Consider the following 56,124-nt stretch of genomic DNA (forward strand, 5'->3'; position numbering starts at 1 on the left):
TACTTACTGATTTGATTATTTTTTTAAATAGGAGGAGTTATTCTTTGGATTCCCAATTAGTCACTGAATGTCTACATCAAATGTTATAACCATGACTCAGTTTCTCCACAAATAAAATGCCACTCAGTTTTCTAGACCTTTTACCTAAAGAACTCTAAGTACAGTAGGTCAGAGCTGGGACTAGGTGAAAGGTGAAAACAAGTAAGAAACTCCTTAGGGATTCAAAAATGAAGGGGACAGCAAACATCTCAGTCATCAATATAAAAAACATTTAGTGTGATATTTTAATAACGTAAATTTATGCAAACAAAATCTATGATGAGCAAAGTGTCAAAAAATCAATTAAAAACAAAGCCAGTGTTGCTGATGTTCTCTCTTTGCTTCCAGATCATTATGGCTCAGTGTGGTGCTAATACGGGATCCTATACATAAATTGTGCTCTACCAATACATTACATATGTGAATAATGACAGTCAAGAAACAAGTTCTAGCTGGGCACAGTGGTGTATGCCAATAATCCCTGTAGCTTGAGAGGCTTGAGATGGGAGAATTGAGAGTTCAAAGCCAGCCTTAGCAACTGGCGAGTCACTAAACAATTCAATGAGACCCTGTCTCTAAATAAAATACAAAAAAAAAAAAAAGGTTGGGGAAGTGGTTTAGTGGTTGAGTGCCTGTGAATTCAATCCCTGGTACACGCCCCCAAGAAAAAACTGTTGTAAGATTGTAAATTATATTCCAATAAATTAGTTATTTTTTAAACACATATAAATCCAAGACATAAAAATAAATATAGTTACTATCTTCAATGTTGCAAATAATTCCCTAATGGATATCCACCAGTAAATCCACTCGAAAATGCTCCCATCTGTTATTGATGCAAACACAACCTGAACATCTCTAAGCCTCCTTCTGGTGTCCAGGAACTAGTACTAATAGATTAGCTCAAACTAGTACTAGTACAGGAATGTTAGAGTACACAAAGCTTCAAAAGCATTCCTTCCAAGTCCCTCCTGTACTCTCATTCGAAATTGCACTTCCCATTCTCAGAAATATTCACTAGTGAGTGTGTCAATACTGGCAGAGGAGAGCTTGCTAGTTAATAAGTAATTATTATAATTTCACAGGGAAACCAATAGCTTTCCTAGGCTCATGAGAATGTAAAATATGTAATATATATTTTTGTGTATATATATATATATATATATATATATATATATATGTGTGTGTGTGTGTGTGTGTGTATGTATACACACGTATATACATATATATGTATACACACAACTAGGCTCAAGAGAATATAAAAAAATTATGTATATACATGCTTGTATATATGTGTGTATATATATATAATTTTTGTATACATATTTATATTCATGTACATATACAGAAATACATACACATATATATGTACATACAAATTGTCATATTGCATTCCAAAAGGTACCAACCAATTTAAAGAGCCACTACAAGGAAAGTACACCAGTTCTACAATCTTGCTGGTACTGTATTATATAATTCAAAAACTATTTTAGTTATCATTTGAAAATTATTTTAGTTGTTCAGGGTTATTTAATATAATTATTCTTACAATTATTAACTTTTAAAAAATTCTGTTTTCTAATTGTTTTCACATATTCATTTAATCACTCAATATTTATTACATACTTATTATGTGTTAAACACAGGAAATGTCCTTGTCCTTGTAGAATTTCTAAGGAGATGCATTCATATGCTCTTTTATACTTATACTTTAAATTTTGAGTATCTTCTTTATAAATTTTTATTATTATTATTATTATTATTATTATTATTATTATTATTATTAGTTGTATTTGGACACAATACCTTTATTTTACTTATTTTTTTTATGTAGTGCTGAGGATCGAACCCAGGGCCTCGCATGTGCTAGGCGAGCGCTCTATCACTGAGCCACAACTGCAGCCCCTATAAATATTATTTTTAAAAAATATTGCATAGATCAGCACTATGGGTCTTCTTTCATAACACAGAAATTTAAGCGTGTCTTTTCTTAAAGGTATCAATAATCCCATTATCATTTATTTCTTCAAAAGTGAAGTTATTTTTCTTCCATATATAGAATAAATAAATGGTATGTCAATTTTTATTATACTTTAGTTTTTTATATTTAATTCATTAATCTATATGGATAGATTATGAAATATGAGAAAATATATATCCATGTCTTGTTGAAATGTTGTCCCATCCTAAAAAAACATATTTAACAAACTTTCCTTCACTTACTTAAACCCACTCACACGGTTTTGTATACATATATTTACCCTGTATTGGTTCTCTTCAGTTTGTGGTATTCATTGGTATTGCTATTTTTGTTGCAATATGAATATATTGTTTGGGGAGTTGTTGGTTTATATATTGATAATACATATTTTAAAAGAACACAGTCACTGGATACAAAATGAGTAAGATAGTCAATGTAATAAAAAGATACTAAATCATCAGAACTGATTGAGTTGGAAAAGGGAGTTAAGGGTTGTGAGATGTTTTTATTAAAGATTTATCTATAAAACATTACAGTGGGTCTGTCTTAAAGTGAGATTTCCTATAATAATGGGCTATCTTTTAGCATACAGAAAACAGGAGAATGGTCAGTGTTGAGAAAGATGCTTAAAGAGCCAGGGGCATCAGGACAATAGCAAAAAAGTTTCCTGCTGTGAACAAGTAAATTTTACAGATCATTATGGAGAAGCTTGCTGACTGAAGTCAGGAGCTGGATCTACTAGGGTGGGAGCACTGGAAGTTGTTTCATCAATGTGACATGAAAAGTTCATTCAAGCCGAGTATGGGACCAGAAAGAGGAGACTGGACGGACGTTCAGTAAGACACAGTGGAGCAACCACAGGGGATTTTTTTTTTATTGGTTGTTCAAAACATTACAAAGCTCTTGACATATCATATTTAATACATTTGATTCAAGTGGGTTTTGAACTCCCAATTTTACCCCAAATACAGATTGCAGAATCACATCGGTTACACATCCACATTTTTACATAATGCCCTATTAGTAACTGTTGTATTCTGCTACCTTTCCTATCCTCTACTATCTCCCCTCCCCTCCCCTCCCATCTTCTCTCTCTACCCCATCTACTGTAATTCATTTCTCTCCTTGTTTATTTTCCCATTCCCCTCACAACCTCTTATATGTAATTTTGTATAACAATGAGGATCTCCCTCCATTACCATGCAATTTCCCTTTTCTCTCCCTTTCCCTCCCACCTCATGTATCTGTTTAATGTTAATCTTTTCTTCCTGCTCTTCCTCCCTGCTTTGTTCTTAGTTGCTCTCATTATATCAAAGAAGACATTTGGTATTTGTTTTTTAGGGATTGGCTAGCTTCACTAAGCATAATCTGCTCTAGTGCCATCCATTTCCCTGCAAATTCTATGATTTTGTCATTTTTTAGTGCTGTATAATACTCCATTGTGTATAAATGCCACATTTTTTTTTTATCCATTCATCTATTGAAGGGCATCTGGGTTGGTTCCACATTCTATCGATTGTGAATTGTGCTGCTATGAACATCGATGTAGCAGTATCCCTGTAGTACGCTCTTTTAAGGTCTTCAGGGAATAGTCCGAGAAGGGCAATAGCTGGGTCAAATGGTGGTTCCATTCCCAGCTTTCCCAGGAATCTCCATACTGCTTTCCAAATTGGCCGCACCAGTTTGCAGTCCCACCAGCAATGTACAAGAGTACCCTTTTCCCCACATCCTCTCCAGCACTTATTGTTGTTTGATTTCATAATGGCTGCCAATCTTACTGGAGTGAGATGGTATCTTAGGATGGTTTTGATTTGCATTTCTCTGACTGCTAGAGATGGTGAGCATTTTTTCATGTACTTGTTGATTGATTGTATGTCCTCCTCTGATAAGTGTCTGTTCAGGTCTTTGGCCCATTTGTTGATTGGGTTATTTGTTTTCTTATTGTTTAATTTTTTGAGTTCTTTGTATACTCTGGATATTAGGGCTCTATCTGAAGTGTGAGGAGTAAAAATTTGTTCCCATGATGTAGGCTCCCTATTTACCTCTCTTATTGTTTCTCTTGCTGAGAAAAAGCTTTTCAGTTTAAGTAAGTCCCATTTGTTGATTCTTGTTATTAACTTTTGTGCTATGGGTGTCCTATTAAGGAATTTGGAGCCCGACCCCACAATATGTAGATCGGAGCCAACTTTTTCTTCTATCAGACGTAGAGTCTCTGATTTGATATCTAGCTCCTTGATCCACTTTGAGATTTTTAATACATGAAGTGATCTCAAAGGAATGATCTCAAAGCAGAAAAGTCAAGAGGAAGAAAGGGCAAGAGGAAGGGGGTTAGAAGTCTACAAGTTAAGTTGGCAATAAACTGTTATGTACCTAAAAAATAAAAATAAAAAAAGATACTTCAAAGACTGACTTCTTTGGTAGAAAACATACAAAATTATAATCCTCGAAAGGAGCTTACCATTTTAACTCACAGTACTTGTTTTAAAAATGCCATGTAGCAGGAGAAATTAAATAACAACTGCAAATTTTAGTCCAAGCCTACAGAAATGGCATTGGTGATATTTTAATTAATTTGTGTTTTTCCAAACACCTTGTTTTTAAGGTTTCCTGAGTATGTTGCTTTTCTACCTTTCTCCATTGATCAAATAATTCTTGCAGGCTAGTTTCAGATGGCTCTATCACTGAAAACACTGCCATTATCTTTGTTTTATGTGAGGTTCCAACTCTGCTTTTTTGTGTATTTCCAGCTAAATGCCTGGCAATCCTTAGCCACAACATAACTCATAAATTGAAATTGTCAATAATGAAGCTAGTTCTCCAAAGAAAATATTATAATAAAGAACAAGTAGGAGCTGGAGTTGTGGCTCAGTAGTAGAGCACTTGCCTAGCATGTGTGAGGCACTGGGTTCAATTCTCAGCACTGCAAATAAATAACTGAATAAAATAAAAGTGTGTCCCCATCTAAATTTCTTTTTTTTTTTAAAAGAAGCAAGTATGCTGGGGGAGGGGTCTAGGAAATAGTTGATGTCAAGCAGGCAGGGTTGGATAAAAGCATCTTACCCTGAAAATCAACTCCAACTTAAATTCGACACAATAAAAATGTCCAAATTGGCAAACAAAGGACTACAATGGAATCTATTTTGAAAGATCTTCCACAACATGTTTTTCAAAGCAATAGAATAATTTTTATTAAATGCTAAAGCATCAACAATTAAGCTCTTGTAGAGCAGAGTCAACTTACTTATGAGCAGATCACTCATTCTCTTTTCCCAAGACCCCAAACACATACTTAGCTATTTTTCTATTTGAAAAACAGCATTACTTTCAGAAATCTACCTGTGGAGCTTTGTGACTTCTTGCTCCATCCAAGGTCCCAAAGGAATGTCTGTGGATTTTTAAGAAATCATCTGCAATAAACCCCAATTCAAACCTTTAGGATCGGTTTTTAAAATTTATGATTGGTGTCATGAAAATAAAAGACTTATCTATGGTTGCCACCTCCTTATTCTAACAGTCTCCTCCCAGATAAAAAAGAAAGCATGGGTATTTGAACATGAAATGACACACAATTATTGTCAGAGCGATCATTTGGTGACAGTTTCTGCTTTGAGGGCATGGGTCACAAAACACAAGGCTCTCAGTGAGCTGGAAATGGTAATGTTGCAGAATTTTCCCAGTTTGAGTGGTCCTGAATGGTAATTGAAATGTGGGTGATTTGATCTTCAAATTATGAAACAGCACACCAGAACTTCTACACCTTACTGCTCATAAAAGCAGTATCAGTCTCAGTAGAGAGCTTATTAGAAATGCAAGATGTGCATTTTAACAGGATCACCAGGGAATTTGTTCAGTTTTGAGGAGCCGTGTACATTAGAAATTGAGATTTGTAACTCTAGCACACATTCTTCCCAGTTATTTCTTTGTATATAAATTAAAATAGGAAATACATTTTTTTCTGAAATTTATGCAAAAATAATCTCAAAAGTCACAGAAAAAGTTTCCCTCTGAACATGAAAATGTTGTATCATTTCAATTGGTATTTGGATATTTTTAGTATTGATCCAAGTACTAAAAACTGGTTGTTAATTTCTAAAATACTAAATATTGGTTGTTAATTTCCCCCTCCTGCTTTAAAATACTAGTAGTAGAAACTAAGAATATAAATAAACACTATCAATGGTGTTTTTTAATCACTGGGAGGAATTAGTCCTAACAGTGATATAGCTGGTTCATACTAAGATGATCATCGCTGAGTTTATATATAGTTCTTTGAAAGACAGCAGCACAGACATAAATGATCATCATAAGAGGCCTGCTTCCTAAGCCATGAGATCAAGGGCTCCATGCATTGCAATAGTGCATGTGTCTTGTGAAGTCAAGGCCTGTAGGTAGAGCAGAAGCAGGAAACAATCCGCTTCAGAGACTGAAGATTCCAGGCTTCACTTCTATCACTAAGGTATTTATATGCTGATTCAAAGTGTATAGTTGGAAAGACACTCACTCAGTTGTTAGCATCTCATTGAAGTTGTTTTGGACTGGATAAATGACTTTGGGACATCAAAACCTTAAAGCCATGGCCTGCGGTGTTGGCCCATGCCTATAATCCCAGCAGCTCAGGAGGCTGAGACAGGAGGATCCTGGGTTCAAAGCCAGCCTCAGCAATGGTGAGGAGCAACTCAGTGAGACCCTGTCTCTAAATAAAATACAAAAAATAGAGCTGGGGATGTGGCTCAGTGTTCAGGTGCCCCAGAGTTCAATCACTAGTACTAGGAAAAGCAATAGAATATGGAGCACAAAGATCCAATCAGTTTCCATTAACATCCTTGGGAAAGAAACCAGAAAACATTAAGGCTGAAATTAAGAGTGAAAAAAATATACAAAAACATTTGACTTCTGGCTATGGCTGAGTGAGGATGTCAATAAATCCTTTTCCTTAAAACAACTACAAACAATAATTTGGGGAACATTTAAGCTTGTATTCATTTATTTTTGTAGTTGTAGATGAACAGAATGCCTTTATTTTATTTTTTATTTTTATGTGGTGCTGAGGATCAAACCCAGTGCCTCATGCATGCTAGGTGAGTGCTCTGCCACTGAGCTACAGACCCAACCCCATTTATGCTTTTTAAACAGTCAAATTTCAAATAAGCCAATAGGAATGAGACACTCTTGCCTGAGGCTGCTGCAAACCCTCTTCTTCCCTGTCCTCCAGCTCATAAACACAGGAGTTTTGCCAGGGCTGGGGAAAGGCTGTAACGCCAGGCTGCTACTCTATTTGGTGTGGTGGAGACACCCACACCCAGGGGCATTATCTGTGGAACTGATGATCTTGATGATGAGTAAGCGGGGAGGGCCAATAATTCTATAAGGTTGAGGTTGAGGTCATAAGTGGGGCAATGATATTCCTGGCTCAAGCTTGCCTAGGGCTGAAGGTGGGAACCGAAATAATACTGCAAATGAGCACAAAGGAACTTTTTGGGATGAAGTAAATGTTCTGAAATTCAAAATCATTGAATTGTACATTTACCCTTGGTAAAAGTTATATGAAAATTATATGCCAATAAAGCTTTTAAAAATAAACAAAAAGGAAAACTCTCTAGGAAGAAAGAATGTTGGGATCTATAGCTCTAATGAACTCACCATGTCTCTAGCCAAAATTTTTGATGTTGCTCAGTCTTAAACTTGTTTTGGCAATGATTTTATTTTTATGATAAAATTTTTATAAGGGCTATAATCTTAAACACATTACTTGCAAAGGGAGAATGATCACACTGAGCTCAAAAGTAAAAGTAAATGTCATAATAATAAAAAGCATAAATTTTTACAGAATTTTAATACAACAAATTGAGCTCTCAGAATCATATAACAAGTTAACAAGTAGCTCTTGTCAAGGCAATAGAAATATGCACAAGTGTGCTTATTTGATGCCCAAAAGAATTAGTTTACATTTACAATAGATTATTCTCAACAGTAAGTTATATACATATGGAGTTTGATTTGTAAACAGTGTTTTTCCCATGATACTTCATTAAAATACATTTATTGCAAAAGTGAGGTCCTCAAGTTTAATTGCTTTCAGTAATAGGCAAGTTAACATAAATGAAGCAAGAAGGCTAGGTGTGCTACCATCTACAGAGCCATAATTTCTGGATTTCAATGCCATCTTGATACTTACTTTCTGAATCAAAGAAACTGTAAGGGGTGGCAAGGATTGTGATAAATTGGAGAGGGTCCCCAGAAAATTGGCATTTTTTAAAGAATGGAAACCTTTGTGGCTGATCTTGCTTTTTCAAGAGAAATCAAACACATATTTTTATAATTAAAAAATCTTCAGTTTATTCAACTGAAAAGAAAGGGTTTTCCCAAGAATCAGTTAGTGGCTTTTGTGTGCTATTTAGGCTATAGAAGACTTTCTTCAAATTTGCATTCTTCATAGAACACAAAAATAATGAAAGAAACAAAACTAGATTATATTTTAAATCCCTCAGGATTTGTTATGATTTTTATGAGACTCCAAATGAGAGTTAGTGAAGTCATGAATAGCCTATTATCTGGCTTGTTGGTACATTTAATTTATGTCAACTGAACTCATTAGGTTAGCTCAATTTAACAAGTATTAAGCAACTGTTAGGCATAGCTGGGCCTAAGTGACAGTCTATGCCTTTATGGATGTGTAAACCCACCAGTGATGGTCAGGCATACACATTTCAGGGGAGAGAGTGCAAAGCTGGGAGAACATCTTGTCTGTGGAGGAGGAGAGGGATGTCCCCCAAGGTGATGTTGCCCTTAAAGCATGGTTTTAAAAAGGAGAGAGGACTGGCCATGGGCATCTGGAACTGAAGAGACTCACATAGCTGTAGAAGGACATAGGGCAATGAAATAGCTGGTGCCCAGAAGGAAAGAGCACCCAGAAATGAAGCATTTACCTGCTTACTTGCAAGTAATTGAGCTGCACTAATCAGTCACTTGTTTGTAGTATCTGGCATTAAGGAGGAGATAAGCCAGGGCTCCAAATGGCTCAAACCTTGGCTTACAAGTAAAAACCATTCATTTAATTATACCTTTTACATTAGGATCACAAGGATAATATTTTAATATGCCAAATCCTCTTAAATATTATATACACCCAAAACACAAATATGTGCCACTTTTTACACAAACTATAAATATCATGGATTTGATTCTCATAAACATTTGTAAACTTAATTCTGATTAAAGTTTATTAACTCATTAAAAAAAACTGAATCATCCCAAACAATTTTGAAGCTACCTTTCCAAATAAATTTTGGGGGGTCCTCCTCAGTTTTCTAAAAATTATCCTTAACAACCAGAATGATTGGCTATAACTCAGACTGAATTCTTGTTCAAAATACAGATGGAATGTTATATTTTTTAATAAGGACTATAAAACTCACAGGAGGAAGTAACCAAATATTAGATATCTCTGGGTCTGAGTCATACCATGACCTTAATGTTCAACTCCTATCTGAGCCTATAATCCCCATCCAGGGTTATTATATTACTACACAAGCTTTTAGATTAATTTCACTCTTAATATTTTATTTTAAGGTATACTATATTTTTAATACACATTAAGCATTATATTTTCTCATTTGAGGAACTTTAGAACTCACGTAAATACTGCATTCTTTTCATATCCTTTCTACATAGTAGGGCCTCTAAATTTGTTTTAATTCTAAAATAAAAACATTTAATTGGATCCTTTATCTTTCCATCATGTCTCACCACAATTTCTAAGGTTGGTCTGTTCAGTTCCTAGCAGACTTTGGTGTTCTATGAATAGAAAATCCAAGGAAAAACATTTTATGTAAATTTAAAAAGGAAAACCTACAGTTTAATAAGATTAAAAACAAGGAAAGGCAGAAATAGAGATTTTAAAGAAAGGAAAAAAGATTGGAAAAATAAAATAAGACCAAAGTTAGTTTGTAAAATATGTCACAATATCCTCTGTCCTATTAAGATGATTAATTTCACAAATTCGATCTGGGTTTCCTAGCAGCCAAAGTAAAGAAGGAAGCATAATCATATTTTTCATAAGGCAAAATTAAACAATTAACTCTGAAAAAATGACAAATATCCTAGATCTGAATTTTTTGAGAATTTTAGCTCATGGGTCCTCCTAAGAGGATAATTTACAATGCAATTACTAGGAATGAACTAGTGCTATTTAATAAACTATGACATTTGAAACAAATACATGAAGTTCTGCTGGGGGTGGGGAGGTAAAGAGTTCTTGAAAGTGACACTTTCCTGGCAGCCATCTGGTTGTTCCCAGATAAAGTCCTCAAAGATATCTTAATAAAAAATCTGAATGAAAATGTAAGAACACTGTTTTGTTTTTGTTTTATGGTAGGTGATTAAACCCAGGGGTGCTTTTACTACAGTGCTACATCCCTAGTTTTTTTTGTTTGTTTGTTTGTTTGTTTGTTTGTTTTTGAGTCAAGATCTTGCTAAGTTGCTGAGGGTCTCATTAAATTATCCAGACTAGCCTCAAACTTGTGATCCTCCTGCCTCAGCTTCCAGAGTTGTTGAGATTACAGGTGTGTGCCACCATGTCAGCAAGAACACTGTTTTTTTGGGGGGGGGATCCCTCAAAATAAACCAAGAATATGTATAATGACCAGCATTTCAGTTTATCTCTGGAGGCCAAAGTATCATTATTTGAAAAAGAGGTAGATGAGAAGCAGGTGGAATAGGCTAGATAATCACTAAGGATCCTTCTAGCTCTGAAAAATTTAGATTCTTGATTCAATCTTTACTGAGCTCCTGCTTGTCCTGTATTTCTCTGAATTGGAAAAAAAAGATTTCTACACATATGCACACAATCCTTTGAGTATTTCATAATTTTGCTATTCTGGAAAGTAGGTTTGCTGCTATTTGCCTGTTATTATAGCAGGAAAGAATTCAATATTTGCACACCAATTGATCCATGAAAGTCAACAAAGAACAGACAGCCTCTGTCCTCCTAAATTGTTCATCTGTGGACTCAGATGAAATTTAGAACCCTTCATTAAATATTCAAAACTCTTTCTGACAGCTACTATCAGAAATTTTCAAATTGACGTGCATATGGGTACATATGTTAAATAAAAGGAATTTAAACCTTACTCTTTTAAACTGTGATTGTATTTAAACTCCGAGGAACATTTCCCACATTAAAAACACTTAACTGAAGACTTGATTAAAATGCTGGGCTTCTGAAACCCTGGGAACAAAATTAGGCAGAGCCAACAGAACCCTTAGTAACTGAATAAGAATGACAGAGTGAGGCTCACAAAATATTATCAATTTTCATAGGAATTTTAAAAGATAATAGTAGAATCTTGAAAGCATTTCACACTATGATTATGCTCTGTAACTCTCAGATGCCACAAACACATGACTTTATACGTACACTGTATGTATATATTGCATATACACATATCACATGTATATTCTATATTTGCAGAAGAAAATGTCTATAAACCTGGCTGAGAACACTTTGTCATCCATTCTTTCAACCTCAGAAAGAACAATTATGTAAAAACATAAAAATCATTTTTCAGATAATTTTTACATTAGTAGTGTTAGGGGACAGATAGATGAGGATGGTGGGAACATGAAGTTAAGAATATAATTCTATTAAACTGGGTCCACTGTATTGACCCTCACATGCTTTCTTTTCCAAGGAGCAATTTACCTAAAGCCCTGCCTGGCCTAAGTGATATGTGGCATTCCCCAGCAGACTACCTATTTGCAGGAAAAATGCAGGCCCAAGATAATGTTGACAAGAGGAACCCAAGTTAACCTGAAGGAGGAAACTTTTGTGATCAGATCCTGAAATTCTGAGAGATAAGGTTAGTTCCTCCTAACCATAAAATCTGTAGGAATATATGGTTATGAATCTAATTGAAACCATTCAGCATGGGCCAAGATGACCTAAAGTTGCCATAACAGTGGGGACTTGAAAGTCTGTCATCTTGTTGTAAGTCAAAAGTCAAGAGGTGGACCTAGGCGGGACTCTCTGGAAACTTCTCTGGGATCCCCAATAAAACCGGAGTGCAGGAAAGGCACACTATACCTGTCCTTCTGAGACAACTCACTCTCTCCCTTAAGAGTGTCCCGTTACCCTTTTCCTATCCCTTCAATAAACTCATTACTATTACTCTGAGCAACATGTCTGAAATCTTACTGACTTGATGGCAAGAATCAATGTTTGAAGGTGGTCTTCATGCTGTCTCAGTTTCTTAGTTGGTCTCAGCTCTGTAACAGTAGGAGTCTGATATTTTTCTAGAAATGAAGTTGTCTTAAGTAAGTTATCTTGGTTACCTAGATACTATGCACAGTGTTAATGACATGGTTTGCTAAAAACATGAGCCAATCTTGATAAGTTTCCAAAGAAAAAGAAAAACAAAAATCTACAGTCTTTATTCAATAAATTTGGCAGTTGCATTTCTAAGATAAAAGCACATTAAATTCTGCAAAAGTGTATTCGTAAAATAGTATTAAATTCTTTGCTCAGATAATTATAAAGATTTTTTTACACCTACTTGAATGTACAGACATTAAATAATTATGTGGGATATGATTATGGGTTGTATAGTGACCACCCAAAATTCATATTTCCATAACCCAACCCCCAGTGCCTGACCTTTATTTGGAAATGGGGTCACTGCAGGCATTAGTATTAGATAAGATGAGGTCATGTGAGAGCAGGGTGGACCCCTAATCCAATAGGACCAGTGTCTTTATATAAAGAGAATATTTGGATACAGATATACACACACAGGGAAAACATCATGTGAGGATGAAGGCAGAGACCTGGATAATTCTTTATAAGCCAAAGAATATCAAAGTTGGCCAGCAAACCATCAAAATCTAGGAGGGAGACACAGAAGAGACTCAGACAGCCCCCCCAAAAGGCCAGTCCTGCCAAAACCTTGATCTCAGGTTCTGGTCCCAGATCTGTGAGAAAATGTATTTCTGATATTTAAGGCACCCAGTTTGTGGTTCTTTGTTGCAATAGTGCTTGGAAACAGATACAACATGTGTTATAGTGATACTTATCAACAGGTATCTTTCTTTAACGTAATTTTTAAAATCTGGTGAGTGTAGGGCCCATTCAATATATTTCATTTTTATGCAGTGCCATGCAAATGATATATTGTCTTTTGGGGAATGAGGGAAGATATAGAGAGAAAGCCATACAATTCCCAGGGTGGAGGTAGAAGCATCTTATGGGACATGAGCTGAGTACCTGACGAACAACCCTATGTTTCAGGAAAAGTATCTTCGGCCCATGTCCCGTCACAGCCCTAACAGCATCACAGCAGTGGTGTCATGTACAAGAGCAGGGCTGATGGCAGGCCAGAGCAGTCAGCCAGTCATTCTCCAGGAAGTGGCACTCAGTTATCTGGATGTTTCCCTAGAGACAGAAAAAAACAAAGAGAAAAAACAACAAAGCCTTTATAGAGTTTATATTGACATACTTTGGGGGAAGTGCCTATTCCCAGGGTGAACTCTCCTAGGCCACAGAAGTTACTGAGCTGTAGAAATAAGGCAGCTGCCCTCAGGCAACTCAGAGTCTGTCTGTGGAAGGAGTACCCCAGGAAAAGAAATACTGAGCTGTTAAGGAAGATGGGCATGCCCATGGCAAAGGGAAGAAGGGAACCTGCGAGATGAGTACCTAAAGTGTCAGAGCTGGTAACAGCTCCATGGTACTGGACAGTGTGTCAGTTACTTGACAGCTAACGAGAGAAGATCATTTTTTTAACACCCTCTACTGGACAATGAACTGTTTTTTTTTTTTTTTCACCTGTAACATTGCTAATATCAAATGCACGGAGGTTTTCCACACCAACAACCAGTTCTCCAGTTCTCTGATACCAGCTAAGTGTCCCACAATCCAGTTCAATTTTGATACTAACTACCCAAAGCCACTATTAGACTCTATATGTTTAAAGGCTGATTTCCCAAGACTATCTCACTTCAGACACCAATTGTAAATACAGCATTATCAGGTTACCCATACTTCTGTCTGACTTGGATACAAATTTGGGGTACTCACTAACCCTTCTTCTAAGATTTATAATTTACTAAAAAATTCATAGAACTTAGGACATTACTTACTACTATTGGGTTATTATAAACGGTAAAACTCAGGAATGGCCAGATGTTAAAGATGCCTATGGCAAGGTATGAGAAGAGCCATAGCCAATCTATACCCTCTCTGGGTGCCTTCATAATAATCCAGAAACTCCGTGAATCTCAATGTGTAAGGGTTTCAACAGACCAAAGTTAGTTTGTAAAATATGTCACAATATCCTCTGTCCTATAAGATGATTAATTTCACAAATTCTATATGGGTTTCCTAGCAGCCAAGGTGAAGAAGGAAGCATAATCATACTTTTCATAAGGCAAAATTGAACAATTAAATGTAAGCAAGAACAATTATTAAATCAATCTCTAGTCCCTCTCCCCTCCCTGGAGATTGTGGAGTAGAACTCCAAGTTCCAGACCTTTAGTCAAGGTTTGAACTTCTTGACAAGCAACTCCCACCCCAGAGCTATCTAGGAGCCCACTAAGAGTGATCTTATTAGAATAAAAGTCTCTCATCACTCAGGAAATACCAAGGGTTTAAGAACTCTGTGTCCAAAACAAGGAACAAAGACCAAATATGTAGTTATGCCAACAGGGTAAATTATTTTCAGTAATCATTATGTTCTTGAATTGCTTAGTTTTGATACAATACCTATAATACTTTCAACATTAAAGACATTATTTTAATTTTTGTATGAACTAAAAGGTGCACATGCCCAAAGAGATTATAGCTTAAAGTTTTCTGCAATAAATTTTAAAAATGTAAAGTTTCCATGTAGTCACATAGAACAATAAAATAAAGAAACTCAAGTTCTGTTTCTTTATCTTTATAATCACTGTAAGTCACTGTTTAAATGCTTGGATATGTAGTTCCAGCAGAATTGGAGAAATAAACTGTAACTATAGTGAACTCCCCTAATCCTGAAATACTCATAGACTAAGCTCCCCATATGAATGTGTTATAGGTAAGTACACTACCATCTGACTGGAAGCTCTGAGCTCACTTCCATGTAGAACATAGTATATGCTAAAGGATAAATATTAAAAACAAGCAACTGCGAATCTTCTATATTAATTATTAAACTCAACAGCAACTACAAAAACAAGTATATAGTACCAGTATATAGAACTTAGACCATCAAAAGATTACTTTCTCCTCACCCAGCCCTTGGGAGGAGGAATTGAAAGAAAGCAAAGGATGTATATATAGCAGGCCAGTTAGGAGAGAGCTCGTGGAAGAGAACATGGAGGCTTAACTTGGGAAAATACATTGAAAGAAATTTAGGTGGTGGGACATGATGACTGATTGGCTCTTCAGTTGGAGACAGAAATGTGGCCATATTAGCTTCCCGTTTTCTGGATGGGATATCAGGTGGATTGTGGACTTGTTGGTATGTGAATAGGGATGGACACCAAAGTAATAGAAGTAATTGCCTAGGATGACAGGGTTGTATAATAATTCTAAAACTTCATGATTTCTAACAAGGGAAAAGAATACATTAGCAAATCATGTCTCCATTTTGCAACTAGAAAACCAAGGCACTGAGGGGTGAAATCACTTTCCCATAGCAAGTTAGGAGAAAGATTGGGTTAATTTTTTTTTTTTTTTAATGGGAGGGTGGGTACCAAGGATTGAACTCAGGGGCACTCAACCACTGAGCCACATCCCCAGCCCTATTTTGTATTTTATTTAGAGACAGAGTCTCACTGAAGTGCTTAGCATCTCACTTTTGCTGAGGCTGACTTTGAACTCTAGATCCTCCTGCCTCAGCCCCTCGAATTGCTGGGATTACAGGTATGCGCCATTAGTGCCCAAACCCGGGATTAAATTTTACTTTATCATGTGGATCCAGAAGTTTAGTGTAACTTCATTTTAAGAACCCATCCTTGATAAAACTTTGCAGATAGGAAAAGAAATAATAGAGCTTGTCACTTTGCCTTACCAAGGAAGATCTGTCTATAGACATCAGTCTCTGACAAGTGGAATTCACACCTAAAGAGCAGGAGGTACGAAGGAGCAATATGAACTATTTTTTTTTCTAAAAATAATGTTTTAAATTTAAATATGGCTTTCAGTAATTCCAGGAAGGCTGCCAGAGATGTGGAAGAAAGCCGGCAGAACACAGTATCCAACCAGGAGGGAAGGTATCTCAAGTGCTGGAGAAGCTGCTTGTGCTGGTATTTGTCCAGACTCCAATGCAGGTATCTTTCCACTCCAATTACACTATGAGCTACTTGAGAACAAGACTGGATTTTTGCCATCTGATATTCCCAGTGCCTAAGCAAGGGGTCTCACACATGGTAGGTGCTCAATAATTGTAAAATAATGAAAAAAACTCAATGGAATAGAAGGAATACCAGGATACAAGAATCAATAAACTGGATCTAGAAAAAATAAAACATGCATCCCTAATCCAAAAGGCTTCTGTCAGCTCTAAAATTCTGCAGAAAGGATGGCCAATTCCTGAAGAATTAGCATTTTTCTCTCTGGTTATGAGAAAGAACCAAAGATTCAAATGTCAGAGCTATCTTTCTTCTTCTAGATCCTTATTCTAAGGAACTTCAGGGTGAGAAAAAGCCTACAACTTGGTGAACATGGGTCAGAATTTGAACCATCTTCCTGCTCCAAGGCCACTGCTCCCTCCACAGGTCCATTTCCTTCCTTCATTCACAGAATTAATGAAAATGTTTTCTTTTATAACATTTTTCAAGGTATTCTCTTTAAAAGTGTCATTATGATTCTTCCTGGGAATTGGACACTCGTATTATAATACACTGGAAATTATCAATGAAGGTTATTAGATCCTGTGAATATATATATATATATATATATATATATATATATATATATATATATATATATATATACACACACACACACAAACACACACTCACACACACAAGGGGAACTAAAATTGAAGCCAAACAATATATTTTATGTGGTGGTGAGGATCAAACCTAGTACCTTGCACGTACTAGGCAAGTGTTCTAGCACTGAGCCACAACCTCAGCCTCAGAAATTCTCTTGATTGATTTGCTTACCAATCTCTCAGTACTGGTATTGCCAACTATAACACAGAGAGAACCAAGAACACTTCAGGTGCTGTTAACAGGACTAAAATTTCTAGCCATATAGACCCTTTCTATGGCAGTTAGTGACTCAGAACTCAGAACAAAACCCACTGGAGAATTTTGTAGATCAATATTTTCCCCTCTGGGCTAATAAAATATCTAATTTTGTTATAAAGAATGACTTTGGAAACTTGTTTTGCAGAAGTTTCTATATAATATAAAATACAGTAGAATTTAGAAATAAGTTGGATCGGTTACACTCAACCATAATAGCTTCAGTTAGGACACAGTTTAGGAAGTCCCATCAATCTCCTACAATCTCCTTGAATGAATGAGACCTTCCTTTGGTCTCTTTACTGTATTAAATTGTTGTCAAGCAATAAATAAGTATCTATAGATTTATACCAGACAGAAAGTGACAAGACTTCTGTAACAAGAACATTTAGACTAATCTACTCATAATCTGATTTCCTAGTTTTTATTTCCTACTTATTTTCATGTATACTTAATCTGCAACTTTCTGTGTTTCCTAAGGACCTCATTAACTATCTTTGTGTATTTTGCAAGCCATAGTGGTATCCGTGGCAAAATTGGGGTCCACCAAGTGGCTGACTACAGCAGTGGCTTTCAATAGTTCCCTATCATTATCTGTCTACAGAAGTAGTTAGCCATCTTTTGTATCCAGTACATTGTTTTTAAATCAGCAAATATTCTACATGTTTTTTTTGAGAGAAAGTCATTGGTTGTATTTCATCAGAAAAAAGGGTTGAGAAAAGAGACATGGGTTATTTTGATTATAAGTACATGTTAAAAAGTAAATTCTATATATTGTCCATACATCTTACACATTACTATACAAGACCAAGATGGGAGACAGAAGTACAAAGTGAAGATCTCACAAACACATTTTGACTTTTGAAATTAAGATGATAATGATTATACTTCATTAAAAAATGAAAAATCCAAAACAAATAATATATCAAATAAGGCACAATTGAGGACTTTCCTTTGCAAATTGGGAAGGATTTGGACAAACTCGGATGTATTTGCCTCACTATTAGATAATCAGGTATGAAACAGAGGTCTTCCAGACATTCCCCTGTTCCAAATGCACACATTTAGAATCATCACTGGTTAGATCATATTAAAGGCCATGAGATAACATGGAACCACCAAAGGGAGAGGGTATAATCAGGGAAGAAAAATACCTAAGACATTCCATCATGGGGAGAGGAAAGAAGATGAGGAACCAACAAATGGAGAAGGGAAGTTGAAATTCAAATTGCAGAATATTATATATCAAATTTCAGAGTGCTCACGCCTCAGAGAACCAGAATATTCACCGAGCGCATGCTTTCTACTAGTCACTTCCACATCCTGGAATTTTCCTGAAAAAGAGATTGAACTCAAATATGCAGGGGCCAGAACAAGGAAAAAAAATCTCCTGATACAGGTGAGTTCAAGACCAGAGAGAGGAGTGAAGAGTGCTTGAGAAGGCAGTTCTCCTGCAAAGGAATTTTTAAAATACTCTTCTCAATTTTTTGAGCAAAGAAAACTACTTCTGTGGAACAAATATGACCTGTATGGGTTTTAACTTTGTGACACCTTCTATGTATTAACTCTTCAAAAGATAAAATATTCCTAGTTTCTAAGCAGCATAAAGGGATCCAAGGCTTTGAAACTAGTAGCAGGCCAGAGAGCCCATGTTCCTTTTACTATACGAAATTGCTTTCCTGAAATTTCTGAAACCAAGTAGACTGTAATCTAAGCATTAAGCTGGGTCTTGTATAACTTTTGAAGTGAACAAAAAAAGTAGAGAAATTTATTTCATTTGTTCCAAAATATTCTCACTAGAACTTTTATATTTCTTGCCCCATCCCATCCATGTTCTAAATTAAAAATAGAGCTTTGTGTATTTTTTTTCTTTTTCTTTTCTTTCTTTCTTTTTTTAAATAAAAGTTCTACATCTTTGAAGTGTGAAGGAAATATATGGAACCTCTTTTGGTTTTGATATGAAATTCCCCCAAAGTTCCTGCATTAATACCAGCAGTGAAATTATTAAATCATGAGAACTGTACCTATTACAAGGATTAATCTATTTGATGGATTAATGACTTGAAAGGAATACTGTATTGCATGGTAACTGTAGGCAGGTGGCGCACTGCTGGAGAGGTGTATATGGAGGTGTGCTCTAAGGGATTATATCCTGTCCCCTTGGCTCCTCCTCTTATTTCTCTCTGCTTCCTGGCTGTCATGATGGGAACTGCTTCCCTTCACCATGCCCTTCTACCATGATGTTCTGCCTCACCTCGGGCTCAGAGAAATGGAGTTGACCAACCATGAGCTGAAACCTCTGAACCCATGATCCCAAATAAATGTTTCCTCCTCTAAATTTTTCTTGTTGGGTATTTTGGTCAGTGACACACAACTGACTGACACAGACTCTAAACTCAGATGAAGAAGGGCCAACACACATCCATGTATCTTAAGGGCTTTGAGGAGTATTCATGGCTCCCTGAACATAGCGCTGGTAATTAACTGGGCCCAAATGCTGCCCATTGTTCCTGGACTTAACTTGCCTTTTTCTCTCTTTACTTTCTGATTTACTTTGGGATTCTGAATGCCTGTGTATAATAGGTGGTGTGTGGGCACTCTCTCTTGGCTGTACCCCTGTTTTACCTTATGGAACTCACAGGGGGCAGCGGGAAGAATGTTAAGACAGTAAGGTGATGAGTGAGGCCAGGCTCTGCCCTGTACTATCTAGGTGACCTTGCGGCAAGCCACACAGCCTTTCTGAACCTGTTTTTCATTTTTTAAAATTCTTTAATGGGGATCAAAAATACCATTTTTTATTACTTCCTCAGATGATCCTGAACCTACAGTAAAGTACTCGTCATTTCTCCCCTATAAGGACACTTTATTAAACTTTCTGAGCTTAAGGATTCTCATTTTAAGAGTAAGTATGGGGCTGGGGTTGTGGTTCAATGGTAGAGCACTCACCTAGCACAAGGAGGCACTGGAACCCTCAGCACCACATAAAACTAAATAAATAGATAAAATAAAGGTCTAAAAAAGTAAGCAAAGGGAAAATAATGTGATGTGGAGAGAGGAAAAGGCAGGTTTAAAAAAAATTAGAAGGTGAGCAAGGGAATCACCTTGGGATAGAGAAAGGAGTGCCCACCTAGGTGCAGAACTTACAAAACTCATGCTCTAATGTTATGTGCTTTAGAAGTTCCTCACTTCAGAGACAATCTTGTGTTCCAGGGAGTGGGAACAGTGTGAGGGCAGAGCTGAGGCCACAGCTGCTGGCCCAGCTGTGAGTTTTCTTACTCTGACTCTAAAGCAAAAGGCTGTCTGGTGTTCAGGAGTGCCTGGTCTGTGTGAAATTACATGACTTAAAATAAAGACTGTGAGTGGTACCTTCAGAACTGAAATGGGCTCCAGAAAGGTTGATTTTCAATCTATTTCAAATCTATTCATAAATGATGAATATTTAATGAAAAATTAAGTATTAAATTTACCTGTCTAAAAATATTTGTAAATCAAAGTATAACTCTTATAGGATATTGATGTTTATCATCTGACCATGAATCTATAATGATATCAGTGACCACAAGAAACAAGAAGACAAAAATCTGAAGAATCATCAACACCTATGTGTTAGCTTTGCATCATTGTGACTATTACCTGAGAAAAACAACTTAGAGGATAAAAGATTTATTTTGGCTTATGGTTTCAGAGCTTGGCCAACTGTCTCCAAGGATGAAACATCATAGTGGAAGGATGTGGCAGAGGAAAGCTACGTGGCTTATGCAACCAGAAAGGAGAGAGAGAGAGAGAGAGAGAGAGAGAGAGAGGAAGAAAATGGGACAGGGAGAAGAAATAACTTTCTAGGGCACGCCTCCAGAGATCTAATTCCTTGAACCGTGCCCCACCACCTAGTTTCCACCACTTCCCAGTAGTCCATTCAGTTATTGATGGATTAACACACTGATGAGATCAGAGTCCCCCAAATCCAATCACTTCCCAATGTCATACCTCTGAACTACCAAAGTCTCCATCTCTGTATTGGGGAATATGCTTTCCATGCAATAACCTTTGAAAATATGCCAGATAGAAACAAAAACATTTGACCTCTGGTATCCAAATGATCTTGCTCATTTCACATTGTAAAATACATTCAGTCCTAAAATACATTCAGAGTCCTATGGTCTTAACAGTTCAGCATTGCCCCAAATCCAAATGCAAACTCTTCTCTAACACTCAAAGCAAACTTTTAGCTATGATTTCCTATAAAAATCAAAAACAAGTTAAATATTTTCAACATAATTTCACAGGGCAAATATTTACATTTCAAAAGAGAAATAGGGGCATAGAAATAATGAATGGGACCAAAGCAAGATGGAAACCCAGCTAGTCAAACAATTCTTATAGCTCCAGTATCAGTGGCATATGGTGGCAGAATATGGCTTCCAGAAAGCTTGGGCAGCCAGCCATGCCCCTATGGCCTTGCTGGTTACAGCCCATGTGTTCTCTCTCTTAGGCTGGCTCTGCTTGCTGCCTGAAGCTTTCCTTAGCAGATGTTTTATGTTCCTGGCATCTTTAACTTCTTGAGTTCTCAATTTAGGTTTCATTCTCACAGCTTCATGTATTGCTCTCTCAGAGGATTCCTGCAGAGATTTTGATCCTGATCATATTGACTGGCTTTGGAGGCCTTCCTTTGAAATCTCAGTGGAAGCCTTCATGATGCCATAACTTACATTTTTTTTATGCCTGCCAAACCACCACCACATGAGTGATGCCAAGGTATGCTGCCAACAAATCTGGGCCTGCCTAGACCACGGTTGGAGTGGCCTCTGAGTGCCTGGATGACTAAGCATGCTGAAATGAAATGAAATGAATTCTGGGGTAATAACTTCCTAGGTGACCCTGCGTAAGCAGGGTGTCCCAGCAATCTCTTCTCAAAGTAAAGTCCTTCAAATGAGTTTACACTCTTACAACTTTAAAAATGAGATGGGTGGGGTCTTGCCAATTATAAAGATGCCCTCAAAGTATCTATCCTATTGTCTGCGTGCAAAGTTCTTAGCTTCTCTTTAGTGGTACTAATCTCTTCAGCAATCACAATTACTTTGGCCCCAATTTTACCTGAACTTTTCTGGACAAAAAGCCAGTTTTTCAATTCTTTCCATCATTCTTTTTGCTCCCAATTCTCATTATAAACCTGACTAAAATCTGCCAGCAATACCCATGCCATTGCCTGAATCCTGCTCTGTCTTGAAAGTCCATCAAATTAATTGATCTATTATCTTTAAATTCAGCCTCACAAAAAGTTTCAGGATAAAAATGTAGATAAGTTCCAGAATGTGGCATTCATGGGCTCTAGTCTAATTCCCCATAAAGTCCTCATGTGCACAAATCTTCATGTGTACAATCTTTACTGTCCACATTCTTATTGGCATTCTAGTCTTCCATGATCACATGAAACTCATCCATTAAGCTCTGCTTATAACATTCTAAGGCTTTTCTAGCCTGCAGCTTCTAACTTTTCCAAACTCCTTCTGAAAGCCAGTTCCAAAGTCTTCTGAACCATAAGGTTAGTTATAGTCACAGTAACAACCCAACTCCTGATGCAAATTTTCTGGGTTAACTTTTCATCACTGTGACAAATACCTAAGAAAAATAACTTAGATGTGAAAAACCTTATTTTAGCTCACAGTTTCTGAGGTTTCAGTTCATAGTCAGCTGGCTCTAAGGCAGAAACATAATGGCAGAAGGATGTGGCAAAAGAAAGCTACTCAGCTCATGGCAGCCAGAAAGCAGGGAGAAAGAGGAGGTATGGAAGAAGGGACCAGGGACATGAAATACATTTTCAGGCCATGCCCCAGTGATCTACATCTCCAACCATCCCCACCCCAAATAGATTAATACACCAATGAGATCAGGGATTTTATTACCCAGTCACTTACTAACATCCCCACTTCTGAAAATTGCTGTACTGGGAACCAGGTTTTGAGCCTTTTAGGGACATTCCAGATCCAAACCATAACAACTTAATTCAAAGTTAATTTAATATTTATTGCAAAAAGATTATGCCTGAAGATGCTTCAGGTCATTCACCTACAAATTACACATATAAATATCATTCTGGGATGCATAAATTTTCACACAAATTAGATGACTATTTTTAAAAAAGAAATTTATTTCATTTTTAGTCCACATTACATTGTACATGTAAGATAAATTAATTGATAATACTTAAATGATGTCATTTTTATCCCAACATGATCCAGTACAAAAACTAGACAATGATTTAATATAATTTCAATAAAGGTTGGAGTTTTTTTCATCCAATTACTGAGATAAAAATAAAGCTTTTTTTTCTAAGATTATTCTCCCTAAAGTGAGACACCTGGCATCATTGAGATGCCACTGTAAATTAATTTAAGAGGTCAGCATTAAAGACCAAATATTCTGTAGTAGTAGTAATATACATTTTTTGTAGAGTGTTATGGTAAAAAATATTATTACTAAATTAAGAATCTTATGAGAAGGAAATGTGTTAGGAATTAGCTGAAGTTCATACATATCATATATTCAGAACCAAATAAGCTGTGATATATAATTAAAATAGACATATCTGTTATAAGACTTAGGAGTATTTCATATAATAGTATTAAATAAATTACAAAATAATCCACTAAACAGTTTTTGATATTTATATGCAAGGGAGAATCTGTTTTCTCTATTTGATATATATCATTAATCAAATCTGAGGAAAGTTTAAGCCTCTAAAAAAAACTTTGAAAATCAGTCATATAAACAACTCCTCCAAATTTTTATTTGTTCAATATAATTTACATAATTTTAGGCAAGTAGTCAATGAATGCAAATCAAAAACTTCAGCTTTTACCATTTACTTTGAAAAGCTCTAATTATTAAAATAAAGCTCAAAACCAGAAATTCACTCAAATGTATTCCTAAAAAAGAAATGGAGAAACTGGAAAAAATGTGCAGAACTCACACATTAATATTTAACTCTGAAATTTTGGAATAGTATGTTAGAATAACTTTTCTATTGGAAGTCCCTTTTGAGGAATTTAATGGGATAATTTTATATTCTGCACTGAAATGGAATTTTGTAGGGAAAAACCTACAAAATTGCAGCATTTATATTTGGAACACATTCAAAATTATCATAAACAACTTCTTTTTTAAATTTTTTTAGTTATACATGGGCACAATATCTTTATTTTGCTTATTTATTTTTATGTGGTGCTGAGGATCAAACCCAGGATCTTACACATGCAAGGTGAGCACTGTACCACTGAGCCACACCCCCAGCCCATAAACAACTTCTTTGTGACTTTTGTTTTATAAAAATATTTGTTGAATGGAGATAAAATTGGTGAAAATATCATGGCCACTACATCTACAAATTCTAATGCAGAAAAGGTTAGAATTAATTTAGGAATTATGTAAAAATTAGGATTAATCTTTTTTTAAAAAAATTTATTGTTTCTTTTTAGTTATACATGACAGTAGAATGCATTTTGATATATATTGTACATACATGGATTATAACTTCCCATTCTTTCGGTTGTACATGATATGAAGTTACATTGATTGAATATTCATATATGAACTTATGAAAGCAATGTCTACTTCATTCTACCATCTTTCCTATTTCTATCCTCCCTCCCTTCCCTTCATTCCCCATTTTCTAATCCAAAGTACTTCTATCCCTCCCCGCCTCCCTTATCATATGTTAGCATACACATGACAGACAGAACATTTAGTCTTTGGATTTGGGGGATTGGCTTATTTTACTTAGAATAATAGTCTCCAGTTTCATCCATTTATCAGCAAATGCCATAATTTTATTTTTTATGTCTAAGTAATATTCCACTGTGTATAAAAAATAGTTGCAACTATTAACCAGAACCCAAACTAATGGGGCTTTAACAGAATCTAACTGACCTGCAAGAATGGAAATATTCAAGGTCCAGCCCCCTCTTCCCATCCTGTCATATCTAAGAAGGGAGAAATTATAACTTGTGCAATAACGGTCTAGAAGCATAGTCTCGTAAAAGACTGAAACTCAATAATAATAGGACTATAAAGCACTTCCGCTACACACACACACACACACACACACACACACCTTATCATCACAGTACTAATTATGCATTTATAGCAGTTCCTTTTTCTTAGTACATCATGTCTGGCTATCTACAAAAAAAAAAATTATAAGGTGTACTAGAGGGTATTAACACACGCAGTTTGAAGAGGCAAAGCAAACATCAGGGCCAGACTCAGATAGGGCAGGGATGTTGAAATGATCAGACCAAGAATTTGAAATGTTTTGGCAGAGTTGTTGGAATTATCAAACCAGCAAAGGACTGTGATTTATCTAAGTGCTCTACTGGATAAAGTAGACCGCATGTGAGAACATATAGACAATGCAAGTTGAGAGCCAAAAATTCTAAGAATGAAACACAATTAGATTCTAGAGATCAAAAATACTCTAACAGAAATAAAGAATCCTAGCTGGGCATGGTGGCACAAGCCTGTAATCCCAGAGGCTCTGGAGGCTAAGGTAGGAGCATTGCAAGTTCAAAGCCAGCCTGAGCAATTTAGCAAGATCCTTAGCAATTTAGGGAGACCCTATCTCAAAATAAAAATTAAATAGGGCTGGAGATGTGGCTCAGTGATTAAGCACCCCTGGGATCAATCCCTGGTACCCCTCCCCACAAAAAGAAATGAAGAATCCTTTGATTGGTTTCTTAATAGACTGGAAATTACTGTAGAAAGAATCTTTAAAATGGAGGACATCTCAATAGAAACCACCCAAACTGAAAAGCAAAAGGTAAGCATTCTGAAAAAAAAAAAAAAAAAGAACAGAGTATCTGGGAACTGTGGGGCATCTCTAAAAGTCAGACATATTCATGATGGGAAAATCAGAAGAAGGAAAAGAGAATGGAACAGAAGAAATATATGAAACAAGAAAGACTAAGAATTTCCCCACGTTAATGTCATACCAACCACAGATCGAAGAAACACAGAGAACAGACACCAAGTGGATACACACCACAAAAGAAAAAAAAGCAATTTATGTGTATAATTTTTAAACTATAAAAATCTATATATAAAGAAAAATTCACAGAAGAAATGAAAGAGAAAAATACTTTATTCATATTGGAGAGCAAGTACAAGAATTACTTTTGACTTTTTCAGAAACCATACAAAAAAGAAGAGTATAGTATGAAATATTTAAACTATTGAGACAGAAATGCCCCTGTCCTAGAATTCTGTGCCTTGCAATATTATTCCTCAAATGTGAAAGAAAGAAAATGACTCACTTAGATGAAAATTGAGGGTATTTGTTTCCAGTAGACCTGCCTCTTAAGAAATGTTTATGTACAGATGCATGATTTGATCTTTTTATTTGTGTGTGACCAAACTCATTGCAAAAAGAATGTGATCAGGTTTTCAATTGATAAAAAGGAAGGCAATCAGGAGAAAGGAAAAAACAAGGGTAGTGATAAGGTAACATTCATATTTGCTAAAAATGGGTATTAAATTTGGGCCAAAGTTTTCTAATAGCTAATTATAAGACTAAACAGTATAATCCAGAATACACTAAAATTAGTAGAAACTTGAAGGATCCAATTATTCCACCAGCCTTCCCAAGCTCTTCTTTCAGTACAGAAGCATTTATGAACTTCCTTCTAAAACAAAATCAGAATTCAGATTCCAGTTGTATTCAAAATAAAAAATAAATAGACCAAAAGTATTGTCCAGGTATATTACAGTGAGGATAAATTGCAAACACCACAAATTACACCTTAACAGGCTTGTATCCTAAAAGGCAGCGTCATTATTAATGCTCACCATGCTATACACTGTGACCTGAAGAATAGTGAGCAGTCCTTGACTTAACTGCTACAGGAGCAGCAAGCAGGACAGCTCTGGGCACATGTAGGTACAGCCCTCCTCTCCCATGTCACCACAAGGAAACCAGAATCCTCAACCCCAGCCCTGTAGGGGTTGGCTTAACTCTTTGAGTTCCCTAATGCATGGTGAAGTTAAACAGTTTGGCACCTCCCACAAAGCAAATGCAAGAATGACTGAGCAAGCCAGGCACAGATGCTGCAGGGAGAAAAGGAGCCTGTTGTGGCCTGCTAACAACTCCTGCTTACATCTGACACACAGAGGTGTACATAGAGACTAAGTCACAAGAGAAGCACTTTTATACCTCTAAGTCTTCTCTAAACATGCAACTGGAAGGACAAGCCTTGGTACTAGCTGGGGGCTGCCCTACTGATTCAGGGAGCCAAAGTAGAACAAAATCTGCAACTCTGTGGCCAGTCTGCAGTGAGATTAATGAGGACCGCAGAATTGCCATCAGCACAGTGTGTGTGCATGCATGCGTGTGTGTGTGTGGTAAGAAATTGTTCTTGCACCACACAGCTCTTATTCTGTCTGTTCTGTCTCCTTCTTTAGTGATGGTGTGTCTTCATAAAACAAAGTACACACTCTGCAGCAACTCCTCTCTCCTGCTTACCCCCAGCCTGGTCACCTTAGATGAAAGATTTGTTTAGTTACCACAAAGCAAACACTGCTGCTGGCAGAACTTTTGAGAAGAAAAGTCATCAACTGACCGATACCACTCACCTTTGGCTCTAGTGCTGGGGAATCCCAGGCCACTGAAACACTTGAGTGGTGCCCCAGTGTCAGATCTTAACCCAGCTGAACAGATGGAGCAGTCACCTTTGTCTCATTTTACATTGAGGTAGAGGTCTCAGATACAGGCACTGAAGGAAGCCATTCTCCCTCTAGCATGCAGAGGTTGAAGAGCAATATGGTCTAGGTTCAAATTTAGTTTTGTCAGGTACTCGCTGTATGATCTGGGAAAGTTACATTCCCTGCTTCTACTTCTTCAGCCAGAAGGAGGGTTTCACTTCTTCAGAGGGTTATTGTGGGGATTTAATTAGCTAATATATCTGAAGGGCTTAGAACAGTGACTGGCACAAAATCAGAGTTATATGTACAGTTCCCTAAATAAGGTGGTTGAGGCTAAGTAAACAAGGAGTGAGCAGATAACACTAAACTTGACCACAGGGAGCAGAGGCTGACATCTCCTGGCTCTACCACAAACAATCCAATGTCTCAAGCAAATCACTTACAGTCTTTAGGTCTTATTTTCTCCAACTTTATCTAGCAATATCAACTTCTTTCCAGGATTGCTTTAAAAGTCCATGAGATGTTGAAGCCATCAACATTTTGTAAATAAGTATTCAAATGTTGGATGTAAGTCCTTCTGTGTTTATTTTCTATTGTAATAGCTTTATTGACATCATACAGCTCACCTATTTGAAGTGTACACTTCAGAGGTTTTTAATATTTTCAGTTATCCAACTATCACCATAATCATAATCAATTTTAGGATATTTAGAACATCATTTTCCCCAAAGAAGCTCCATATCCTTTAGTAGTAATCTGTATTTCTCATATTCACCCTCAGAACTAGGCAACTTCTTTCTGTCTATATAAATTTGCCTATTCAGGACATTTTATATAAATGAATTATGGAATGTATTGTTTTGTAATGGGGTTCTTTGACATAGCATGATGTTTTTAAGGTTCCTCCATGTTTATAAAATAGATAACCACATGTTATGCATCCAAATTATGAGCAAATGGACATTTGTGTTGTTTCCTTTCTTGTGTTACTATGAAAAATGCTTCTAAGTGATAGTGAAGAGTTGGCATTTTTTTGTGTTAGTGTGCTAGGTAGGCATTGTGATCAGTGTTTTTCTAATGTCTTGCTCAGCTGAAGGCAGTCACTGTAAGGTAGGTAGAAATGTTGCTTGATTGGCCAGATGTGGGACATGGGTCCATCTGTGAAATCAGGATGCACCTCAATTGAGGGAGGAATGTTTCCTCAAAGAAAAGTTGAAACACACTGCTATGATTTAGGTATTAGATGTCCTCTAAAAGTTCATGTGAGACAATGCAAGAGGGTTTACAGGTGAAATCATTAGGTTATGAGAGCCTCAACCTAATTAGTGCATTAATCCTCTGATGGGGATTAACTGGCTGCTAACTGTAGGCAGGCAGGGTGTAGCTGGAGGACATAGCTGGGTCCCTGGGGGTGTGCCTTTAGAATATATATTTTTTCTTGTTGAGTGGAGCTCTTTCTCTGCTTCCTGGTGCCATGTTTTCAGCTGTTTCCCTTTGCTACCTGCTTCTGCCATGATATTCTGCCAGGAGGATTTGAGTCAGCTATCTATGGACTGAAATCTCTGAAACCATGAACCCCAGAATAAACTTTCTGCTTCTAACTGTTCTTGTCATGTCTTTTTGGTCATGTAGCAACCAAGCTGACTAAAACATTTACCAAAATGGAAATGCAGGCAAGCATTCAAGGGGAGCACTCACCTATGACTACACTTAGGCTTCGGCTGCACTAACAGAAGTAAAGCATTCAGATCTCAGTAAGTAAGAGCACATGTGTAGCTCTTTTGATCAGAACCTACCTGGCTGGTTATATAAAATGCTCAAGTAAGATTTTGACAGGAATAGCATTTTTTTTGTATTGGTTTGCCCTGAGTGGTTCCTCTTTGTGCCTTTTATCTGTCATTATTAGACACTGCTTTTACTCACAAGTACACCATACTTTGATGAAGTAAATTAGAGAAAGATACTAGAACTTGGCAAACAAGTGAGAGAGCATCAGGAGACATATGTCCAAGATGACAAAAGTCCAAGCTTTATAAAGTGCTGGGAAACCAGGGTTTTTCATCCAAGAGAAAGCTAACATGAGACAAGAGTTGTCCTCAACACACGAAGAACACCCAATTAAAGAGAAGGATAGAATTGTTTTATGTGATTCCAAGAGATGAAGTGGTACCATCAGTAGAATTAACAGGAGAAAATGTCAACTGTATGTAGGAATAAAATTTCTGAGCACTTTGCTATACTTAATCCAGTCATATAGGGGAGACACCAGAATGGGGAAAAATCTTGGAGTCTTGAGAAGGATTTGTGTGAAGTCACCATATGTAATAAATCAGACCACAGATCTTAAAGAATAAGCAGTGTCAGACATAAAACAGATTTAAAATAAAAACAAGAGGTGGATTTTAAAAAGAAAAAGAGATTGGAGGAAGGCAATAATTGTCCCTGCAGCTAAGGCAGGCTCCTGAGGTTTAACTCCTTGATCTGTCCTATGACATTGGTGTCATGGAGGAGATGGTACTTAAAGGGTTACCTAAAAGTAGTTTCAGTTCCTGCAGCAGCCTGGTAACCAGAGGCAATTCTTTCATGCAAGGTACTTTTGTGGACACAATATCCTAGTCAGGAAAGAGATGAGACCAGGAGAAATAAGATATGCCTCCAAATAACTATAGATTCTAATGCTATTATTTGTTACCTAAACAAAACCATATTTGATTCAAGTCATGTAAGAAAACTAATGTTCAAGTACCTTCTCACTTCATGACTAAAGGCAAAACAAACTAATATTCCTGTCAACTATTTTGTCACTATGACATTGCAAAAGTCAGTTAAAATCTAAAGACAAACAATTATTATTGACTAGAATTTAAACTTCTGGTTTAAATTCAAGGAAAAACTCACATGCTGGCTTTTGTCATGTCTTTATAGCTGAGTTGCCTAATACAGTAGACATGGCCACGTTAGTCAGTTTTCCCTTAGTGTAACAAAATATCTTGAACAACTAATAAGGAAGAAAGGTTTATTTTGGCTCAAAGTTTCAGAGAATTTAGTCCATGGCCACTTGGCCCTGGTGTCTGTCCCACAATGAGGAAGTACATCATGGTAGGAACACATGGGAGAGGAACTGTTTAACTTCTGGCAGCCAGGAAGCAAACAGAGAGGGTGGGTGGAGATGAGGTCCCAATATCCCTTTAAGGAAACACCTCCATTGACATTATTTCCTCCACTAGGTCCTACCACTGCCTAAAGATTCCACCACCTTCCAATAGCACCACAGGCAGGCAACTAAGCCTTTAACAAATGGGCCATTAGGGGATATTTATCCACACCATAGCACTGTTGAAACTTAATTAAAAGTTCAGTTACTTAGTTGCATTTCATAGATATAGATTAGTATTTCTACCATTATAGGATGTTCTAGTAGACACCATTGTTCTAGAATCCAAGCTGAGATTCTACAGGAAAGTATCATAAGATAGTTCTTCACACAAATAACCTAGATGATTTTAAAGACAGTCTGAAATGTGGAGGAAAAAAACTGAAGATATGAACATACACTTTAATTGCTGTATCTTAAATTATTGCTTAATTCATCAGAAAAGCAATTCATCTATAGAAATAAAGAAAATCCTTAAAGAACAAAATAAATAATATAATACAAAATATCAGAAATCTTAATATATTAGTTTAATTATTAATGAAACAAAGCAAAAGACTAAGTGAAATTGCATAGCAAAGGAAACAGCAATGTGAAGAGAGTTCATATAGAAAAGAAGAAAATCTTTGCCAACTACTCTTCTAGGTAGAGGATTAATATCCAGGATATATAAATAACTCAAAAACTTAACAATAAAACTGCAAATAACTCAGTCAATAAATGGACAGATGAACTAAACAGACATTTCTTAAAAGAAGTGCAAATGACCAACAGATATATGAAAAAAATATTTAACATATTTAGCAATCAATCCAATCAATAAATGGACCAAGGACCTGAACAGACACTTCTCAGAAGAGAATATACAATCAATCAACAAATATATGAAAAAATGTTCATCATCTCTAGCAATTAGAGTAATGCAAATCAAAACCATTCTAAGATTTCATCTCACTCCAGTTACAATGGCAGCTATTATGAAGACAAACAACAATAAGTGTTGGAGAGGATGTGGGGAAAAGATACACTCATACATTGCTGGTGGGACTACAAATTGGTGCAGCCAATAAGGAAAGCAGTATGGAGATTCCTTGGAAATCTGGGAATGGAACCACCATTTGACCACTATCCCTCTCCTCGGTCTATACCCAAAGGACTTAAAAACAGCATACTACAGGGATATAGCCACATCAATGTTTATAGCAGCACAATTCACAATAGCTAATCTGTGGAACCAACCTAGATGCCCTTCAGTAGATGAATGGATAAAAAAGTGACATATATACACAATGGAATATCACTCAGCAATAAAAGAGAATAAAATCATAGCATTTGCAGGTAAATGGATGGCGTTGGAAAAGATAATGCTAAGTAAAATCAGCCAATCCCCCCCCCAAAAAAAATGCTGAATGTTTTCTCTGATACAAGGAGGCTGATTCATAGTGGGGTAGGGATAGATTCATAGGAGGGATAGATGAACTCTAGATAGTGCAGAGGAGTGGGAGGAGAAGGGAGGGGGCAGAGGATTAGCAAGGATGGTGGAATGCAATGGACATCATTATCCAAAGTACATGTATGAAGACATGAATTAGTGTCAACATACTTTATATACACCCAGAGATATGAAAAATTGTGCTGTATATGTGTAATAAGAATTGAAATGTATTCCAATGTCATTTATTTTTAAACCATCAATTAAAAAATAGTGCATGTTGGTAGTATATCTTGAGTGACAGTATAGAATGTCAACATTCTTATAAATAACATTCATATGTATAAGTGACTGTAATTATAGGCATATATATAAATGAATAATTTTTAAGCAGCAATAAAATAATACTTCTTTTATTCAAAAACAAAGGAAAATGCAAATTAAAACTACACTGAGAGTTCATCTCACTTGAGTTAGAATAGTAATCATCAAGAATACAAAAAATAAATGCTGATGAGTATGTGAGGAAAAGGTACACTTGTACATTACTGGTGGGACTGCAGACTAGTACAGCCACTAGGGCAATCAGTATGGAAGTTCCCCAAAAAATTAGGAATGGAACCACCCCATGGCACAGCAATGTCAGCATAATATAGTGATATGCACATACCCATGTTTATAGCGGCATAATCCACAATAGCAAATATTACAGAACCAGCCTAGATGTTCATCAATAGATGAATTGATAAAGAAATGTAGTATATATACAAAATGAGTTTTTATTCATCCCATACAAAAACAATGAAATTACATCACTTGTAGGAAAAGTGAATAGAAACAAAGAGCATCTTATTAAGCAAAATTAGCTGAACTTGGAAAGTCAAGGGTCATATATTTTCCATCATATGCAGAAGATAGAAGAAAGAAAAACAGTAATCTTGTGAAAATAGAAGGGAGACTAATAGGGTAGAGGAAGGGAATAGGAAAAGGGAGGAGGAGAGGGCAAGGAGAGGTGCTGGAGTGACCAAATTATTTCATATACATGTATAAATGTATCCCAATGCACCCCAAAATTTTAAAATAATAAAATTTTTAAAAGGAGTAAAAGAAATGAGTTTAGAGACTGTTTTCTTCAAAATAAAAAAAAAGAAATTGCAGTATAATAGAGTACTAAACTGAAGTAGTGTGGGATCCAGATTAAGGCCCATCCTTGGCCACATCTCTGGATCTTTCTGGGTCTCACTTCATCTGTGATGTGAGAGGATTGAACCAGACCAGTGTTTTCAGATCGGTGGTGATGACTGATTAGTAATCAGCTTAAGAATTTGCAGTTACCTATTGTTTTTTTCCTTTTAGCAAGCATTTCTCTTTTTTGGAAATATACATTTGGAAAAACCCATCAAAATAAAAAGCCTGATGAATGTTGACACCCAGATCAAGAAGCAGAACCAGCACCTTTGTTCCCTGTGCTCACTGCTGCTTGCCCTCCCCAAGAGCAACCACTTCCCTCAATTCTTTCTCATAGATTTTTTTCTCTATAAAAATTGAGTCATTCAATATGTCTGACATCTCTTGTCAACATCATGTTTACAAGATTCATCTATGATGTTCTTCCTCATACTAATACTTCATTTATTCAGTTTTATTTATTTATCCATTCTACTCTTGGTGAACACTTAGATTATTTCCAGTTTGACAATGACACATAATGTTGCTATGGAAATTCTTTTGATATTTTAATGTATGTGATTTTGTTAAATAGATGCCAAGTATTGAAATTGCTCATCACACTTTCTTTTTTTCTTTTCTTTTCTTTTTTTTTTTTTGTACCAGGGATTGAACTCAGGGGCACTTAATCACTAAGCCACATCCCCAGCCCTATTTTGTATTTTATTTAGAGACACAGTCTCACTAAGTTGCTTAGTGCCTCTTCATTGCTGAGGCTGGCTTTGAACTCGCCATCCTCCTGCCTCAGCCTCTGGCGCATCTAGGATTACTGAAGTGCGCCACCCAGCAATCAACACACTTTTTTTTTTTTTAATCAGGTGAAACTGAATAAAATGGAAAGGAATGGAGTGGGATGAAATCAAGAATAGAGCAGAATAGTCTATCATATGTAATAAAATTAAGTCTGGGGATTTTTTGTTTTCTGTAGTAGTGGGGATTAAAGCCAATGGCTCATGCATACAAAGCAAGAACTATATACCTTCAGCCCCTTTTATTTTGAAACAGGGTCTCACTAAGTTGCTGAGACTGGCCTCAAACTTGTGATATTCCTACCTTAGCCTCCCGTGTAGCTCATATTACAAGCATATGCCATATCTGGCTCTTCAGTATTATTTTCAATAAATTGTTGTTCAGTCATAATGTAAAAAAGTTTTCTGTGGATCGTAGTCAATAAAATTTGCAAACAATATTGAAAAGATAATCTATAAAAATTTCCTTATGATTCTAACTTGCTTTTTCATTTGCATCACTATTCAAATATAACCAAATCAGCTGGCAACATGAAAGAGGCTGACAGCAATATTAGTGACATCAGCACAAATCAGTGTAAGAACAGTGGGCTGTATTCACAAACAGAAGCAGCCTTGAACCAAACTGGAGGCAGGGGGAGTTTTATCTTTGGGGAGAGGGAAGGTAGGGATGGAGATGGTCAAAATAGGGGAAATGGAAGGCTGGGTTTGATGAGACCTGAGTATGCAGTAGCCTATGGGACATATTTCCTGGATGAAGGCAGGGCTCCCCTTACAAACATGAACTAAATGCATGCAGATTGGTATTCTAAATCTTTCATTGCATAATTACAGAAAACCTTTAAGTTCAGCACCACTGGAAGAAGTAACAGAAAATTGTTTAATGACAGGACAGATATTCCTAAGGATATTTGTAGATGGCAAAAGAGGTTTCAGAATGGGCAGAAGAATATATCTGACAACTTCCTGTACTTCATAATCCAGCCAGGACCCAGCAGAATATGACTGCTGATGCTAGGCCAGTGTTACCCACCACAATCCTGCTTAACTTCCCAGGACCTGGGCTGGAGCACTAGGCAGTGTGAGAAATCAGAGATCAGAAAATTTAAGTGAACAGCCACCTAATTGTTCTCTAAAACTCAATTAAACCCAGGTCCCCTTATTGTCACTCCCAAGCTATGGACAAACTATCCTTGTCTGGGGCTGCCAATGAATTAATTTCGCCTACGTGCTTTTTGCTCATTTGTTCCCTCTCTGTGGAAAGTGTTTTCTTTCCTTTTCAGCTGTGAAACTTAAGTGTTGCTTTATGTCATCTCAGCTGTCCTGCTTTTCACACTTTCTAGCTAAATCCATTGCTCCCTTCTCTGTGCTTACGAGTGCTACTTATACCAGCAAAACTGTAATGTAGGTCCTTTCTCTTGCCGTGTTTGTTTGCCCAACTAGTTCTTACTCCAGAGTGAGATCTTGTATCCTTTTAGCACCAAATGAAACACTGAGCACTTAACAAACTGGTTAATATCTGTGGTCAGAGACAATGTCGCAACAGTGGCTGATGGACTTTTTCATCACAAGTAAGATATATTTATAGATCACAAATCATAAACTGCGTTAAAAAAATACAGACGAACAGCGCTACCTAAAGGATACCATTGCAGAAGTTTCTTTCAGACATATAACTTGCTCCTATGGAAAATCTTTTTTCTCTGAGCAGACAGTTAGGTTTTCTTTTCCAGATAATGAGAATTTTGTGGTTCATCATGTTCACCTCTGCCCAGACCCAAGAATATTCAGTCAATTGTGCAGCAACTCTGTAATTATTAAAGGATAAAGAGGACAGACATTTCTCCATATTTCTTTCTTTTTGGACTTTTTCTGTCTGACTCTTCTATTCCTTTTTCCCTGGTATTATCTTACAGAAGAAAATTTATCATATTTATATATTTTATACATACCTCTGCTTCTTTGAGGAAAAAGTCAGGAGAAAAAATTAAATGGTGATATAATAAAAATGTTTAAAGTATTTAAAAAACTACTTTCTTATCTATTTTGTTTTAAAAAGAAAGGAAGGAAGGAAGGAAGGAAGGAAGGAAGGAAGGAAGGAAGGGAGGAAGGGAAAGAAAGAAAGACAATTTTGGTAGTATTATGCAAACTGACTTCTCTATCTTTATCTCCATTTGGAAACAGAAAACACAAGTTCCTTCTTTCTCATTTCCACCATTCAAAATCTCCCCAAAGTCAGAATTCCATCTCTGATGAAGGACACTGCCGTGTTGCTCAGAGATGACAGCACATTCCCCTTGACTGCCCAGTAACCATGCAATTGCTCAAAATATTTGGCCTCATCAGCAGGATGCAAGCACAGGAGTCCTGCTCACTAGATACAACAAGGTGCTTGGCATCTCAAACACAGCTGCATTGTGTCTGAGACACCATGTCTGCTGCCTCCAGCCACGCAGCCTGTCTAACTAACGCAGGGAGTTAGTTATTAGCTTCAAATTTTGCCATGAAAATTTACAAAAGCCAGAATCTTTGACAACCAGCAGGTGAACTCAAACTAATCCCCTGTCACTGATTCCACCTCAAATGCAATTTGTTTACAGAAATAAATTTCCCTTTGACTAGATCATTAAAACTGCATTTTCCCATATACCATCACAGTTATTTAACAACCAAATATCACTCTAAAGCAAAGGAAATCTGCGATTCAACTTATAAAATTCCAATTTAAGAGTAATTTCATTAAAACATCTTCACTAAGCGTATTTAATTTAAAAACTATCAGAATTAGTGTAAGCACTTAAAAAAACACATTAATACCTTGGTTTCAATTAATCAGTTACATTGTCATCAGCAGAGCAGTCAGAATATAAAAATCTAGAAATATAAGTATTTAGAAGTATCTGAGTCATTTATCATTCAGGAGGAAAATGTTAGATTCCTTTTAGCAAATGTCAAGCAGATAAAATATTTTTTTCTCACTTGACTCACATTTCCTTTTTTTTTAACTGTTCTTTTCTTATATTTTTAAAATTCATTCTATTTGTTATATGTGACAGCAGAATGCAATTCAATTCATATTACACAAATAGAGCACAATTTTTCATGTCTCTGGTTGTCCACAACTGGGGACCTCCTTATTGTGGCTAATGACATATGCTACATACCTGAGTGCCCTTGTCCCCCATAGGAAGATAGATCACAGAGCAAAGGTAAATTGCTGGACGGGTAGACCTTTCGTCTTCTCTTAGCCAGGGATCAATCTCTCTATCCAAAACAATTGAAGCTGAAGGTAAAATAATAGAAAAAAAGGTACCAATAGGACATGTCAGAAACAAAACCATTAAATCTCAACAAGTACTCAAACTAATAAGCAAAATATTTAAACAGATATTAATAATAAAGTTACCTCTTAACCTGCCCTGAACGAAAATCCCCAATTCCAGATCTAGCTGTGGTTGCCAGGGCAGGAGCAACTCTCTCATCGACGCCAAGGATGCTGAAGCCAGCCTGGCCCCAAGTCCTGGAAATCTTGGCGGCTTAGGGAAGGTGCAGGGTCAGGTCGTCATGGAAACTGAGGGGGGCGTGGCAGATCCGCTGCGAGTGGGCGGGTCCGCAGTGGCTGCATTGAGGCGCTGCCGCAGAGGCTGCATAAACGTAGAGCAAAGGGGCGACATCTGGGTGCTCCTAAGGAAGCAAGGAGCCGCTTCCCAGCCCAGAGTGTCCCCGTTTACCAAATGATCCCAATGACGCTGGGTAGAAACACGGAACACCCCAATATCTCACCCCAGTATCTCACTCTGCAAAATCAGAACCTCCTTGGCAAGGACCTGGAATGTGGATTTAATCAGGGGCTGTTTTCACATTGAGAGGTTAGCAAGAACTGCTGGTCCATTCCTTTTTCTCAGGATCCTACAATGGTAAAAAAGATTCTCTACCCTGCTTCCCGGTTTCCTTCCTGGCGACTCCCAAACAAGTAAAGGTGAAGAGCGGCCTCTATTCACCTAATTAGAAACGTCGCGGTTTTGTGAGTGTTCCACTGGGGGGCAGTATTGTCCTTTGAAAAATTCACCCCATAACACTGTACCCCATGGTGTGGAATCTATTAATTTCTCCTGCAGCTTGGTTACCATAAACAGATCTAGAAAGCAGATCTTGCATGCAGAGAGACGCAGCTCCTTAGGAGGAATGAGACAGTGCAGAGCCTAGAGCTTTACATGGAAGATGTTCTTTGCTCGAATTCCTCCTTCACATTTAGGGTTAAGAACAAGGAATCCACTCTAGGAAGCGATCCTGGAGGATAATACATGTGTGCTGGATGACAGATTCCTCATCCCTCAAAGCTTTATCCTTTATTGAGCCATCAGATGGGAATTCAGGATTGATGTAGACAACACTGACCCAGCTCAACTTTAGGCCCTGGCTGGACCAGTGGGAACAATTAGCCTTCACTAACTTCAAGAGGTAACACTTGGGTGAGGTGAGACTCATTTTAGCACTCATGGGGAATCCTCCTAGTATAGTCTTCCCTGACTGTGAAATAGGGACCTGTACATTTGTACAACTTCTGTTAGCGATTTGGGGGAGAATTATCTCAGTAGAGTAAGATTATCTATGGTCCCTGGTCTTTATGCATTTACTCTATTTTATTTTAATATTCTGTTTATAGGTCTGTTTTCTGTGTTACTGTGTGCATGTATTAATAAGAACAGTTCTCTAATAATCTGGAACATACTTCCTCCAATGCAAACTTTGAAATCCTGAATTATTAATAAAAGTGAGTAAGGAGGCTGAGATGGTTAGGGCCAAGTGAGCAGATCACAGTATGTCCCTTGGGATAATAAAAGTTGTTTAACATAAGATCTACAGTCAAATTAGTATGTAAAATACTTGGTTAAACAATTAAATGTATTTTTTATTTGTTCTTTTTATATATATGTGACAATAGGCATATTTTGACATACATACACAGGATCCCATTCTTGTGACTGTATATGATGTGGAGTTACCCTGGTGATGTATTCAAATACAAGGATAGGAAAGTTATGTTAATGACAGTTAATTCTACTGTCCTTCCTTTTCCCCTTCCTACTCCCCCTCCCTTCATTCTCCTTTGTCTAATCCAATAGACTCATATTCTTCTATTCTTCCCCTTCCATCCTCTCATCCACATATCAGAGAGAACATTCAGCAGGTTTTGGGGGATTGGCTTATTTCACGCAATATAATAATCTCTAGTTCCATCCATTTACTCGCAAATGCCATAATTTCATTCTTCTATATGGCTGAGTAATATTCCATTGTGTATATATACAACACTTTCTTTATCCATTCATCTGTTGAAAGACATCTAGGTTGGTTCCATAGCTTGGCTATTGTGAACTGAGCTGCTATAAACATTGATGTGGCTGCATCACTGTAGTATCTTGATTTTAAATCCTTTGAGTATAGACTGAGGAGTGGGATAACTAGGTCAAATGGTGGTTCCATTACAGGTTTTCCAAGGAATATCCATACTGCTTTCCATAGTTGTTGCACCAATTTGCAGCCCCACCAGCAATGTATGAGTAATCCATTTATTGATTCTTGATTTTATTTCTTGCACTTTAGGATTCTAGTTGAGGAAGTCAGTTCCTAGGCTGACAATGAAGATTTGGGCCTACATTTTTTTTCTATTAGGTGCTGGATCTCTATTCTAATGCCTAAGTCTTTGATAAATGGGCTAAGGAACCCAAGAGACACTTCACAGAAGAAGAAATACAATCAAGCAACAAATATTTGAAAAATGTTCAACATCTCTAGTAATTAGAGAAATGTAAATCAAAACTACTCTTAAGATTCACCTCACTCCACAGAATCCCCACTAATGTTGTACCCTTGTTCACTCAAGGGGAATCCAGCCAAAATGTAAACTGGGGACTTAGTTATGTCACCACCATAACTAGAGCAGAGAGCTCAAACATCTATGTTATGAATCTAGAACTTTGGCACAAACAGGAATCTCAAAGTTTAAGAAACACACACTCCACCTTTTCCTCATTTAGACTCATCTGTAAGAGCTAGAGTAGTTGTATCTAGGTCTGATTTGGGGAATAAAAAGTGCTAGTACATAGTAAAAGCTGCATATTTATTTTTAAATTAGATATGTGTAGAACTGTATTTGTTGTGAACATTATAAAGCCAGTACAATGGAAATTTTACATGAAAATGATAAAAAATATCATGGTGGTGACATGCCATTTCACAAGCTTTTGGTCTGACACTCAGTAAACCCACAAGAGTCAACAAGAGTCACAGTCTTAGCCCTTGCCACGTTGTTTGGTAGTGCTGTGTCACTGTCATTTGGTGAGGCAAATCTCCAATTCTTATTAATAAGCTGAAGTTACTTGGCTCCATGAATATAAACATGCATTTTCTTAGTTTTATTTGGTTTCATCATTAAAAATCTACATACTGGGAAGTGTAAGATGTCAGGTCCTCTGTCCCAAAAAGATCACCCTCACCTCAGCCTTAAGTCAAGAATTTTTTCCATAGGAGAGAACTTTCCAGTTCATAATATTACTTGGAATATAAATACCCTTGTGAGAGACAGCAGCAACTAACTCACACTACAATATAAAAACACTTTTAGAACACCTTTTCCTTGAAAGGTTATATTATGGGGAATATGAAAGCTGCTTTGGGAACCTTCAGGATGTCATAGGAGGCTGGGCAAGTTTTCCTCTGTACTCTTCACATTATTCCATTAGAAACTTCCATTTTCCAGGTCCTAGTGGCATATAGTGGGGATATATATATATATATATATATATATATATATATATATGGTGGTGAGAAGGTTAGGAACTAAGTGTGCATAGAAAACAGAATTCTTTGAGCCAGATTGCAGGGAAGCAGAGTTTCCACAGGATGCTCACTGCCATCTGTGAACAAACACTCTTCTAATTTTAGGGAAGGAATGGCTCACTCTGGAATTATTTCTAATAAATCATTTCTTCCCCATCTGTATGTAGTATGCTTGTCTCTTATTGGTGGAAACAATTCAGTAGTGGAGCTTTCCAAATCATTATTTCTGCTCAGGTTGGCATTTGTCTGCTGCACTTAAGTATTATTTGATTGTTTTAAAAGATTTGCCTAGGGTGAAAAAAATATGTCAGTTACTAGGATGTACTCTAGTTAGTTCTTGAGGGCTGGGATTTGAGCCAAATCATAGTGTGACCAGCTGTGACTACCCAAACATTTTTTCATGGGGAAAGCATTCTGCTCAGCAGCTAGACAAGCAAACACTCATATCATGTTCTAAGAAACTGCAGCAGAGCAAGCCCATAGCACATGCCTGTAATCACAGTGACTCAGGAGGCTGAGGCAGGAGGATTGCAAGTTCAAAGCCAGACTCAGCAATTTATTGAGCCCCTGCCTCAAAATATTTTGAGATGCAGCTCAGTGGTTAAGTACCTCTGGGTTCAATCCCTGATACCAAAAAACAAAACAAGAAACTTCAGGAGAAGAAAAGTGAAACAATTACCAAACAATTGTCCTTAGAGAGCAGAAGCTAGGATTTCCTGAATTTTGGATATGCTCCATCAGCATGAGGTTCTTTCTTCTTGCATTTTTGTTAGTGGGTTGATAGCAAGTATTCAGTAGATGTTCTTCAAGACACCCAAACTGAAATATTGTGGCAGGATCTCATCATCCCTCTTTCCCTTCTCTCTCCTCTCCTAGGACCCTGTGTCATCCTTGTGGAAGAAAGCCTGGTGCAGCATATGCTAATGACATTATTTCAGGTTGATCCATAAAGGTAGGTCTATAGCCATTTGGGCTGGATGCAGAGGGGACGTTCTGATCAATTGACACAAGGCTGGTTTCTGGGAATCCCCCCAGCCCATTTATATATGTAGGAGGATGCAGGGTCCTTCATGGTTTCTCTGATAAAAAATTTGAGGCCACACAGCCACAGCTTTCAGAGTAGGGTACTGGAAGCCCTTCCTTTTGCAAGTACCTGACAAATTATCCACATGTTCCAATTCAACCTAGTGAAAGATAATATTGTTCCCTAGTGTTATCAGGTCTGGGCATGAAAAATCACGAAGCAGCAGTTTTAAAAGACACAGGAAACAGACATGGGTATCAGCTCTTACTAAACTAGATATGCAGCAAGCATTGTGGTAAGATGCTTCCCTGAAGTAAGTCCTTTCATTCAAACCCTATAAAAACCTCCACATTGTCTTAAAAAGTACATATATAACTTTTGCGTTGAAATGGACACTATACTATAGCTATATCAAAATAAAATACCTATAGAAAAGGAAACAAAGAGGGTGGGGAAATGCTGAGGCAGATAGAGGATAATCAGTGTAGAGATACTTTTTTTTTGTCCTGAGCATTGAACCCAGGAGTGCTCTACTACCGAGCTACATCCTCATTCCTTTTAATTTTTTTCTTTTTATTTTGAGGCAGGTTCTCACTAAGTTGCTGTGGAAGGCCTTTAACTTGCTGTCCTCCTACTTCAGCCTCCCAAGTAATAGGAATAACAGGCATGTTGACACCATGCCAAGAAAGTGGAGAATTTTTTATAACCACCAACTTAATTATGATGTAATAAAAACATCACTTTCCAACAGGACATTCTGTAATAATGGAAATGTTCTCAGTCTCAGATTCCAATATGGCAGCCATCAGCCACATGAGGCCATTAGGGACTGGAATCTGGTTAGTGTGATTGAGGAATTAGAATTCAAACTTTAATGGATTTAAACTTAATTTTAAATAGCCACTATGGCTAGTGGTTACCATATTGAACAGGACATGTCTTAACAACATTACTGCTTTGCCATGTCATCTTAGAAATAATTCGTTCTACTGAAATTTCCAGGAGAAACTGATTTCTGGCTGCAAAAAAATATATTTACTAAAACATAGTTTATGGCTCACTGTGGCCCTGACCCAACCCATTTCCCAGCATACATAGAATTGGTGCTACTTTGTTCCTCAGAAGCAGACTTCTAGAATGAAGTGACTGACTTACCCTCACCCAGGGAAAGTTCCTCTTCCTCTCAATGGGAGAAGGAAATGGGCTGCAGGGCTCCATGTCAACCATGAGGTATTCATTCAGAGAATGGGAACTGTGACTGAGTAATGTTGACTCTGAAAACAGACACAAGCCAGTGGTGTCGGTGTCCTTTGTGGTGCTGACCCCTCTCTCTCAGTGGCTACACAAGCTGAGAAGTGCCTCTAGATACACACAGTAGGTTAAGTGAGAAGTAAAGGTGATATAATACTCATGACCTATAGCCCTTCCTGTTTGCAAGGTCCTGACAAAGTATCCACATGTTCCAATTCAACCTAGTGAAAGATAATATTGTTCCCCACATGTCATCAGATCTGGGCATGAAAAATCACTAAGCAGCAGTTTTAAAAGACACAGGAAACAGACATGGATATCAGCTCTTACTAAACTAGATATGCAGAAAGGTTATTAAAGGTTGTGGCTCAGAGTAATAGGATAAGCATCAAAACTCCCTGCCAGACCTATGCCACCAATGTTCTATAGCTACAAGCTATCTTTCTGTTGCTGGATGTCCAGTGTCTAATATTCCCATTCATACCCTTCTCACCAACCAGCTATGAAATATAACTGTTTCTTCTTTGGGAAGGAATGTTCATATTAGCAGCTGTGGCAAGAGCAGATGGCAAGGAAACTATGCAAGTCTCTCATCAAAACCATTGACTGACAGCTGGGAAGCCTGGTTACATTGTGTTCTTGAGGAGACCAGTTGTCTACCCTGACAATATAAGAGATGGACACCTGCAGGTGGATAATTGCTATCTCATCCATCCCCTCCCCATATTTCCTGTCAAAACTAAAACCAAGTTATCCTTTGAAGATAGGGTTAAATGCCTTCTTCCACCTTGAAGTCTTTCTAGACTGCTTCTCACAAGACATTAAATAAGCTGGTTTAAATAGGTTTTTACTTCATTTTAAAAATGTAATGTAAAACTTAAAAAAATCCACAACTAGGTTAAAATAATGTCCTTTTGAACTTTTCTTTCTTACTTCTTGAAAACAGCTTAGGTAGGGTAATTTGGGGATAGTATTAAATGTTTTACTGTGTAAGAAAGCTGAATTCAATATAAAAATCCTTCCATCCTGCATACTAGTTAAGTTTCCTCCAAGCCTCTTCCACTCCCAGCTAAATTATGACTTCTAAGTTCAGGGTTTGGCAGCAGAAGGATGGGCAGTCTGTTCTTTTTTTCTTTTCTTTCCTTCCCTATCCCTCTCAAGCTCCAAGATTGTGAACTTTGGTAACTACCTGGTTTGGGAATAAGACACCAGTCTCCCCATATACCAACTGTATCTCTGCGTCAATTCAGTGTAGTGAATTAACTAGTGACTTCAAAAGGGAAATAAAGACACTTAGAAACACTAATAAATTGTTTAAAATTGCTTATTTGTTGTAGAAGTCATAGAAGTTGTCTCTCTAACATCCATTTCAACCTCCTTGAGTGACTACCACAATGCTTGCAATGTATTGGTCTCATCTTCAGATCCAAAGGAGGGCCCTAATTACTCTAAACCACTTAGAACAATTCTATTTCCTTGTCACAGTGATGGTATGGATCTAAGCCAATCAGAGAATAACATTTCCCCAGCTACCAAAATCTACAAGCTGTGTGGTGGCTCGTGATTGTGTGCCCAGCCAGACTGCGGCATTTGTGCCCAGCCAGACATTGGCATTTGGTGGCCCGTACGGGGAACTTCTGAAGCTTAGAGGTAAGTGAAATTGCTCGCCCCTGAGGAAGAGAGAAAGAATGGGTGAACATTTCAAAAAACAATGTGTTATTGTTTTGATTTATTTTGTTTTTATTTCAAGTTGCCTGTTCCTAGAACTTTCTCAGGCAAACTGGGGAAAATGGGTGACTCAAGGTTTGAATTTGTTCGCCTCCGAGCAAGAGAAATTGTTAGAGGAAGGAGGCACCCCAGTGAGACCAAGAACAATTAGGGCATATGTTGATACAATACAAAAATGTAGCCAATGGCTTTTTAAAGACAAGTTATTAAGTATATCAATGGGACCATCATGGTATCCTGTAGAAAGATTTTTCTTCAACAAGAAAGAGAGGGCTAGTTCTGTTTGCTACACTTGTCTAAGATCTTGGTTTCTACAAAGTTCTGATTAATTTACAAAGCTAAAATGTTGAAACAGCAACCACTCTTTACTTATTAAGTTCCATAAGGTAATATATTTAAACATTATGTGTGTTTTCATAAATTGGTAAATGGAAAAATGTTTAATATTGCTTTGGTCTGTGTCTTTGCTAAAACAAGGTTACTAAGTGTTAAGATTCTATCATGTGTAATTTATATACAAAGAGTAGAAAAATTTTCAGTTAGGTTTCAATTATAGTGTTATAGTATCATAAAAAACATGAAAGTCTTTCATCTTATTAAAGTGGAGTAATTTGTCTAAATCAGAAATTTTATAAGAGTTGTTTCAAAATGTGAATTTATAAAAAGGGTTAACGGTTAAAAAAGAGAGAAAAAGATTCAAGATGTGGAAATATATTTTAATATATAAGGTTAAAGGAAAAAAATGTTTTTAGATGAGATAATCTCTGTGTGGTAAAGTAAAAAGTTGTAAAATGCCATTTAAAAAATTTTTGAGGAAACTAGACTTACTTTAAAAGCTTGAGAAAAGAAGAAATAAAAAAAAGGTATTTGTACATGGCAGATTGAGACAAAGTTTCTCAATGGAGTTAAAAAAAAAAAAAGCCTTTGGTTGAAGGGCAGCCATGTAAACTAACATTAAAGAGATTTAAACAGAATCTAAGCCTCGTTTAAAAGAGTGAAGCTGTAGGTGGTGAAAAAGTATATTTAAAAGTACTGTATAGATGATAATTGGAAGGCTTTAAAAGGTTAAATTGAAGGTGGTCGAGATACCTTCATGGCGGAAAAAAGATTGCTTTATTGCATCATTCGAAGTCTAGTTAATCTTAAAGGCATTACTTAAAAAAAAATGGGAAGATAATAGGATAAAAGATATTTAGATAAAGAAGATTAAAAATTTAAAGTGAAAAACTTTAAAAACAGAAATACAGAAAGGTAAAAAAAAGAGAGAAGATGTAGAAAGATAAAAAAGATATAGGAAGATTAAAAAGATGTAGAAAGACAAGAATTTTAAACCCACAAAATAGGAAACAAAAAAACTAAGGAAAAAAAGCAACTAAGGGTGAATGTACAAACCTTAGGGGGGAAAAAAAAAACTGGAAGATAGAAATAAGATAAAAAATGGTTGAAAATGTCAAGTAAGGTATTTCAGATAGAAAAATGCAAAAAGCTAGACAACTATTAGATACAGACATATACTTATTAAAGCAAAAAGAGGGAATTTGAAAGGGGTATATATCCCCCAAAGATAAACTTAAAATAACGCTTTTTACTCTAAACTTTTTAAATTTGGATTCATCAGGACTTAGTGCTGCGGAAAGGCATATGTATCCAAAAAATGTACATAAGCCTAAAGTACTTTGGAAAGATATTCTAACAGGACAATGGAAAGGTCCTGACCCAGTGATTATCTGGAGTCGGGGGTCTGTTTGTGTTTTTCCACAGGGAGAACAGCAGCCCATTTGGATTCCAGAGAGATTAACTAAAACAGTTTCTACAGATCGAAAAGAAGATGATTTGACTCAAATCCATAACAGCTGATATCCAGAACTCCAGCTTGGCCATTCTTACATCTGCGACAGTGATTAACCAGGATGCTTTTTTCAATAGCTATTTTATTATTGCATTTTTCCACATCATAAGGTTCTATTTTTATTTTTTGAGCTCATACAAACCTAGGTTAATGTTTTTCTGATCAGTTTTATTTTTTGACTGTGGAGTTTTTAAACATTGCAATGGAGATTTCACCTAGGTAAAGCTACAAGGCCTTTACTATTTTCTTATGTGTTGTACGTTTGTGTACACTCTTGTGTTTTGTGTTGTATGTCTGTATGTGTGTATGTCCATATTTCTTATATGAGGAGCGCTCATGAAAAAATGGATCCGAATTATTATTATTTTTCTATTCACGTGATTTAAATGGTTTAATTTAAATTATGTAAACAGCTGTTAAGGATTGTTTTTAAAGGTGGTTAACAGATCTGTTTGTTTACTAATTTAAATTAGGTAAAAGGCTGTTAAGGATTGTTTTTAAAGTAGGTTAACAGATCTGTTTGTTTACTTTCACCTTTCCTTTTCATTATATTTAATAATTCTTTTCAGGATAATGTCTCTTTAGCATCATTGCCAGAATTCCTATCTCCATCCCAGTGCCGGTGAAGAACTCAACAAGTAATGCTCAATCAAAGAGTCAACTTACTTTGGGAGGAAACGGATTTTGGGAGGAAATGGACATATTGATAGACCCCTCCGCTTTGAACTGCTTGCAGAACTTGCCTGGACTATGTAACTATCATTTGGTGCAGTGAATTGTGGTAATGCTGGCATATCTTTGCTGATGGTGTCACTGGTGATGCAATTTTTCCTTGCCAGCGCACCCCATGTTAATTGTGGTAGTGCTGACATATCTTTGCTGATGGTGTCACCAGTGATGCAATTTTTCCCAAGGAGCCGTCAATTGGCTTGGTGTCGTGGCATTTCTGTATCCAATTAGAGTGAAGCTTGGGACTTTTGTATCATGGTTCTAAAAACTTCCCTTGGCCCTTGCTGGGTCCTTGCATATGAATGAGCCACCATGACTGTTGCTAGCAGTCATTTTCTGAGGCCACCCCTAAGCCCCAATATGCAAATGCAGGCAAAAGTGAGACAATGTAGAAAAACAGTTGACCAAACCACAGCCAGTTACTTTCACATATATGAGCACCCTGAATTCTTACAATATCCTTTGAGATTTCTATTAAAGCCTCCCTAACCTCCACCCCTATTTTACATTTGGGGAAACAGGTTCAGAAAAGAAGAGTAATTTACTCCAAATCAAATAGAATTTAATATCAGAGGCAGGATTTGAGTCTAGATTATTCTCTTTATACAAATTTTCTGTCTTTATGATATAAAACTGGAAACCTGAGAGATCCTTAATGATAGATAGCAAGAGTTGGAGGAGCTTAGAGGACACCAACATACACTGGTTTCAGACTGCATTATAGCAATTACAGTTTCTTGTATTTCAGATACACTTAAATATATATACTTTTATTTATAAATAAAATCTATATTATAGTTTTATAAATAATAAATATAAATAAATTACATAATTAAATTCACAAACAAGTCTGGTCCTTTGTCTTGGGAGTAGCAAAGATAAAGAAAAGAACTCAGTTATGTTTGCTACCATACACCTGAATGAAACACAGGATTTCTGATTCTGATGGACTCCCTCCTCCTTTTCCTGAAAAGATATGATACTTTAGGGGAAAACAATGTTTCTGAATTGTCATTCTAGGAAGTGCCTTTTGCAGCTTAAACTTTACTACTTGCTTCATCCCTCATCTACCATCTGTTTGACCCCAAAACGGCTGCAAAGATTGATAAGAACCATCAAAATCACAACAAAGAACCCTCTGTGATAGAAATACCATGGCATGAATTTGTCTCTCATTTTGCAATTCTTCCTATGCTGGCTTCATAGGGCCATTCTCTTAAAATCTCCAGGATACTATCACAAGATGTCAGGTCTACAAAGGCAGCCCTTCCATCAGTGCACTGTTCACCAAAATTCCACTGAACCAATCTCATAATCCAGTTTTGCAAACTCATCTCATCCCCAGCTCTGTAGCCAGTCAAGCTTGAGAGAATTTAAGGAAACCTGTTCCAGTGATGAGAACTTAAAGTGATCTTAGTCTGTTTGTGCCACTCAAAGTGATTTACATAGTACTAGGCACACAGTAGGCATCATTCCTCAGTTCTAATCATTAGCTTCTTCCCTCATTTCTGTGAGCAAACCCACTGTCTTGTGCCCCTGTTTTAGAATCTCCACCCCAATATTTTCTCCCTGTGCTCAAGTTTTTAGTTTATCAAAGGATGAAGTTCCTTTTAATATCAATTTAGTCCTTGTAAAGACCTGGCTAGGTCTTTGATAATTGATTTTATGACTCTCTAACATCTACATAATCATTTTTTCAATATGTTGTTTCTTAGAGAATTTCCCCAGGTGTTAATGCTAGTCATGAAGTGTCTTAGGTTATTATGCTCCCTGAAAGCAGAAAGCAAGATGTGAATATTTAGGTAAGTGATAGAGTGAGGGAACACTGTAAAGGCGGGGGGAGACAGAAAAGCTTAGGTAAAGAAGCGAGGCAATGATGTGATTTCTTAGGGCCCTGTGGAGAGTGAATTTTACCAGATTATCCTCCCCATTTGCAAGAGTGCTGGGCTGATACACCTGCTATTACACAGTTATGGGCTCTGTGGGGGAGGATGGGTGGAAGCTAATGTAAACTCTTAAGCTTCTCCAGACCAGGTGTCTGCTATCAGGCAAGAAAAATCCCTCTGGGGAGATTTGAGGTATAAAATTAACAAGCAACACCCATTGCTATCTGGGGTGTAAGTACACTAGAATGACACAGGGGACACAGGTGGGCCTCAACAGTATCTACTGCACAACAATACCTAATGTTTAGTCTCTGATCTAAAGCAGCTAACCCCAGAGGGGCTTCATAGAAATAGATAACCATAAAGCAACATGTAAGCAGAGTAATAGAGCAATGCACATGAGTACTAGGCAGAGAATCAACCCAGCTGGTGTGAGGATGGAGTGGAGGTGAGATGGAAGTGGTTGTCTCCCTTCTTCATCCTCTGTGGACTGATACTAGGGTAGAATCCAAAAGTGAGCCAATGGAAAAATGAGACACAAAGCAAAGATATACAAAACATAAGCCTTAAGCCACCCACCAGAACTCAGACTCATCCCAGGACCAGCTCCACCCACTGTCAGAGCTCAGGCTCAGCCTGTTACCACCTTGCCAACCTGCACAAGAGCCAGGGCCTGGGTAGCTCTGAGTCCATCTAGCCACTGACACAGCCCTACCAGGGCTCAGACCTGGCCCAGATCTGCCTTGCCAACTTGGGCGTGAGCCAGGGACCAGGGTAGGCCTGGGTCCATCCAGCCTCTGGCAGACACCCACCAGAGCTCAGGCCTTGCCCAGAACAGCCTCGATGACCTGTGAGGGAGCCAGGGCCCAGGGTAAGCTTGGGTACATCCATACCACCAACACCTGAGAGCCCAGAAAAGGAGTTCAGAATGTTCCTAATTAAAATGATATGTGAATTAAAGAATGACCTAAATGGGCAAATATAGGTAAAAATTGATCACTCCAACAAAGAGATAAGAGAGCAAATACAGGCAACCATGAATGAGACCAATAAACAGATAAAGGAGCAAATACAGGCATTCATTGATCACACCAACAAAAAGATAAGGGAGCAAATACAAGTAGCAAAGAGAGAGAGAGAGAGAGAGAGAGAGAGAGAGAGAGAGAGAGAGAGAGATTCTTAAAAAAAAAAGACAGAACTCCTTGAAATGAAGGAAACAATAAATCAAATAAAAAACTCAATAGAAAGCATCACTAACAGACTAGATCACTTGGAAGACAGAATATCAGATAATAAAGACAGAGTATACAATCTGGAAAATACAACTGAACACACAGTGAAGATGATAAGTATCCATGAGCAGATGATCTGAGAATTATGGGATAGCATCAAAAGAACAAATCTAAGAGTTACTGGGATAGAGGAAGTCACAGAGTTTCAAACTAAAGGAATGCATAATCCCTTCAATGAGATAATATCAGAAAATTTCCCAAGCATGAAGGATGAATTGGAAAACCAAATACAAGAGGCTTACAGGACACCAAATGTACAAAATTACAACAGATCTACACCAAAGAACATTATAATGAAAATGTCTAGCATACAAAATAAGGATAGAATCTTAAAAGCCCCAAGAGAGAGGAATCAGATCACATATAGGGGGAGACCAATTTGTATCTCCGCAGATTTTTCAACCCAGAGCCTCAAAGCCAAGAGACTATGGAACAATATATACCAAGCTCTTAAAGAAAAAGGATTGCAACCAAGAATCTTATATCCAGCAAAACTAAGCTTTAGATTTGAAGATGAAATAAACACTTTCCATGATAAACAAATGTTAAAAGAATTTACAACTAGAAAGCCTTCACTACAGAACATCCTCAGCAAAATATTCCAAGAAGAGGAAATAAAACACAATGATGAAAATCATCAGAAGGGGCTGGGGATGTGGCTCAAGCCATATCGTGCTCGCCTGGCATGCATGTGGCCCGGGTTCGATCCTCAGCACCACATACAAACAAAGATGTTGTGTCTGCCGAAAACTAAAAAAATAAAGATTAAAAAATTCTCTCTCTCTCTCTCTCTCTCTCTCTCTCTCTCTCTCTCTCTCTCTTAAAAAAAAAAGAAAATCATCAGAAGGAGGAATTACACTAAAGGAAAATCTAATCAGAGGAGAAACCAAGTCAAATTAAATGCCAAAAATAAATAAAAATGGCTGGGAATACAAATCTTGTCTCAATAATAACCCTGACTGTTAATGGCCTAAACTCACCAATCAAAAGACATACCAGATTGCATAAAAAAAAGACCCAACAATATGCTGCTGCCAAGATACTCATAGGAAAAGACATCCACAAACTGAAGGTGAATGATTGGAAAAAAATCATACCACTCACATGGACTGTGGAAGCAAGCAGGGGTTTCCATCCTCATATCAAATAAAGTAGACTTCAAGCTATAGTCAATCAAAAAGGAAAAAGAAGGATATTATATACACTAAAGGGAACCATACACCAACAAGACCTAACAATTATAAATATATATGCTCCAAACTATTGAGTGTCCACATTCATCAAACAAACTGAAGTTCAAGAGTCAAACAGACCACAACACAATAATTTTGGGTGTCTTTAACAAACCTCTTTCATCACTAGATAGATCTTCCAAACAAAAGCTGCACAAAGAAGCTATAGAACTCAATAATACAATCAATAACTTAGACTTAACTGACATATATAGAATATTTCCTCCTTTAATTAGAGAATACAATTTCTTCTCAGCAGCACATGGATCCTTCTCTAAAATAGAACATATACTATGCTACAAAGCAACTCTTAGCAAATATAAAAAAAAAATAGAGATACTGCCCTGCGTTCTATCAGATAATAATGGAATGCAATTAGAAATCAATGATAAAATAAGAAATAAAATCCACTCCAACATCTGGAGACTAAATAATATGTTACTGAGTGAACAATGGGTTGCAGAAGACATCAAGGAGGATATTAGAAAAATTTTAGAGGTGAATGAGAACACAGATTCAACATATTGAAATCTCTGGGACATTATGAAGGCAGTACTAAAAGGAAAGTTCATTTCATGGAGTTCATTCCTTCAAAGAAGAAAAATTCAACAAATAAATGTCCTAACATTACATCTCAAACCCTAGAAAAAGAAGAACTTATAAACACCAAAAGCAGCAGAAGACAGGAAATAATTAAAATCAGAGCTGAAATCAATGAAATTGAAACAAAAGAAACAATTGAAGAAATTGACAACAAAAAGTTCGTTATTTGCAAAAATAAATAAAATTGACAAACACTTAGGCATGCTAACAAAGACAAGGAGACAGAAAACTCAAATTACTAATGCACATGACGTAAAAGAAAATATCACAACAGACACTACAGAAATACAGAAGATAATTAGAAATTATTTTGAAAACTTACACTCCAATAAAATGGCAAATATCAAAGGAATTGACAAATTTCTAGAGTCATATGATTTGCCCAAATTGAATCAGGAAGATATACACGGTTTAAACAGGTCAGTTTCAAGCAATGAAATTGAAGATGCCATCAGAAGCCTACCAACCAAGAAAAGCCCAGGCAGTACTAAAAGGAAAGATGGATACACAGCTGAGTTCTACAAGACCTTTAAAGAAGAACTAATAGAAATACTCCTCAAATTACTTCAGGAAATAGAAAAAGAGGTGGAAATTCCAAACTCATTCTATTAGGCCAATATCATCCTGATTCCAAAACCAGGCAAAGACACGTTAAAGAAAGAAAACTTCTGACCAATATCTCTAATGAAGTTAGATGCAAAAATTCTCAATAAAATTCTGGCAAATCAAATACAAAAACATATCAAAATACAAAACATATCAAAGGGATGCAAGTTTGGTTCAACATAAGAAAATCAATAAATGTGATCCATGATATCAATAAACTTAAAGATAAGAACTATATGATCATTTCAACAGATGCAAAAAAAGCATTTGACAAATTAGAGCAGGGCTTCATGTTCAAAACACTCAAAAAAATTAGGGATAACAGGCACACGGCTCAACATCATAAAGGCTATCTATGCTAAGCCCCAGGTAAACATCATTCTAAATGGAGAAAAATTGAAGGCATTCCCTCTAAAACCTGGAAGAAGATAGGGGTGCCTACTTTCATCACTTCTATTTAACATAGTTCTTGAAACACTGGCCAGAGCAATTAGACAAAAGAAAGAAATTAAAGTGATACACATAGGAATAGAAAAACTCAAGTTGGCACTATTTGTTGATGATATGATTCTATACCTAGAAGACCCTAAAATTCCCACCAGAAAACTTCTAGAACTAGTAAATGAATTCAGCAAAGTAGCAGAATATAAAATCAACACCAATAAATCATGCATTTCTGTATTTCAGTGACAAATCATCAGAAAGGAAATAAGGAAAACTACCCCATTTACAATAACCTCAGGAAAAATAAAATACTTGGGAATCAACTTAAGAAAAGAGGTGAAAGATCCATATAATGAAGATTATAGAATGCTAAAAAAGAAATTAAAGAAGACTTTAGAATATGGAAAGATCTACCTTGTTCTTGAATAGGCAGAATTAATATTGTCAAAATGACCACACCACCAAAAGTACTATACAGATTTAATGTAATTACAATCAAAATCCCAATGACATTCATTATAGAAATAAAAAAGCAGTCATGAAATTCATCTAGAAAAATAAGTGCCCCAGAATAGCTAAATCAATCCTTAGCAAGAAAAGTGAAGCAGATGGCATCATTATACCAGACCTTAAACTATACTACAGAGCAATAATAACAAAAATAGCATGGTATTGGCACCAAAACAGACTGGTAGACCAATGGTACAGAATAGAGGACACAGAGACTAACCCACAAAATTACAATTGTCTTATATTAGACAAAGGCACCAAAAATATACATTGGAGAAAAGATAGCCTCTTCAACAAATGGTTCTGGGAAAACTGGAAATCCATATGCAACAAAATGAAATTAAACCATTATCTCTCACCATGCACAAAACTCAATTCAAAGTGGATTGAGAACGTAGGAATTAAACCAGAGACACTGCGCCTATTAGAAGAAAAAGTAGGCTCCAATCTCCATCATGTCATATAGGACCTTGACTTCCTTAATAAGACTCCTATAGCACACGAATTAATATAAAGAATCAATAAATGGGAGGGATTCAAACTAAAAAGCTTCATCTCAACAACAACAACAACAAAACAATCAGTGAGACAGAGAGCCTGGGAACAAATTTTTACCAAATGCACATCAGATAGAACACTAATATCTAGGATATATGAAGAACTCAAAAATCTTAACACCAAAAAAAACAAAGAACACAACCAATCAATGGGCCAAGGAAATGAACAGACACTTCTCAGATGATGAAATAAAATCAATCAACAAATATATGAAAAAAAAAATTGTTCAACATCTCTAGCCATTAGAGAAATGCAAATTAAAACTAAGATTTCATCTCACTCCAGTCAGAATGGCAGCTATTAAGAATATAAACAATAATAAGAGTTGTCGAGGATGTGGGGAATAAGGCACACTCATACATTGCTGGTGGGACTGCAAATTGGTGCAGCCCATATGGAAAGCAGTATGGAGAATCCTTGGAAAATTGGGAATAAAACCACCATTTGACCTAGCTATCCCACTTCTCAGTCTATACCCAAAGGACTTAAAAACAGCATACTTTACAGGGACACAGCCACATAAATGTTTATAGCAGCACAGTTCACAATAGCTAAACTGTGGAACCAAACTAGATGCCCTTCAATAGATGAATGGATAAAGCGGTGTATATACACAATGGAATATTACTCAGCATTAAAAGAGAATAAAATCATGGCATTTGCAGGTAAATGGATGGAGTTGGAGAAGATAATGCTAACTAAAGTTAGCTAATTCCAGAAAACCAAATGCTGAATGTTTTCACTAATTTAAGGATGCTGATTTATAATATGCTGCAAGGGAGGGAGATGGGAGGATTAGATGAACTCTAGATAGGGCAAAGGGGAAAAGGGGAGGGAGAAGAAGGGAGGGGGCATGGGAGTTGGAAAGAAGTGTGAAATGTAGTCCTGGGAGGAATGAACATTTTAACTTTTATTAATTACTTATGCCTTACTGGGAGTGATATGTAACACAGTTCTTCAAAGCAGGATTTCAGAGGGGGATATAAACAACTCTAAAGGCACTAATGCTAAGAGTGGAAAAGAAAAATGAGAGGTGATAGGGCACCAAATATAGTGTTCCTTTTTTTCCGAAA

General features: G+C 36.8%; 1 long non-coding RNA gene across 1 annotated transcript; it reads right to left on the bottom strand.

Annotated features, from left to right (window-relative positions):
* Positions 1-12,433: 12,433 nt before the first annotated feature.
* LOC131424753 (uncharacterized) lies at positions 12,434-44,226 on the bottom strand. Its single transcript, XR_009228255.1, has 4 exons — positions 43,519-44,226; positions 37,903-38,140; positions 37,661-37,779; positions 12,434-13,445 (listed from the first exon to the last, which is right to left on the bottom strand). It is a non-coding gene; the product is annotated as an uncharacterized LOC131424753 (long non-coding RNA).
* Between the last annotated feature and the right edge of the window lie 11,898 nt (positions 44,227-56,124).

Source organism: Marmota monax, unplaced genomic scaffold, assembly GCF_021218885.2.
Source record: "Marmota monax isolate L192 unplaced genomic scaffold, Marmota_monax_Labrador192_F-V1.1 WCK01_AAM20220418_F8-fsc00502, whole genome shotgun sequence".
Classification (NCBI taxonomy): domain Eukaryota; kingdom Metazoa; phylum Chordata; class Mammalia; order Rodentia; family Sciuridae; genus Marmota; species Marmota monax.